The 72,089-nt window shown below is 40.1% G+C and overlaps 1 protein-coding gene across 1 annotated transcript; it reads right to left on the reverse strand.

Moving 5' to 3' along the window:
• Nucleotides 1-304: 304 nt before the first annotated feature.
• LOC139719106 (metabotropic glutamate receptor 3-like) lies at nt 305-34,529 on the reverse strand. The gene is made up of 5 exons (XM_071630540.1): nt 34,489-34,529; nt 18,660-20,204; nt 17,176-18,248; nt 1,850-2,051; nt 305-785 (listed from the first exon to the last, which is right to left on the reverse strand). Exons 2-5 carry the CDS (start codon nt 20,005-20,007, stop codon nt 685-687), a joined length of 2,724 nt encoding a protein of 907 aa, XP_071486641.1. The 5' UTR covers nt 20,008-20,204; nt 34,489-34,529; the 3' UTR covers nt 305-684.
• Between the last annotated feature and the right edge of the window lie 37,560 nt (nt 34,530-72,089).

Consider the following 72,089-nt stretch of genomic DNA (forward strand, 5'->3'; position numbering starts at 1 on the left):
GATGATTGTACGCCATTCCAAGTGTTGTATCTCAACATTACTGCTCATTGATGCACACTCAGAGTTGTGCACAGCTGCTGCTGCTCGGTGTACACTATAGGAATAACGCCCTCTCTTGTTCATTGTCCGCAAAGTCAAACTTAAAAAGAAGTCTGTTAACGCCAGCTAGCGTAGGACGTTATACGTGCACCCCGGACGTGCACTTTATCATTTCAAACGCAATAGCGTTAACACAGTCAGATGCGTTCCACAGTTCGACACCTGATGTCACGTCTCTGCAAAAGATATTTCGTTTTTCCTTTTCTATGCGACAAGTAAATCGCTCATCACCCTTATGATGTCCTGATGTGGGTATCATGGAATCAGTTCTCCGAAATTACTTTGAAACACCTCATCACCGCTAGGATGGCAGCGAAAGCGACTCCATTCTTTTAATCCCAAGAATCGCGGACCTGTCATTATTCCGTGACATATTCATCCATCGAGACCGCCCCAGGGTTCTCGTCACGATCCAGCCCCAGTGCTTCTCGGAAAGCTGATGAAGATTGCACCGCGAGGCTGGTTTGATGCCGTGCCTAGCAACCGTCATAGCCACCAGACCGTCCATGACGTCATCTTGACGCGAAGTTCATCTCGGCCGACGAGATCTTCGTTTGATTGGGTGCTGGCAGTCACGTGACAGTGTCAGAGAAAAGTCTGGCTGGTTTCCCCGTCTGTGTCCTGACTATCGTTGTGTGTCGAATGAGCCATCAGTTTGACTCTAGGGCGGGGTCTTTGGACTGAAACTGTATAGGTGAAAAAGAAGCAAAGTCCAAATCCTCCTTAGAGCTTGCCTTAAACTGAGGTCGGTCCATTACCTATAATAACAATCACAGCCGAAAAGAAGCCGTTGTAAGTACCCTGGTAAATGTCAAGTTAGAGTTCTGATTATCACGTCTTACCGCCAAAATTACCAAAGTATGATTGACAGAAAAATGCCATGATGTGTTTGAGTCAAGAAACCTGCAATTTGGATATTTGGTCATCTTTGTTAATTCATTCTGGGTGTAATCACGGATCGATACATTCGTCATCAGGTATGAGAACATTCGAGGATTAAAGGAAACAGAAAGTATCGTTTGATAATTTTCAACTAAAGGGGGCCATTGGTGTATCATCATGTGTTGTCAGATCATGATATGAATAATTCAAGAGCAGATCATTACTTTACTCTGCAGTAGGGATATTTCTATCGCCATTATTATGCATCATATTTATACATTCACGGCACCCCCCCCCCCCCTTCCGCCGTGTCTACGAAATCAACCCAGGAATTGAATATATCTATAGTTTACAACATAATTATGAGAGTTAAAGTTTTTAATTTATTACAAAGTTAAGAATCGATTCCTTCAATGCCATTCGACAACGACAAAACACACATACACCCTGACAAACATACAGAGAAAATTAAAATCTCCAAAGTATAAGGACGAATTTCACAGATTCACTTTCAAGGCATTATTTTGCATAACATGCTTTCGTCTTGTTTATAGTGTTCACTTTGGCAACGAATTAATCATGATGTTTGTTCAAAAAGAAACAATTAAGTAAGAAAGTACGAACGTTCATTTGATGAATAACACGTAAAATTAAAAATAAACAAACTACCATATTTCTGCACCAGTGTCAGCATTGCAAGTGAGAAATAAAATTACTGGCTTTCTACGGGGTTGAAAGGAATACACTGGGACGAGGATGGGTAAGGGGAATAATACAGTCGTACTAAAAATCATTTCAAGGCATAATACATGATGATACATGCTCACAATGCATGCAGCAGGCATCGGCATTTCCATGCCGGACTAACCACTGTGGTATAGACTGTGATTGTTCACCTCGTCGCGAAACCGTGCTCCGTCGTACTGCGAGCGCCGCGATGAGTGCGAGCTGAGTCGACGAACGTTCTTGTGCGGCTGGAAGACGATGATGTAAACTTTGGGCGCGAAAAGACAGGCGAGCGCAACGGACGCACACAGGCTGACGGACACGCACAAGGTGGTCGTCTGCAACTGAGAAACAAACATTGGCGAAGAGAGAAAGGCATGTGGTAATGAACGAATTGTTTTTTAAGGCGAACAGCGAAACGAAATCTATACGTCTTGAGGGGAACAAACATGGGTTGAAATGTCAGTCTTCTTGTCGTTGTGGCCATCATGCTCAGGGGCTTTAGTTACCAAGAATGTAGGGTAATGTTCCGATTGCGGAATTAGATTTGAGAGTATAAAGTTTGTTCTGACAGGTGTGTTCCGCTAAAAATGCTAGCTCGTTATGGTAAGGATTGCGACTTCTTGGCAAGGTGTACATATTACAATCATTTTAAACGATTCATATGCCTTGCACCGCAATGCGACAATGAAAACACACTCCGCATTTTGACATTCCATTTTGCAACTGTGCAATATGTGAAAGGTGGAAAGAAATAGAAAACATTATGGTATATCTAATATTCTTGTTTGATACTTCAAAGATTTATTATGTTTGATTTATATCAGTATTGTCTGGGGCAAATTATTTGTTGTATAGGGCCCCATTTTTTCTCTCTCTTTCTTCTTCCTTCAAAACACGACAACAGTAACACTGCACCATTGATTAAAATTAATGTCTCTGATCAAACTCATTCCTGTTTTGTTTTTTTAAAGAATGACAATAAACGGAGGAGCAGCCGAAAAAATGATAACTGAATTCAATGAATGGCGAAAAAATTAATGGCACGGATAGTTGCTTGTTCCTTTTATTTGTTATTCTATTTTCTATTATTCTTTCCCCCCCCCCCTGATTTCTTCCTTTCTCCCGATCTCTATTGTGATTGTTGCTTCCTTTTTTCCCCTCCGTAATGCACCAAAAGCCACCTGACACTCCATGTTGCACCAAATGAAGATGGAACTTTCATGGACTGCTTGTATTGCTACATCAGTCTCAAGTGGTTGATAGATATCGGACGAGTTTCGTCTCATAGTCGAAACAGAGATATTCGTCCTCCAGATCAAAAGCTCCAAGATATCTTAGGCTGATATCGTCTGATAATCACCTTTTCTCTCTTCCCCCGACCTCTTTACCCACAGCTCACACGCGCAAGCCTTTTTTTTTTTGTGGCCATGATCACGTTTGTCAACCAAACGACGACTTTAATTGCTTTTACTCCTGCGTGAGACCATTATGCCAGTCAAGTAAACTGCTTATTAAGGACGGTCTCCTCCACCTGTACCATCAGATGCGATATAGTGTATGTTTTTGTGTACACTAAATTATACGTATTTATGTTTTGAAAATACTCTATCTATATTTAGATTAAGAACGTAATTGATTTGTCACAGTGATTTCATTTGTACAAGTGGAGAAATAAACAAACTGAAACTGAAACTTATCGTGCATCTGAAATCATACCATTCCCTACATTTCTATCAGTATGACATGTAAGACATGTCTTTCTTTCGAAAGAGAAAGAGGATCGGAGGATATGCACAAGAATGATATTAACGTACCTATGCCAAGACTATACCCGTTATGTGATTTAAGACAGCCGTATTTGAAGAGTAGTTTTGCTTGGATTGATTTGTTCCACAGCGGTTCGTTGAGGGATTGACAACAAATTGGACTACTACCGCGTTTAGAGATCACAGGTTGATACCAGAGAAAGTGGCTGTCTTGCCTACTAGCTCCACTCATCTCGTCAAAGTCGCTTACAGCTCTTTCCTACCTTTGTGTGAAATAATGGAGCGGGGATTTACTTGGTATTTGCAAAGAGCACCTTACATCTCTGCCTCCGTGTCATTCGTCCGCAGCTGCTTCTAAAAGAACTGATTTATTTAGTAATGAAAGAATGCCAAGATATATGGTCCCGGAGTATGCAATTGCTCTTTTTTCTGCTTCGAGTCAAGAGGGCTCATATATTTGAGTCACCGATCGATATATTTCCTGGCCTCGAATACACAATTCTCTCTCAGCAAACGTCAAGCCCTCAACCTGGCCGGGGCCGGCAAGAAAGGCCGCCGTCTCCCGGGTCGGATGACTGAGTGTGGCTGGGAAGAGAGCATATGCCAGCTTGTCCCGACACACTGGGACATTTTGATTAGGTTGCTGATGCATGCTATCATTCGGCAACATAGTCACGCGTGTGCACTTGAGATATATGAAGATGAATCGCAAGAAGGAATCACTCACGGGTCTGTTTACACAGCACTGAGGCTTTATCAACCAAAGCTGCATACTTCATTACTGCAAATTCTTCGGAAAGCATTGTCCCAGGCTTCCAGTTTTACGTTAATTTGTTCCTGACGTTGTTTCTCCATTGAGAGACATGAATGCGCACTTATTGCTTATCAGGACGGTTTTTCGTCATTAACATGGGTAGCCTTCCGAAAGAGGGTTGTCATAATATCTTTTCATCTTTTGTTGTTGGTATTCTTATTCGTAATTGTGGGTATCATACTGTAACTGCAACAAGAAACATGTCATATCTTTTGATTTTCACAGGCTGATTTAGGAACACCAAAGTGCAAAGAAGGACTTTTGCACCTCATCATAGTAATGTTCATTATTAATGAAAGGTTTCTTGATAATAATACAGTTACCATGGTGAATATAACTACTAGAAGAGGCAGGGTGGTTAAACAACCAGTGGGTTTTACAATGTAATTTCGTTAAACCAACAATTTATTAGTTTATAGGTTTTTTTTATTCATGTATTCACAATGCAAACATTTGTATTCATTATTGTAAATATGTTCATATTTATACACATATTCATTACTATAGATATGTTTACTTTTATACACTTACTCATTATTGTAAATACATTCTTGTTGAGATTTCCATACTCCTGATTGGGGGTCGATAGAGTTTAATGAACTCTTAATAACATTTTGTATTCTTAATAATCATTACACACACACAAATCTTTATATATTTTTGTTTGCTTGTTGTTTGTTTGTTTGTTTGTTTGTGTGGTTTTTTTTTTTTAAGCAATGAGTTCACAAGTAATCACCCACTTGAATCTGGGTATGAAAAAAGAAAGTCGTGCTGCTATTTTAAAGATTTCATTTGGTCTTTCCCGTCGTCATAAGTTTCCAATCATTATGCTGAGATATGGTGTTCCGTTTCGTCCTTAGTTTGGAGAAGTTAGCAGACACAAAATACTGGGTAAACTCTACGGCACTATATACAAGAAACGGTAGATTGCTCTTTTAGTGCCTAGTATTCGTACAAGCATCCATGTGATGATTTATCAAGCGGCGAAAGAGCCAAGCAAAGATGAGTTCATGTAGCATCTTCGACAAGTCAAGTTACAGCTCTACACCATGCTGTTCAAGTTGAGTGAAGTCAGAAGATCGGAATTATGAAAGTTCCATCAAGCTAGAACGCAAAACAAAAGCAGCGGGTACGAAATGTTGAAGTTCCCCATGTTTTCACCGAAACTGATATCGGACACCGCCTAAGTGCAGATGAGATTACGTTTGCGTACAAAATGATACAAAAATCATGTCTTGCTTTTTTTTTTAAACAACAACCTTTCACCAGCTAGAAGTCATCATTGCTAAGTAATTGCAAAAAAACAACAACCAAACAAACAAACGTAAAAATACAGTAGATGGGAGGTATTACAATTTTTTCTGATGGATTTTTAATGTCCAAAAGGGAAATTTAGTTACAATTTGAGGCCTTGACTTCATCCCCTTTGTTATAAATCGGCACTAATTTGTGATTTGAGACTAAAGCTACATTTTCGTGAAATCATGTCAGTTTTTAAGATTCCATAGCTTTACTACTGTCATAACATCATTCTGTACATCTGATTTTACTCTATTCACTAAATTCGCCTTGAATATTGTTTTTCGTAGGCCTACACTTGCATTATGAATCTTCCCGCCACACTCCGGGTGGAAATCAACCTGTCTTCACACCTCCGAATTACACCAAGCAAGACTTCATCCCAACCATCGGAAACTTGGCAGATAGCGTGAACGCAGATCGATACCCAGCTTTCAGCGCCATTCCATTTATCTCATTTGGGGAGAAAAATCACTCAATATCCCGCAAGCGTCGATAAATATGTCTCTACTGTGATTTTGCCATAACTCAGTTAGAAATCTGTATGAAGATGTACCACCTGTAAACATTTCCCAAAGCTCTAATGTATTGATGTATTACACAAACAATGCATACCCATGTGTATTCTGTTGGCGCCAGTAAGTGGTTTATTGTGTGTTTTGACGAAAAAAAAAAAAACCCGCAAAAATATGCAATACATAATGATAAAGAGTTTATTCTGAAAAGCTATCTCAACTAAATACTTCTGATGTAAGATTTCCAGTATACAGTTTTCTAGATGAGCCCAACCTCATTGCTTAAATCACCAATGTTGCATGAATGATTCAATTTGAAAATCTGAAAATAAATTTGCAATCATGAAATGCGTTAGTGTGAGTGGTTAAACTGCCAGTTACATTGGATTTTCACATTTGATTGCACACGCAATTTGGCCTTGGCATAAAGTAGTCAAGGTGCGTTTTCATGAAATCCGTAGCAAACAGGTTATCCAATTAATGTGACATACCTTTCAGAATTCAGAACCTATGTGGAAGTACAAGTGGTTGTGTGGCAAGACTCTGGTACGATTTTTTTTACAATGCCAGTGACAGCAATTTGCTTGATATAAAGCAGCAATCGACCGAACTATTTGGTCTACGAACTCTTCGAAAGTCTGTCGGAAATCCAAAAAGGTACAGAAAAGGCACTCTCCAGTTTATAAACAATGACCGAGAAGAATAATGACCTAGACCAGCTGTAGACGTAAACGGCAATTTGAATTGAATGTTAGAAAGATACTGACGTCATAATTGTCTGCAGAAAGCTATTCGTCGCTGATTGGCTCATCTACGTCACGTGATTGCAAACACGTATTGCAGATTGAAGATAAGTGGAAACGACAGAGAAAATGATGCGAAAGAATTATTGGTAACGACCTTTTTGTGACTGCGATTCCACCGTCATAATCCATTGCATCATGTGTAGAGTCTAATCCTAGATCAAAACGAGAGAAATCTACAAAATACGACTCTACTTAGGCAATGTTGCTTAATGGGTTTATCTGCAACACTTGCTTAAGGAATAATCATCCAGCAAAGTAATATCATACATGTTGTTACAATGTGAGCAGTTTACATGAATAAGATTAATGAAGAAAATCATAAGAATAAGAATGAACTTGACATGTCTGATCGCAAATTACTGATTGTGTACTCAACGTTGTTTTCCTCTGAAACATGACAATATTGTCATTCTATTTGTCTTTCATTTCATCACATTATTTCAGTCAAACATTTTGGAGCAGCGGCGGTAATTTAGTAATGTCCTTTTTTTTATCTCTGAACACTGTGTGCTTTTTCGCTGCTTGACGCAGGAGTAACTAATAAAAACATTTTCTATTTGATTGACGGATAGACAAATATGTGATAGACAATCAAGGGGGCAGCAAATATGAGGGAACTGCTCCTAGCTTTGAAGCATATCATCCAATATTATCGTGGTGTAATCACACCGCTTGCAGCACCATGGACTGGGCCTATTTTGCTGAAGAATTTCATGACTTCCATTAGTACATTAATATATCAAAATTTTTATGTTGATTTTTTTTCTTTCTTCTGACATACAAAGAGAGATTCTAGATTCCTGGATTCTCCTCAATTCCCTATGAAAAGTATATAGCAATATAAATCAATACGTATATGACCCCATCACACAAACACAATCTACAGCCTCTCTCATTTCAACATAAATATAATAAAGACTTTTCAGGAAAAAAAAATGATTTAAAGCAATAGTGAGCATTTGCTTTTCAACTCACACACTGCTGATTATCAAATATATTATTTTATTCCAGTGATGTGAATGCCCAACATTCTAAACTTATCAGTGTACTAGAGAGAAAACACCTCTAAGATGAATTTATGCACATTCATGTTTCCAGCGCATATGAAAACATGATGTTGATGGCAGAGAAGATCAGTTATAGAGAATCGAATGATGTGCACTTATATCTAAAGTAGGCTAGCACCACTAGTTCGTAAGGATGCAAGATATATTGGCTACAATATGTCGAATAATGATATTAAAAAAAAAAACACACAGGAAAATGACCACAGGCGTACGTGTGCCAACGATCCGTCAACGTGGACGGATACGGCTCAGCTTCGAATATAAAAATTATTGATCACTGTTGTCCATCCTCAGAATAATTATTTTGTTGTTCATTTTAACTGTAAGAAGAAAAGATATCGGTCCAGATCATATTTAGAGATAGGAATATTCTACGTGTGTGATCGATCGATATATTGTCATTACCAAACAGGTAGAAAGCATTCGTATCATTCACGCTGTCCAAAGAAACTTTGTGTGTGTGTGTGTGTGTGTGCGTGTGTGTGTGCGCGTGTGTGTGTGTTTTCATTATAACAAAGTTATTGCTTAACTCTTCCGATGGTTTGTGCGTCGCAGTATTACGTTCGTGGGTTTTTTTAAGGAGATGATTGAAAACCGGAAAGTACTGATTTTGTCTGAAAAACCAAAACCAACCATATTTATGGCACTCTTAATAATGTACATTTAACCTCTACCTTGTTCCCTTACCAATGCTTACAGACGCAAAACACGAACCGTGTGCTGTTGAAATAACAGATCCGACGATTTGGTTTCGTCCTAAAATAGTCCTGTTAAGAACAGTGTCGTTTTCTCCTTAGCAATCGTATAAGTCATGTAAGTCTTTTCCTATTTTCACTTGTCTTATTTTCTTTTTTCTTTGAAAGTGGCATCGCTTTTCGAGGCTGTTTTCGTCATCATTTCTTGACTTGTACTATGTAGATTATCTGGTACTGTATTTGTAAGACAGGGTAACAAAAGTTTAAGCACCAAGCATATTTCACTTAAATTGCTTGGCAGAAAATAAATGTTGGCGTCAAATTAGCGGAACAATATCCGTCCATTCATTTAGTGAGCAATTCAGAGGCACTGTGGATCACACAGAGCTAGAAAAGTAAATTAATAGACAAAATGGCCATCAACCTGGACTAGGCATTCCCTGGCCCTGAACTGAATATCAGTTAGCACATAAAGCAAATGTATCGTGACCACGTTTTTGTTTTTGCCCCTTAATAATGAACTGTTCAAGGTGTCAGCACGCAACTGCCAGCAACTTTACATCCTCTGTACTAAGACTCTTCATACAATGAGGGGCAACATTATTGACACATCTCCAACTTTTCACTGTCTGTCCCAAATTTGTCTCAGTAGTCTCACCCCAAAAAAAGAACAACAACAAATAAACAAACAAAAAAACATAAAAAATGAAATATATCCTACAGGAAAATCACACTTCTCTATTAAAACAAACCTGCTATTCAAACGCTCCTAGAATGAAAGTGTGGAAACTCCAACGATATACAGTGCGTATAAACAAAACCCCGTAATTCAACTTCAGTGGGCTACTTTTCCATACTTGTCAACAGTAGAGCGTCCAATGAAGGTCGTGAGGAAAGAGGGACTCTCCTTCTTCCCATTGGTACCTAATTGTGTTAACAAATGTCATGCATCTCCTATCCTCACGGCCCTCATTGGACTCTCTATAATTGACAATTATGGAATAGTAGCCCTCTATAGTTGGGATATTTTTTTTTTTTGATACGCACTGTACAACCGAACAAGGCTTGAATCAAGGCACAATAGGGAGACATTGCCCATAAGTGTAAATAGTATGTAAACGTCAGAACAGTTACCAAATATCATCAGGTGTTTGTCAGAGCTGAAGTTAATTATGAATACCGACCATAATCATTAGCGTCAGGACAAATTTAACACTATTTCACACTGCCTCATTTCACAATATCCCTCTGTCGTACCAAACCTAGAAGAGTCAGTTCTCTTATTGAAGCTATTATCATTACGATTTCTTTAGAGCTCATGCATGGATGCATGGCTTACGTAAATGGAATAAGGACAAAAAAAAAAAATAATGTAATTAACCGGCTATCACAAAGTGCAAAAAGGCGGAAGGGTTTGTGATGGAAATAGCTCCTCTGGCAGTGCCTAAAATTAGCAAAGGTCGGTGTGCTGGCAAGTTTTGCTAGGCGTGAAGTTTGAATCTTGATCATCACGTTGAACAACTTTAATTACCAGTGTGGCATTCAGTGGATTCTAGAGCATAATATAATACCTGAAGGATTGACGTCAGGGGATGAAATTGATCCTTAATTTATAATTCTTGTTTTTGAACATTTTATCAGGTTTTTATGGCGAGGGTGAGAATGCATTTAGCTTGTGTGATAGAGGAAGAGAGAGGGAGAGCACGCTATGATTAATGTAATATAGTATTTATAGTATTTATGCTGTATAGCACTTTGCTCCTCTTTTGACGTCATTAGGTAGTGGGCATATGATTGACAAGACAAAGTTAACATCCGTGGGTGTTTCGATGGGTTGTGTGGGCCTCCCCTGAAAACTTCCCTGGGGTTCATGTACTCGTCTCGACTGTCTTGAGCAGCAGCCCGTAGAGGGGATAATTTTGGCTCTTTCGATTCGGAGCCATTTGCACCTGCGACCGATTAAATTAAAACTTAGGAGGAAAAAAATGAAAGAAAAAAAATCTGCGGGCATCGCATTTCGCCCCCTGCACATCATACTGACAGCTCGGACTCTTCACGGAATAACTCGCCCGCTCGCACCACCTCTCGAGCTGAGCTGGGGGGAAAAAATCGTATATATCAATTCTCGGCCTCTGGAGGGCGTCGGGAGAAGGGAGTTTGGGGGGGGGGGGACATCCATGACAGTACCTGTCGAGTTCGACATCTCCATACCCCATTTCAGATGACCTTTAACCTCATTTTCCATCCCGATGCTTGTAATGCCCGTTGAAACGGGAGAGGCTGCATGCAATATTGACGTCGGAGAATGTCTATGGCATAATACATTTATGAAAGGGAAAATGGGACGTGATACTGTGTTTTGATTGCATGATTTCGTTCAAAACATCATTGTATTTCCGATCAAATATCTGAAAACAAATGTTGTTCAGATAATACCGTGTTTTTTTCTCAGAAATTGAAATACATCATGCGCTTTTAGCTTTAAGACTGTTGCTCTTGCTGATCTATTTACACCCAAAGAGAGATTTTTTTTTAAACATGACTCCGATAAACAGAAGTTGGGAGGAGAAGTTCTTCAAACTCTACTACATGGTGTCTTCTACGAAAAGTCAGTCAACAATAATCACAAGATGGTCCCTGTAACTCAATACGTTCGACCCGAGCGTCTGAGCCTGATGCTTGTTTTCATAGGACTCTTAATAATTCGTAAACTAAGTAAACCGCAGGCAGCCTTGGTTATGTCTATCTCCCATTGATGACGTCACTAAAATGCTCGTTGTTGATTTGACGTGGCAGTCAAACATCAGGAATGTAAACACGGACGATCGACAGGAACTTGTGTTAATTTCTTCGTTTTATCCTAGGGTGGAAATACCTCCAAAGAAAGTCTGCTGACCCCCATGATAGCACGCTCTCTGCGGGTTTGAGCACCGGTGAAAGAAAGCTCCCAATTCAATCTTGATTTCATTTTCCATAAAGTAAACTCGAGATATCTGGCAATTTGCTCATGCAAGAAAACAACTCGAGACTCCAGTCGTATCTGATAGTCTAGACTCTAGACGATGCAGGCCAGGATACAATGAGTATAATACATACTTCATAAGATTTCATCGGTTACTGCACTGCTTTACTAAATGACTAATTTATCAAAATCCCGTAAACATGTTCTCATGAAAAGGATAAACCAGTAGCTTAAACATTACTAAGTATCAGTTTTGCAATAATCATCTTTATTTCATAGCAATGCTCGAAAGAGATATCCTCTTCTCTTTACACAAAATTGACTAAAAACATTATCTTTCCTTTTCTTTTAATTCTCATATGTTCAGAAAATAGTCAGAGTACATCTACAGCCTCGAGAAGAGGCGAGCATATAGTTATTGAAGAACCCATTAGTTTTATTGCATGATTTAAAGTTTCTATGACAGTTTGATCAAAGGAAATTTCATTAGAGTGAATATTCCGCCATTAGTGTTTTTCCGGATAGTTGAAAGTTCATAGAACTATAGCTCAAGTTCATGTAGTTGGTGCCATGTACAGTTTGCATGGTGGGTTCTCATAAAAAAAATTTTCGGTGACTGTTTTCAACATTGTATGCCATGAAAGAATAGGGGAAATATCAAGTGTGGCAGTAATACGATATATTGTGATAGTATTCACTGATGTTCAAGGAATGCGATCAATACAGTTATGAATTGACGTCAGTTTGCAACGACAACAGATTGCGGAGGCCTTCATTTCTTGGGTGGTGTGTCTTGGGTCCTGTCTTACAACCATCTTTATGCATCGCCGTCACGTAGCGTTGCTTTACTTTTCATATTTGCCTACCGACCCCTACATGACAAAACGTTGGCTTGTCCACTCAGTAGCCTAAAAAAAAGTCTGGTGAGGCATGGTTCGTCCTGCCTTCTCTTTGACAACCATTTCGGGCTGTTTTTCAGGATCGATTTCACAGAGGTGACGAATATGACACGGAATGTCAAAAGAACACCGTCCGACCAAAATGAAAAGCAACCCGCCAATTCATCGCTTTGCCGCTTAGAATCTCCCGACACCATGCTTGCGAGAAGCACTCGGCCGCTTGAGCTGTACCGACACTTTGCCGGTGTCATAAATCGAACACTTCCCGCGCAGCATCCTAACGTCTGCTGGCGCAGTATACAAAATGCCGTTCTAAAAATGCGAGCTTTCGACAGCGTACTTTTTTAAGGTCGGTAGGTAACGCATCTCCTGTATCAATAACCCAGGAGATGGCACGCACGTTTGTGACGTGCTATGTTAATAAGCCGTGTTCGTTTAATTCTTAACTACAGCCACTGCGGTACGCACAGAAAGTAACCGGTAACCACCACAGAGTCAAAGGAATCTTGAGGAAACTGTCTAATTTTGTTGGAGCTTATAGGGTCTAATTCAAAAAAGAAATCGTTGTGGAACAGGGCTGACCGAGCCGTCATATAATCATTCAAAGAATAAAAGCACACACAAGCACATGGGCAAGTTTTGAAAATAATGATGCTGTCTATATGAGCTTAACTATTTGTCCATGAGCGAAATGTCGACTCCATGTTGTAAAACCATTCCAATAGCTATCTTACACTGCAGTCAATGACGACTTACTATGGTAAATCCAGGCACGCTAAGATTTTCACCGTTTGAAGAATTTGATGATCGTTTTTATCATAAATTGATTTTCACACAATACCAGATAGGCAATGATTCCCGACGCTATGTTTATGCCTTTGCACCCTCCTAGTTCAAATTTTAATGGCAATAATTTCTACTGAAACAAATTGGTCTTTGAAGAAACTTCTGGACAAGAAAACTGAAGACAAAATAAAATAAAAGTTGTACAAAAACTTGTCGTGGTGCACCATTTCCTACATGGATAAGCATTTTACTTTTCTTGGAAAGAGTCACACAAATCAAAATGAAATGAATTAGTCATCACATTTTTCTATCATGTATGATCAATGCATTCGATGCAAGGCTTCTTCAATTTATTCACCACATGCAAGGGGAAACATTGATGCATGCAAAGCTCCCATATTATGTATTAATCATTTTATCGTAGCAGTTTAAATCCCAGGACTGAACTTGTTTGGCGTGAAATAAAGCAATTATAGACCGGCAAGAATTCGATCCCGCAGAATTCTCATGTGTTTTCAGGAAATGTGATTTCCATATAGGTGACACTTAACCGGTCGAGTTTTAATTTCCAGCAATCATCATCCTGGGGGTGCTTGGCCGCTAAAGGCTCTCTCTAGAGACACGCGGCCGATACACACTCCATACAGATACAACTCGATCAGCCAAACCAAGCGTGTTGTGAGATGCACCTCAACTAGATCGTGAAATTCCGAATTTCTGAATTGAATTCTGCTTCCTCAGATTTGAGCCAAAGCAATTTTGCTTCGACGAACTCTCGACAGCGATCTTTTTTTTTCAGCTAAGAACTGTCTTTGTCTGCCGCTCACTCGTCATTGGGGAGAAGAAACTCGGCTCCGGGAATTAAGTGGAATAGGTAAACAAATAATCTAGAGCTGATTAGATATACCAGTCACTCATCGGGCCATGATACGAAGCAAATACCCTTACCGACAACCACAGGCATGTTTCATGATTGTTTTCAATATAATTCAATTTTTTTTTTTCTGGAGCAAAAATCAAATACATACTTTAAACACCATTTTTCGTGTATCGCAGGTCATTTATTCTGAATTCACCGCTTTGCTATTCAACGGAGCACTAAACAGTCTTAACATTTTTGTTTTTCGTTTCGACACCGATATCATTATCATTATCAGTTTCATCTTGTCGTCAGACACTGAAAGGTCACGGTATAGCTTCTTTAGAAAAAAAAAGTTGAATGTTGTGAAAAAGCTGACATTTACAGCGGTATTGCTTTGATGCCTGTGGCTAAGCGTCATTGAAACACAATTTCAACACAAATTCTACATGGGGACAAATAAGATACATGATACTATAAAACCTTTTTCTTTCTTCTTTTTAACATTTAGCACATTTTCTCAGTCTACGAATATTACACGTACTGTGATAACCCCTGCGAAATAAGTATGATGAAATAAATGAACACATGCACGTCATTGGGTGTAGCTATCATTTTATCCTTTCTTTTGGCCTACGCACTGTAGGATTCTAAGATAAAACAGGTACCTTGCTTTTCTCCCGACTACGGGTACCATCTGATACCTCTAAAAAAGAGAAAAAGGCGAGCAGGGGAGATATATATATGATCACCAGACAATTGTAAAGTGGTAACTTGATAACGCTAGGACTTTGTGGGTTGCTTTGAACGGTATCGTCTTTCGCGTCGTGTCTTTAGGGCGTTTGCAGCGACACTTGGACTATAATATGCCCCGGACCCCTGGCGGTGCCTTTCAACAATAAGGCTACATCTACCGCAGAAAGCAAGACGGCGTGCTATGATCACGTTCGCCCATTCCGAGTCGGAAATGAGTCGAAGCGTTCATGTTTGTCCCTATCAAGCTTGTAACCAAGGGAAGATGCCATAAAAATTAGTCGCTCAAAGAATAACAAGACTCTGAGTTGTTTTCAGCGGGAGTCGGAGGAGAGCGACTAGCTCTTCCTTCGCTGTGACAAGCCTCGTTACACTCCAAATGATTATTACCCCTACCCCTGACTCTCAAAGACACTGTCTTGCTTCCAACTAAATCCGTCTTGGTAACTGAATTGCTCCGATTTTCGATCAGTTTGTCCCCATCTACAACTTTTTTTCTGCCCCACTCATTACGTGAAGACACAGTCGTGTGATTATGGTTTTCCCAAATTTTACCAAACGATATGGAAAGCCATATCAGTGTGGAGACACATGTAGACGTCAATTTAGCAATCTGTGAGAAGAGACGATCTAGGCTCGTGGACGTCACTGATTGTGCGCCGATTATCAGTCTCACGGGATTGGTCCAATCCGGGTCGTTACACGAAATACTGACGTAACAAGCACGGAGGAAGGCGCTCTCTAAGCTGAATTTCAAATCGAATTCTATCGCATATCGGCAAGGAAATTTATCGTGCGTGCGAAATGGGATCGGTTTGTTTTCATTCGATTCAAAGGCTACATGAGATTGTCTTCTCAAAGAGACGAGATTCGTGCCTCAGGGGATGGAGAATCTCAGAAGTTTGATTCATTGCACGAAGACGAAAACAAAATGGACGAGAACGTCATGGAAGATCTCTCCCACTGGCTGATATACAGGGCCCTTGCTCGGGTTACCTGAAATCGCATTGGACGTATCCTCTTTGCGATCTCGCTGGGGATTTGGGGCATGAGTCTGAAACAAGGAGAATCATCATCGGAGAATGTTGACATTTCACCACAAAAACAAGCGAAAACAATGAAAAAAAGCAAAATATAAAACAAATCGATCAAGAATGTCATGATAAAGCAATGGCAGACCCATAAAGGCCACTGCACATTGTAGGTTCGTGATTTCATTACTCCAAGCCAACCGTCATGATAAATCTACTCAGGATGACGGAAAGATCTAATATGCACGTCCAAAGCATGAATCTTTTTTCTGAGTTCCTGGGCAAAATTGTCTGGCTGCATATCAAATGATAGCATTCGAGGTAAACACTCAACATCTGTACCATTCCTTGATTAATACTAAAATCTCTGAGAGTACACTGTATAATACACGTCTACATGAAATCTAGAGTTTGTCTGTGTTCTGACTGACAGGATGACTTTCATTTCGTATCGCCCGGTTGTGGTACAGTCTTGATCAAGATAGACAGTATTGCTATATCACGTGACACTTTGACGGAATATAAAGAATATGATATTGACAGACGACACAAATACGGACGGCCACTTAAGAACAAACTCGTATGCTATGCCTCTGTGGTTGTTTATCTTGAGAAAGTGCAAGACAATTGACCTTTTCTCAGAAGTACGATCATTTGTTTAAGGATCTGTCAGTACTTGACTGTCCTGGAAAACTCTATGAAAAATTGACCAGATCGAAAGACGTCTTTCTCGGTATCTTTTAGTGCCCCCACCCCCCCCCCCCAAAAAAAAAAAAAACAACAACAAAACAAAACCAACAAACAAAAAACTCATCTTACCTGATGATTCAGCCTGGATTAACGCAGTAGAATATTTCTTAAAGTAAGCGTGAAGTGATATTTCGTTAGCATTATGTAAAGAGTGATGCATTCATTAGGTTTATTTAATATCATTACCTACATAAAACAACCACAGTTTGTACTTGACACCTGAAGGGAGTGTGCTTTGATTGATGACAGAAAATCGGAAAGGGAAAGCTCTTTCAAAGATATTATTTAGTATACATTGTACAGTAACACGTAAAAACAAATCGATGTGCTGTTCAGTACATCAACAGTGTTGAGGAAAGTAGGAGATGGTACACTCCATGATGAGGAGACAATACTGGTGAAATATGACAAGGATTCAAGAAAACAATACTACCAAGAAGAGAAAGAGTCTGTGGTTACTTACTCTGAAATCATCCTTGGTGACGAAGTAGACTGGTACAAAGGCAAACCACACAATACATGTTGTGTACATGGTAAAACTAATGAATTTGGCTTCGTTGAAATTTTCAGGTATCTTCCGGGTCTTAAATGCGTATACCGTACACATTGCTATAAGAAACATGTCGTACACAAGTGACAAGACAAGGCTGATCTCTGTGATTTCACACTTCAAAATCGCTTCCGACTTGTTTTCCGAGAATCTCACAACTTTTCGCGGTGGATCCACGGCCAACCACACAAGTTCCCCGAAGATCTGTATGCTGATTAAACCCAGACATATCACGAGCTGGGAGCAGGGGCTGATGTACTTAGGCCGCTTTGCGGAGCGCGACGCACTGTCGAATATGCGCGCAATCCGACTGGTCTTTGTCAGCATGGCTGCGTAGCATATGCAGAAAGATAATCCCAGACCAAGTCTCTGGATGGAGCATACAATGACTGAGGGCTTGGCCACAAGTGGGAAGGTCATGGAGTAGCACATTAGGATCCCTCCAAGAAGAAGAAAGCTGAGCTCGCGACTTGAGGCCTTCACAAGCGGCGTGTCGCTATACTGGAAGAATATCACGATAACTCCACAGGTGGCTACAATTCCCAGTAAAGAAAGAATCATTGGGACGAAACTGTGGACAGACACCCATTCCATGTGTTCCTCCTTTAGTTTGTAGCATCCGGTGAGGTCGGCTGTGGGCCAGTACCCTACCTCGCAAGGTTGACAGTTGTACTCGTTTTCCAGGTACTCACGAGGTTTGCACCTGATGCACACCCAGCAACAGATCTGGTCGTCCTGAAGGAGTTTCATCTCACCTGGTCCACAGGGGAGGCTGCACTGGGAGTAGGGAGCACCGTGGGGACTGTAGCTATCCAGCCCAGGGTGGAAATGAACGGCAGAAGGATCCATTGAGAGGGTTTGGGCCCATTCTCCCACCCGGACGTAGTGGTACTTGTCGGTGCCCTCGATTGGTCGGAAGTTCATGACGTCATAACGTCCAGGTCCGTCACCCTGGGCGTCAAATGTTACTTCCGTGTCTGCAAGATCTGAGAACAAGAACATATGCTTCGAACTATTATGATTCCTCATTTCAACACTTTCGATGACATGCAAACATAATGATAGAAAGCACCCATTGAAGTAAGTTGAATTATATTTTAACGCCACCATTATACTTGAACTGCATACATTGTTAGCAGTGCCATAAGTGCAAATCTTGCATCCGAACACACTGCATTATTGACCTGTGTTTAGAAATGGAACCCTCTTTTCCCTCACATTCTGCATGATTACGGGAAAAAAACTTTATGTGTTATTTCCAGTGAATAACGATTCATGTCAACCTTTATGACGAAATATCTGGAATGACAATCTCTAATGCGTAATGCTACCATTCATTGGTCATCAATGGTGACGGTTATCAATCACTTTGCATGTGGAGTTCTGCGTATACTCACCGACAAACGATGTATTCAATATGTAGTCTTTGAAGAGGCTTACGCCATTGACTGGGGTCATTTTGTCACAGAGCTTTTCTGTTCCAGGGCAAAGGTCTTCATGCATAGAGTGCAAAGCATGCGCCATTGCGAACACAGCATCTACAACAAACTGAGTCTTCTTCTCTTGGTGGTGATTCTTTTCATTGAGACTAAGTCCGGAACAGACCTTTGAATGATTTCCATTAGTCCTAAGATCCACCACACAGTTGAATTTCTGTTCCCAAAATTTCTTGAACCAAGGATTTCGTTTGTATGTCAAAGGATTAAGTTTTAAGAAATATTCATCGAATTCTTTCACTTGTTTTGTCTGAAGTTCGATAGTTATAGCGCCCTCCGCGACAGCTTCACGTCCATTAACAGGCATGGCCTGGACTCCCCATCCATCACTGGCAATCCAGACGAACTTCTCTGTGGCGTTGGCACGATGCGCTGCTTCCAACAAGTCACGGGCATCCACATCTCGTGTAAACAGAACAACAACCCGAGCGGCTTTCTTCCGGCGTAGGTTCGTAATGATACGATCGTATGTGATCGCATCGGAGGAATAAGGGATCTTCTCAGAAGCGGCAATGCAGATATTTCGCATGACCCGTTCTTTTTCGAATTGGTCCATTCCCGACTCCCCGTATTCTCCCTCCGATGAAACAGTCGACACATACGTCCAATTGAACAGCGATAGAATATCGGCAATTGCTTTAGCTTGGAGTGTATCGGGCGGGACTGTCCTCGCAAAGAACTCAAAGCGAGATTTGTCTGACAATCTTGCGCTGGTTGAAGCATAACTTATCTGCGGGATTTCAAACAAACGCAGCAAATTAGACACCTGCATAGATACGGTAGAGTAGGAGCCACCTACGACCCCGACCACGCTCTGAGAGGGCTTCGATTTCGCGCTCGCGCTCTGGTTGAAGCAATTTTGTCTAGATGACGTCGTCAGAGAACTCCTGACAAATTCAAGAGATTGCTCCAGGGCGAAGGTATCCACTGAACACGTGTCCCTGACACTCGCACCGAGCTGGATTCCTGGCAAAAGCGAAGAATCATTGTTGACCTTATCAATGGCGAAGAGCATGGCTTCCACGCGCTGGATGCCTCTATCTTCGTTGATAAGACCACATCGTTCATCAGGTGTCGACCCGACGTGCGGTGAGCCTTTTTCATGAATCGGAAATAGCCCACCGATTACAATGTCTCCGGGTATCTCCGCCGTGGTCGTCGAGGCAACCCCTCCACCCAGCCGCACCATTGCTGCCACATACAGAAGACATAACAACATCAGGATTGCTGGTACGGTCGGTATCCCCATCTTCTCTCCAAAAAGTGCAGCCACGCGAAAGAAGAAAATATCCACAATGAGATAGCGTGGCGATGTTTTGTTCCCGTGCAAACATTTGAGTTGCTGCAATCTTAGGCAATCGCACTCGTGAAGTGATGTCTATTCAGTGGTTTCCAAAGTAACGGAGAATGCTGGCAAAACGGATACGTCCTGCCCCTGGAGTCATCCTGAACAGGGGAAAGATAGATATATTTAAAAAATGACTTTATGACAATGTGTCCAACGATTCTAAAGCAGTTTTGAATGTCACTGTCAACAAAACGAGTTACGATGTGATATGATAGATGACAAGTTGTAAGTGTCTTAGCATCTGTTTGAGTAGATACAAACAGTAGGTATTAGTCTTTTCTAGCTATTCATTAACTAAGAATGCCAATTAATGGCTTGTGAGAGTGAAACGAACAGCTTGAATAAAGTGAGTCATTTGGAAGGGAAACATCTGTTACCTAAACTGGACTCCTAATGAACTAAAGCCAACTCTTGGATTATTGATACAGCTAAATTTGATGGAATGTGACGATCCGCGGGGACATTCCAAATGACACTTATCGTTCCTATAGCATATATGAAAAAATATCATTGTGCATTTCTCACAATGTATGAGAGATAGCACAAGACTCGAAAATCACATACAGAGTATTGCATATCTGACATAATTTCTGTCGTTTTTACACTGTTCCCGTTCCTTCTGGGAAGGTATGTCAATTAAATTCGAAATTTTTGTTTCATCGACAAATTCTCTTGATTCGCATTTGTCAAGGCTTAACCACCAGATTTGATTGATAGCAATAACAACCTTGATAACATATACCGATGGGATTATGGTCTTCTAAACCGAAGGAAGCTTCACTAGATCCACCATCCCTCTTCCCAAGGGGTTCTGCTATGGCTATTACCCGATACTGCCTATTTCCTATTCATAAACTCAGGTCAAGTGGGACATTATATAGTGGGCTTTTTATGACTGCGCCTTTATATTTCTTGTTTGCTTTCACTAAATTGACCTATATCGCAGCGAATCTTCCTCTCAATAACTAGACAAAGAGGAGAAGGCCTAGAGTGGAAATAAGCTTTGGGGAATGGGTATTCTGAAGAGAAGAACAAAATAAGAAAGGTCGTTCAAGCTACAACAACAAATAATCACGAATAGCTTCATATCCCTTTAAACCGGCAACTTTTATCACTCATGCAGGATTTTTATACACTGCAAAATTTTGTTTCCTTGGTCGGCCGTTCATATGGCGATATTTTATAGGAACTTAATTATTGATTATGTCACGAGAATAGAATGACGCTGCAGAAACTCGAGATGAGCGTGTATGTGTGAGTGTGTGTGTGTGTGTGTGTGTGTGAGGGGTGTGTGTAGAGGGCGCGGGTAGGTAGTAAAACTGTAATCTTATTACTCATCTTGACCTTGAATAATGCAGCAGTCTCCACGATAATACCGTACGAGCATTAAAGGGAAAGGGAGTATTCTGCTTCAGGTACCATTTTCCCCCTTTGATTATGCGCAAAGAATGTTCGCGAGAAGTTGGATATCTTCCTTCTCATGCAACGTATCCCTGATCTTTCCATTTTCCTTGTGTGTGTGTGTGTGTGTGTGTGTGTGTGTGTATGTGTGTGTGTGTGTGTGTGTATGTGTGTGTGTGTGTGTGTTAGCGGTTGTGTCTTTCTATGTGTATGTACCTATGTATATTGTACTCTGTGCGTCCGTCGATGTTTTAGTGACTAGGTAGCCCCATGCGTTTTTGCGACAACGTTATGATAATATTATAAGACATTTATGTCGTCTTGTCTCTTGGACTTCCTTCTACACTATCAAAAGGAAAAGAGCAACGGTTGTTCGACGGAATTATGAAACAGCTTCATCAATCCCTTTAAACGGCTACGTCTTGTCAGAAAACATGCCTTACGTTCTTTTGATCTCATGTTGGCAGGTATGGGGGTGGGGTAATACCCTCACGGTCCATTTGTTGTTGTTGTTGTTTCTTCTCTATGAATTAAATGTTCACTTCCCTAGTCCCCTGGTTGTTTTCAACGTGCAAAGCTTGCTCAGATATCCAATTTCTTGTGGGGAATAAGTAAAAAGTCGTTTCATAATGATATTAGATATTGCAATTAAACGCAATTACTGGAGAGACCTAACACGAGCTTGGAACATGATAACACACAAAAACACGCACTCTCATGAACCCTTCTCAGTATGATACGCGTTGTGCCATTTGTACCTGCAGTGGAAGAAGCAGTGATAGTACATCGTGTGTATGAAAAAAATCTTTCAACAAATTGTAGAAATTTCTGCTCATAATTATATATCATAATCAATCCAAACATCGCTGGCGACATTGCATTTGTCCGAAAAAATATGACCTCGATCTAGACAGTGCTTTCTCAAAGGCAGTATATAATGTGGTTAATATGCTTGAAATTGTACACTATCTCTCCATAATAAAAACGGTTTATTATCTGTCAATCAAAATAATATTAAAAATTATTGTTATTTCAGATTCTATGCTTACATGTAATTAAAGGATATTAAAACATTGGTTTATATCTAAGATGAGATTATGTTTCCACATTACACTCTTCCACTAATAATGGTCAGCTTTGAACGAAGTTTAGCAAAAACTTGACGAAGGGAGTTTACTCATAACAGGTTATTACTTTTTTGTGGTGATTCATTATTCGAGAAATATAGAGCATCTTTTTGCTCAGATTATTGTTCTTAATGATATACACAACGCGTGAACCATATTAGCAGACCAACATTAATTCGCAATGACGTCACTCAGTGGTTATTACGCTGAAGATGAAGATTTCTTGTCGTATATGCCAGGCGCCTGAATGTGATTTGTTCAACAGGAGGTAAAGAATCTTAAACCACTATTGGGAACTGCTTGAAATAACGCAAGGACATCAAATCTGATATACAGCGGTTCTTTCGCCGATCCCCTCCCATGGTGTGTATGCTATTGACATTATTTTGAAGGCTTGATGCGTAAAAAGCATTAACCCATTTTTTAGTTATTGTATGTTCCCGGCTTAACTCCACTAATGGAGCCTGTTTTTGTCGGCCACCATTTGACGCTGATGTCAAAAGTGATGAGGGTTAAAACGAAGAGAGAATGAGACATAAAGAGAAAGAGAGCTAAAGAGAGAGAGAGAGAGAGAGGGAAGGAGAGAGAAAGAGGTGAGAGAGGTTGAAGAAAGCCGTGTGAAGAACTTTAGAAAAGTTCTATATCTAGACGGATTATCGGCTGAGTGCAGTGATTATTATACCTTGATTCTTCTCATTGTTTTGTCTCTGCTGTTGGAACTAACATTATTGGCAGCTATAATGACATCCAGCATGAATATCTCCATCAACTACGATTGATAATCGGTTTATAAATTGTATATTTTCAGCAAAACCTACATTTCTCTATTTAGGTAATGTGTCCTGACCAGTAAGCTTGAATGTAATATTACCTTGTGTGTGTGTCTTTTTTTAATGGCTTATACTTATGCCTTTCAGGGGAAAAGTTCAGGAAAAGCTGAGAGATTTGAAGGGTTCTGCATTCCCCTTGGACAAGTCTTAACTGGGACAGAGGAAAGCCGCTGATACGCTAAGAATGGTAAACATGGTTTTTCAACGCGGCCGGTTTGCCCCGGCCGGGTGTGATGAAGAATATGATCGTCAACTTGGAGGCGGAGTCCACCAGCGAGTCTTCCAACATCATTTTATTTTTATGATTTCTCCAGGCCCTATGCGAAGACCAGCCACAATTCTGTTAAATGCATTCGCGGCAATGCGAAAGGGTTAAGATTAAACCTGATCATCTATACGACGCCCTTAGTCCCACGCACGTCACATCACTTGCCATGCAAGATGAGGCTCTGCCGTCGGGTTCCATGCAACTCAGTTTCGTTACGCTGCGGAAGAGTTCGCACATTTCCGCGACATCCATCATATGACGTCAAGCGACTAATTGAAGATGATATCTAGATTAGACTTGATGCTTATTTGTTATTAATTGTACTTCGGTGATTTTCATCGCCCCGCCTCTTTCTGCTTCCGGCAGGTTGACAAGCGCTACAGCGAGGATTTTACGGATAAGGGAGATGGAAATTCGACTTGATTTTCAAGAGAGTTTAATACCCGCCATCACACGTAGTTAGAAGTCTCCTCGAAATTTCCGTAATCGACTGAATTGCCTTTAGGTACAGCTATTCATTGTCATTATCACCGAAAATCTGCACCGAATGGTTGGACCTACGTAGATTTCTAGATGTACTACATCATCTCCCCTGTGATGTTGGCTGCTGATCTAAACACTGACGGATCCGCACCACACTTATTAAATTTGCACACTTATGATGGTAGCTAGCGACATCTAAAAGTGAACAGCGTTTGCGCGTTGGATATCAAGCTGTACATCAGTGTGTCAGATATTATGACACATCACATATTGAATGCGAATGTATTTCTCAAGTCAACTAATTTGGTGTTTCCCATTACTTGACAATCCAGTGTTCAAGTTTGACTTTACATCACACCTTGCATTGTAACAAGCTGTAACACGTCATCTTTTACACATTTCTGTCTTTAGCAAGTTTCCTTGGTCACCAGAATTCCGAGCTTTTGGTTATGGAAGAGAGTAAGAGCCCCTTACTTTCCGATGCCTAGCTCCTGTTGAACATTTCAAGAAAGCGGAAGCAAAACTTCGCTCAGAGTACGGAAGGGTGGCTGTAACTAATGCCCGAGACGGGACTGGATCGAACAGGTGCTTCCGTGTACCGGTCTGCGACTAGCTTCACATGTTCTTGTGATGCCATAGCATGTTGATTCTAAAACCATAGTCAGTATCAGCGCCTATTACTATGAATATTAAAAAAAAGATGGTCAGGGACATTTCCTTGCAAAGGGAGCGACTGTTACACTCGGTCTTGGACCTATCATAATGATTACCTGATCATGGGATATTGTTTGCAGCTCTCCGGAAGAGCCATGCCCGGTGAATGCTGAGATCGGTGTGATACAATGTCACTAAGTCCTTTATCTGGTTTAGGTAAGTCTACCATCACAGTCGGCAACCTATCTATGTCCTTTAATAGTAAATGGCATCGGAAATGTACACCTATATACTCTCCTTGCAAGGGAATAAGCAAACTTTTCGTGAGCGGCACAAGAGCAGATGAAAGAAAAGGGGTATAATACTGATTGGGAAAAAGAAGTAAGAAAGTGATGGTATTCAGAACTCTCTCTCCCTCTCTTTCTCTCTTTCTTAAAAAAAGCCGCTTATATACATTCTAAAATATGCACTTGTACTGAAGATAAACCTTGTCTGTCAACCTTCTGGAGATATTAGAGACTCTTTCCCCCCCCCCCCCCCTTCCTCATGTCTTTCCTCCAAGACTTTAATAATTACTCGCTTCTCAAGGCCCACTCCTTCAAGAAAAGGTTCCTATTCTCGCTAACCCTGTGAGCCATTTATACCTGCTTCGAGGCTTCTCTTCTTCTTTTTTGCCAGGGGCGTCTTCTGTGTGATAATTTCAGGAATATTTTTTTTTTCACCAGTCAGCCAAAAGTACGCCCTCTTTTCTTTCTCTATGTATACTGTATCGCCACAGTTCTTATCTGAACTTATTTCTACAGATAGAAAATAATTATATGAATGTATATATACTGTATCATATGCATGATATACATAAGTTAATTTATAAAAATGACACAGATAATCACGTATAATGTTTTCCTTTTTTGTGGTTATAAAGTTGGTGGTGTTGGTGGCATATTGTTCAGGGTTTTGCTAAAGATTAAATATTGGAAATGCACGCCTACGCTTATGTCATAAGCCTCGGTTTGAAATTCAATTTTCTGTTGGCGACCACATGACACTGTCATTGATGGCCAATTTCTTACGTCTTGCAACAGCTCACGTGCTATTTTGAGACGCGTTGATTATTGATAGGCCCGAGACTATGTAATGCGCAATCCAGGCATCTCCTGCACTTGAGTATTTTGCCGTCTGCTTGGATGTCTAGGTAGTGTTAAGCTCCACAATTAGTTTCACAAAAGGGATGAGAAGTAAAAGCGTACTGACACATAGGCCTATATAGAATCTTGCAGAAACAGGACTTGAACTTGAAAAAGGGTACATCATGTCGGTCATCGGCTAAATCAGCCCATGAGGGGTACATGAGGGTGAATAAAGGAAGACCATTTTTCATCAGACTGTGTTCCTAAACTGCGCCGTGCCCGTTGGTGTATTATGTGGGTATTTTTGCCTGCCAGACAGCAAGAATTTTATGTAACGAAATGTAGCCATTGAAGTTCGTATCTCGTATGTGAAATGAAAGTGCGCCCCGAACACTGGTGAAACATGGCTGACGCGACCTGAACATAGCCATGCTTTCTAAAGCTCCTTTTTCTCATCGTACTGCTTTGTTGATAATGATAATAGTGGCTTTTTTATAGCGCCTTTCGGTGCTCATGGCACTTCAAAGAAGAAAAGAAATATATATATATATATATATATATATATATATATATATATATAATGTACAAACATGACAGGAGGGAAGAAAATATCAAACAACAAACAAACACATACCAGATAAAGAACACAATTTTCTGAACATTGCAGTTAGATAATCATCAATGTGAGACTAACAAATAGGTTTTTAGTTTGGATTTGAATGTTCCTGTAGATAATAATAATTGGCCTAGCTGAACAGGTAATTGAATCCACAGTTTTGGTCCCATAACTGAGAAAGCACGATTTCCCATCCATGTTTTATTCTGGGTGTTTGAAGTAACAGTGCATTTGTACACAAACGCAGAGTTTGTGTCGGATTGTACAGTATTTTGAAATAAAGTCACGCAGGTATGCGGGGGAAAAACAGTTAATTGAATGATGTACCAATAACATAATCTTAATGTGGTCCTTTTCTTTTTAACTGGCAGCCAATGTAAAGAACGAAGACTTGGTGATATGGAATAAAGCTTTTTAGTGAAAGTTAATTACTGGGCAGCAGGATTTGCAACCGTTGTTAATAATAATCTGTGTTCTTTCCATTTAATCTCCCCTCCCCTTTCCTTTATCAATTTTAAACTCTAACCGGAGCTTGAGTTTGACATTGACGCACACATAAACACCATCTGATTCCAAGCAAGATAATATTTAGGACTTTCCAAGTCACATCATGCACATTCGATGTAATTTATCTAGGCTAATTCTAGAGTCGCCGACGTCGAAATGTGAAAAAGATTTACTGGGTATCAAAAATGGATTGACAAACAGGTCGCGTGGGTTTCTCGAGACGAACTGCCCCGATCGGAAAGATAATAAAGCATACCCTGATGCTGATTCTTTTTTTTCCCTTCTGAAACAGACCCCATGATGAAGACTTCGCTCATAAATTACACACCAACAATATTATGTTGGCCGGTCGCGTATCCAGCCCATTTCACACTGATGTTAATAGTTACGTTGAAAAATACAGCTGGGCGCAAATAAAACCCTAAAGAGCATTAAATTTCAATCAGCAATTAATCTAATCAGAGGATGATCCATTCACTTTCGCCTGAATCTATTTGATATGTGCATTAAGATCGAAACTCTTGGATAAATTACAGAGTCGGTGTCTCCCAGAGTATAATTAAACTCCCGCGCTCCAAACGTACAATTTGCTCTAGAGACAAACGTCATAGACACGTGATAAGACCCCTTCACGACTTCTTTCTCTTTCCATTAGATGTCATCAACAACATTTTAGTTACACCTGGGTTTTTTTTCCACCCGAAAACAGTAACGTGCTGTCGAGTACCCGCTGCTTATGAGAAAAGCATGTTCCGTGTAATTATCTTATGAGAATCGGGAATTATCAGAATAATATCGACGGCAACCAGTTAACTAAGCCAATTTAGCATTTAACTGTGTTTGCTATCCGTCTCATCGCTCAAATTCCATCACATCTTATCCAAAGATTAGATTATCCGGAAACGCCATCTTACGATCTTAATGTTCTAACGTGAATCATGATAACCAAACTCCCACGCTCCAGAAAAGTCTACTTTGTCTAACCTTGAAACTCTGTGGATGGCATTTGACATCACAGTACATAGCGTGGCACGGTGTGTAATGTCTGAGTTCAACCCCCCCCCCCCCCGATTGGTAGAACTAATCATCGTTCATGTCATCGCCGTTGTGATTATGACATCATAACACATGACATCGTAATATGATAATGTCGTCTCAGTTAAGTACCTCTTTACCGCGTTACGACATATATGACTACCCCCATCGTCAGACTGTTGAATCCAACTTAGATAACGTTAACCTTGCAAACAAAGACCATTATTTATGTTCCTTAGAAGAGTGGCGTTGGGACGAAGTGTCTTGGTCAAGGACATACTTTAGGTGATATAACGGGCCTAGAATTCCAAACCTTCACACTGTGAATACAGAATACATGGCACAAGATCCCGACACCCATGGACCTTTACCCCTTTGAATACTCGGACCTCTTAGACTAGCCCTAAATTTGAACGCCTAGGAGCTAGTTTGTACAGACGAATTCTTAAATAACTACAGTATATCAGATTTTGTTGATAGAGTTTAGTCTTAAAAGCATAATTTACCATTTGCAGATGAAACAAAAACCCAGCATTAGTGCTTTAAAATAGTTCTAAAATGTGACTTAGGAACAGAAACAACCACTGTAAAAATGAATCACTAAAATCGATGTTAAGTATTGTTAAATATACAAAATGCGAACAATAGTTGTAATAAAAATGCTTCCAGATTAAACCGTCTATACAGTTACGATTTAATGAGAAAAATACAGATATCTCCATATATTTTAGGCTACATCGCTAAAATGTTATATGATAGAATGTTTTGTGGTACAACAGACCTACACATATGCATTAAATGTCATATCTTGATTTTTTTAATTACTGTTCCTAAGGGTAAACAGGACCTTTAATTGATTACTTCCATAAAGTCATCTCCTCCACATTCTCTCCAAATATGGGTTAAGTCCTTCGTAATCCCCAAATCCCACCTGCGATTTATGATGAATTCAATATAGACTTCCGACTGAAATCGGATTACGGCTCTACATTTCAGCACTATGCCCTGAGCAGAACGTTTTGGTGGGTTGAAAAACCGAAAGATGAATGGCCGACTCTACTGAGCCTCAATCACATCAGTACCAGAGTGGTTTTGATGGGGAGCAATAATGTGGAAATGATGTTATATTGATATCCGTCCGTCCGGGAATTGGCAGATTTGCCCGGGAAAGTGTCTTCAATGTAAACAATCTGCTTCCCAATAATGCCCTGCCAGTCCGATACCCAAGCAACGCCATGTACGCGTTCATTCACCTGGGTTAAGAGGGGATACAGCATGCAAGATTCGACCCCAGAACCTGCTAGGCACATGGCCAGTGTTTTATCGACTGCAATGTACCACAGCGGTTTTACAAATACATATCACAATGTATCAATGTCGTAGAAGTTTGAGTGAATGCATAATTTCCAGGCCTCCAGATTGAATCCATACATTGACTATGCTATGTCGGACAAGGCTCGACAGAGCCTTTGGTGTTTTGGTTGTTGCTGCTGTTGTTGTTGTTGTTGTTGTTGTTGTTATTATTATTATTATTATTATTATTATTATTATTATTATTATTATTGTTGTTGTTGTTGTTGTTGTTGTTGTTGTTGTTGTTGTTGTTGGGTTGCTACTATTCAATGCATGAAGAAGGTAATATATACATCGATATATTGCGGGAGAGTGGTCATAATGTGCACGGTCTTCTAAAATTTTAATTCCCTGGGTAGCGCTCAAAATAATATGAGCATCTTGAGGATTTTCTATCCAGACTTGGAAACAGTGTCAAGAGTGCCGTTCAAGCAATGGCTCGAGAAAAAGTTCCCCCAACGTGATCATAGTCTTGCCCCTTCTTAGGAACTGCAACATTTATAGAAATGAAGTGTTGCAGTCATTTCACTTTCACTGTCTCAGGAAAGGGGGTGTGGGCATTTGCAGCAGACACATACGATCTTAAAGACAATACACCAGTCCAATTGGCCGTAAATGTTAATGGATAGTTTCTGTAAAGTTACAAAGATAATTGGAAGAGCTTTAGAATGAAAGAAAGCATTCAATAACGTTCAAAATAGTACGTGATAAAGATAAGTAGTCGTTGACGCTTCAAACTGCAATACCCATTTATCATTTGAGGCTGTTCCCTGTCAGATGCTGGGGTCTGAGAGTAATCACGCAGTCTTTGAGAGATACGATATGTGTAATCACGCATGTTTGCTTATTTTGAAAACTGGCGTGATGCATGAATGTGTACACAGCGAGGAGTGGTGGGCATTAATGCCGATAAAATGCTATTCCGTCCGCAAGGCGGTTGCGAGGGTGAGAGACTTTTGGCCTCGCTAATAGCCAGTAACGCACATGATTGCCGGGAATGTGGAGTCACGAAACCTCATCTCTACTGGAAATTACAATCGCATCCATTCTCTTTCCCCAGTAAGCCCCTTTCCCTTCCTTCCCTCCCTCTCTCTCCCTATCTATCTATTTATCTATCTATCTACTTTTCCATCGTAGGGAGCCTTTATCACAATGTCAAAGTTTCATTCTGAATGAGTTCACTTACAGCAACTGCTGACGAATCGTCAGATTAATAAACGACGACATGGTTAGAATGTCAGATTTGCATGATGGCGGTACAGTCTCAAGGCGACTTTGACAAGGAGAAATCTCGTCATCATTCACTCCGAATCAACTCACAAAACGACTTCTTCTCCGATTTCCATTGCAAGCGTAATTTCTATCCAAGAGTCGAGGCGTGTCATTCTAATTGCGCCTAACAGATACAGGTTAACTTGTAGAAACGGGAAAAGTGTGCAGAGAAAGAATTGATCCCTAAATACGCCACAAAGCAATCGATATGATACATGTATAAGACTTTGGTATACCTGGGAAAGGCCTACATTCAAACAGTCATTATAGAGCTTGTACCACGCATCGGGAAATGTTTATTTTTTGTAACTGGTAGATTTCTGGCTTGGATAATTTTCTTATCTTTTCGGACAATCTTACAAAGGAACATTTTCATCAGGGGTCTTTAGGAATGCTAGAGATATAGATATAAGAGGAACGGATCTCAGACAAATGCTTACAAATAATGATTACACCAACACGACCGAAATGAGTATTTATCTGTTGACATCATGTTGGCATCATTCTAACCACAAATATTATAAGGTCGAAATGCAAACTATAGTTCGTGTCAAGCTATATAATTATCAACCTACTAAACCGACTGATATTTGTGTTATTCATAAACCAGATGTCATGTCTCCATCTCTTGCTGTTATTGTTTTCATTTTTCGTAAAAAGTTAATATCTAAACAGTTAGGGACAATGGACTAATATATTGCATGATATTATTCACCATGTAACAACACTTTCACATGCCGGTGCCAGTAATGACGTAGTCTTAATTTCATCTCATGATTCAGCATACGAATTTCACAATCCCGTGATACACAAGGTTAATTTGAGCAAGATGGTACCTCAAGTAGGTAAAAATGAGCTATTGGCAAGGAAAAGACAAGTGGACATGAAGTGAGAATTTAGTTTGGCCAGCAATTGTGGTTTGCATCATCGTCAATCTTGCTTTGGAACTGTAGGTTTCCCTTTTAAACCTCCCTGTTACCTTGGTGAAAATCTCACATGCTTCACTGAAAGATTTTTTTTCTCATACGAATGCCACCAAGAATAGTCTTATACTAACCAGCGTACTCTTCCTAAGAGAAACAGACCCTGAGGAATTCACGGAAAATCATGTTTATGGATTTAGAGCTGAAAATTCTCACTTCATGAGTCGGTTAAGTCAACCATAGAGTTTCCTATCCATAGATTACCCTTTCCTTTTCCAATCGGTTTACTGATCTTCCACAGTGCTGTCGTCGAGCTATAACAGCATTTCAAATCAAGTCGGCAGAAAAATACGCCCGCGGTGTCTCCTTGAACTTCAACTTTTCACTTTTTTTTAACGAAAAGGGATCAGAAACGCTTGAAATGTTTCGCGCGATTAACATAATTGTACAGTAGCGAATGCAAGGCTATTCTTTAATCTTCTATGAGATATACATGACCATTTTGATTATCATCTGGAAAATGTTGAGAAGTCAATTCGACTGGAATATTATGTATGTGTGGCTATTTGACATAGAGAAAAAAGTGATATATCAAGGTCGAACACCACTCCATACACACTTGAACATTACAAGGGTAAACCAAACGACAGAATTATAAATACCTTATCTAGATAGGACTTAGATTTATGAAATTTCACACTGTTCATGTCTTCATGGAACAGTAATGTCAGTCGCCGCCACGAATTTATATTTCAGTAGATTATTTGTTGATATCATCGCCCTACAGTCACCATTTTTTTAAACAGTAACCGGTCTTTTTGAAACTTCTACCATCATACTTTGATCTTATTTGAAGTCCTGATATCATTGAGCGTCATGCACTCTTCTCTACTCACTCTACTCTACACAAAGTGGCTGTACTTCAAATGCTTGCGTAGGTGCCTGTTTTCATGTACACGACAGATTTTATTTAAGTTTCACTTGTGAAACTTTCACACAGGGTTCTTTAAAGCCCGAAAACAAGACCATGAGACCCCCTCCATGGTGCCCTAGCCTCTGCAGGTCATACACGTGTCTCCGCAATCAATCTCCTTCGTATCGCGGTGTCTCTCATCTTGTCACTCTGCACGACGCCGTATTACCTCATTCACAGACAGTACAATAACGTCTACAGTATCAGACGACTATGTTTTCTGAGCTCATGTACATCCCCTCTGGAATTCCCATTAAAACACTCATACCGCATCATCCTCAAGTATTTTTTAATACCTGAAGAATTATGGTCATGCAATGGATTTGTCCATCAATGTACTTTGAAAACGCAGTGAAGTAGATTTGTCCACGAGCATTCCTTTTAGCCGATTTTATCCTCATTATCATCAAAATATCATTTTGAGGTCTAGGAAAGGTAGCATCTGATACACTTACGTATAATTCACATTTTCAGTTATTTACAGTGATTGTGAGTCCAACGGGAAGGATAAGTCAATGACACTTTCATCAACTAGCATCACGACAAATTTTTATCAGTATAATATTGTGCAGCTCGACGTTTACTTAAATTTTGTTCCTGATGAAAAAAAGCAACTAAATTCCAAAACGCAAATTGCATCTAGATAATTTATCGCTTCATATGGGATTGTGAGCTCCATTCAAACCGTCAGATTGGTATGAATTATTCTCTACGAAGGAACAAAAATAAAAAGTCTCGCCACGCGTCATGGCTCACGGCACATAAAGGAAACTGCTAACATACGTCAAGGGGCGGCCTTTATCGGGGGTAAAAATGATGGTCGCTTTGAGAACAAGTCGTATGTTGGAAAAAGCAGACCCATTCCATCGAATCACCCCTTTTGCCATGTCATTCAGGCGTTGGATCTCATCTTTCACGTGACCCATTGTTGACGGCAAACTCTCATTGTCTGTTAGATGAGCAAAGGAAAGGTATTCTGATGAATATCAGATTCGAACGGCAGATGCAGGCTGCTGTAGTCTGCGAAGAAAAGAATAGCTGCGGATTCTCCGTGGCGGAGGAAGAGAACGAGTCGCCGGCAGTGTATAGCTCGCCATTCCTCCATTTCCTTAGAGTGTGCTTAATGAACTGTTACCCACAGCAAGCTAGCCACTGATTTGATTCTCACGTCACAGCATGTATCCATTATTAACGAACGCCTTGACTCCAATTTTTAAGTCCAATTCCAAAGAGATCACGCGGAGAAAGAAAAAATTATCATTAAACTATATCCTCTTTTGACCCGTCTCTCCCTCTCTCTCTCTCTCTCTCTCTCTCTCTCTTATTATGTTACCATGGGTACGCGAGTGGAGACAGTGTCAATTAAAATTAGATATTCAAAGGGCCGAAACGGCTATGAAATGAAGAGTAGAGGCCTTGAAAACTACATTTTATGAGTAATGCCAGTCGCTTTTCTCCCAATATGCAAAATTTTGCAGAACATACAAACGCAAGCACCTATTACTAGCAATAGGACCGGCTGTTTAAGTAGATAAGTAACAAAAGAAGGTAAGTAACAAAATAAATCTGACGGAACAAACAGCGACAAACCCGACGAAAAAGACAGTGTAAAGTTTACAATTGCAAGTTAATGACATTCAGACCTGAATAGTTTTTTTTTTTCTAACCGATAATCCATGAAGTTACGTTTAAAAAAAAAACCTACAAGATGTTACGTCGCTTTGGATTAAGATGTTTGTTTAACTTTCTCTAGAGCAACATATCCTTTTACTTCTTTATGCGAGACATTCTTTTTCTATGTGAACACACTTACCAAGACCAGGAATATCCATTACAGGTTCGCGTGGCTTATATCCTTCAATCAAGTACCAGGATGAGTTCTTTTCTTGCGATTCCTTGCATAAATCCGCTGCAAATGATCAGGTATGTACGCTCAAGGACGACGTTATATCGTTACTGCAGGCATTTCAGACTCACAAATGATGAAAATTGCATTAGGCTCACAAAAGAAGCGCGCGGCGCGCCACTCCAAGATGGAACTCGGCGAAGGTATCCGTGTGACAAGCCTGGTCAAACAACGGACTTTATCAACACACGCATTACCCGGAATGAGAGGGAGAGAGAGAGGAGAGAGAGAGCCAACCTTCCCTATAGCTGCTTTTGAGGCTTATTAGCTAACGAGAGTGGTGGTCGACGGTGTGCTCTTGCTCCGCCTAGCTCTCAAGTCGCTTTAAAGAGCAACGGGAAGCAGCTTCTTCATACGGTGGTGGTTTGGGACGCATGCGCACAGCGTCTGTGATGGCAAGCTGGCGAGCGTGCTGTTCACACAAGTTTTTCTCCGTGTTTTTTTTTTTTCAACTTGGTCCGCAATGCAAGTGAGAGGAATGGTGCTGCATTTATGATAAGAATAATTCTTGTGCTGCCTGCTCATTTTAACAGTATCTTACCTTTATGGTGTCATACTACACATTGATGGATCTCATGCCATTTAATAATTCAAGTGCCTAGCAACTCTCTCTACATTGTGGTGATCTTCAAGATGCGAAATTATTTACCTGCATTTAATAATCAAATACAGACAAATCTAAGTGAAGGATGGATGTGCTATCTAAAAGGGTCGGTGGAGATTGATGCTGTCTTCTACCTTTGCATTATCAATTTCCCTATCACTTTGGCTACGGCAGAAGTCCTTAGGAAACTTTGAAAACTGTCATCAGTATAGGATTTAAAGATTCTATCATTTTTTCGTATTAAGTAATAGCCTTCCCTTGGGTAGTGAAATTTTATCCAGTGTCAATATTTAAGGGGAAACGATAAAGGGGAACCTTCTGGTGAGTAAAATAACTTTTAAAGTCAAAATCATGTTCTCAAGGGGATGCATTGCAAGCATAGATATATTTTGACTAACAACATTTTTCTATTATTGTATAACTTCGAGTAAATTTACAGCGAAATGACGTTTCATAATTTGTAAAGGACTGCCAACAAATCAAAGAATGTGAGTAAAGTAGACATAAAATCAACATTTAAAGGGGTAATTACTCACAGTATTTTTACAAACTAAAGATCCCTTTATTATTACCAAATGTGTTTAATGATTTATTCGTATTAGTTAGCTCTGTTCATTTGTATGATACCCGTCAGAGGAATTCACGGAGACAACCAAAGGTACGCACAACATTAGCCCTGAACTCATTCTAAGTAAAATTCCCCAAACTATGGAATGCTCTTCCAGAAGACATAAAGCATAGTTCTACTTTATCACGATTTGAGAGATTGTCCTTTAACATGCTCCTCCCGAGGGGAAATTGACAAATCTATTGTCATCCTACTCACACTTTGTACTCACATGAATGAAAATCATCGGTTGCGAGCACTATGTCTCGAGTCCATCTTTCGCTTATATACTCCCATCTTTCCAATCATACTCACCTCGTTTTCTACTCTTTTTTCATCTCTCCTGGATTTTCGCCGTTGTTTGCCATGGTATCTATGCATATACATAAATATATATATATACATATATATATATATATATATATATATATATATATATATATATGCATGCTGTTTTTTCCCTCTCCCACCAAACCAAATGTACAAACTTGAAATGTATATTGATATACATTCTCCGTCACTGCGGTGACACTGCGTCAAATCTAGTTGGAAGAGAAGCTAATTCTACTTGCACAAAGAGCACTTTTTAACTTTTTATAGCGTATATTACATCAATTGCACAAAAAAAAGCATCAAACAATGCAGCGTGGCACACTAGCTTCAGCACTGCACAAAGTACGAAAATACTCTTTCCAGAGGTCAGTACTTCATCCGGAAGAAGAAGAAGAAGAAGATATAGTTATGTATCTCTGTGTATCTTTTTATTATATACTCCTAAATTGATGGTGAATAAAAACTGACCTGAACCGAACTGAACTGAACTCTCTTAAACTACTTTAGATAATAGTGTGAAAGTATAGTGCTCTTGTTATTTCCTTGTTTCTTGTATTTTTTCACCTACTGTGTTGGAACGTCTATTTTAGTTTGTTGTATGCTTGTTTCATGGCGTTTAATTCCTCCATTCATCATGGTGTTTATATTTGATTCTTCGCATATATATATATATATATATATATATATATACACGAAGGAACATTAATTGAACATTTGATCGCAATGTGTGAAGAGTTTGGTAACAAAACGAGTTAACTCGATTTCTGTCAATTTGAGATATTTGCGGTGAAAGATGACGAAAAACAGAAAATCTAAATAAATTATGGAATTTTTTCAAGCGTAACACCAAGAACGTTTCTTGTTTTTATAGCAAGTGAGGCAACATTGAAAAGGTTGTATTTTGTTCTGTCTGACGACGGTCTTACTTTAAAACGTTAAAAATGGCACTTAAGCCGTTTTTGCGCTCAAACTCTTAATATTGTAATTCAATCAGATTTTGTGCCCATTATTTTTACAATCCTCATCAATGACCAACGGAGGAAATCCAGTAGCTTCCTGGATTGACCGCTAGAAATCAATGTGTCCTTACCATGCTTACAGTATGTCATTACATATTTTAGATAAAGCTTATACCTGACTCCTCCGTGAATGTATCAAAAGACATTTAATTAGACATCAAGATCTACCACAATTTTCTTATCACATGTAACCAAAATTAGTATGCTTGTTATTGTTTGGAATCTTGTAATACAACGGTGATGTACAAAATAGTAATATATTCAAAACATCTGAAAACCGGTAAGGCCTGACAACCAAATGTTAGTGGAAATGGACGACTTGAACAATTCTAGGGGGTAAAAAAGCATCCGTACAATTGAATACATTAGGAAACCAGCCTATTACGCCACCGTTCCATCTCCTGAATCCGTCCATCAATCGATTTGAGGCGTGAGTGGTAGTGACCTTTTTTTTTCTTAACAGGTTAGATAGACGTTCCATCAAGGAAACTTGGGCGAACCGGACAACCATTAGTGTGGTCATGTTTGTGTCTTCACCACACTGTTTCCCCTCCAGTATTAGTGACTCATAACGCATTTTGCAACCATGCCAAAAAACAATGCATTTCATTTTCACTTCGCATTGGTCTGAGAGAGAAACTAAAATCACACATGTCATAAATATGGGTAAACGGATTCAGAAAAAAACAAGACCAAGTTTTCACGATAGGATAATGCAAACCGTAATCTATATTTGTACAGAATGACGCCAAGTATGATTCAATAAGACTATTTGTATTTTACTGTCTTTACTTGTCATACTCTTGTCATGTCCATCTCATTCCTCGAATCTACCAAATGTGTGATGAGAAATAAAGAGCCACATACAGTTCCTTGTGAACAAGATTCTATTTCACTTTGTACTTTTTTTAACAATAAAAATCACACTGTTAGAACAATCGAGCAGAAGCAATTGTGGAGTTTCCTTCTTCCGCATTTACCGTCACCCGCTTTGTCCCATATCCTTTTTCTTAAACTGGCAATCATCACACAAGCTTGGTTTTTGTTTTCGTTATTTCCCCTCCTATTATTAAAAGAATGTTCATGTGTTTGACTTTCTCATTGAAATTACTTTAAGTTTGAATTTCTCCATGTCATGAGAGCGGCCACTTACCTACCTTCCGCTGTTGAAAGACAATCATAAAGAGTCCTAGTTGTCAACGGTTGCCAAGAGAACGAACTCTTCATTCTGCGTAGAAACAAGAAAAATAGAATTGATTTTCAACAAGGAGCGACAGATATTCTAATCTACGATGAAGCAGCAGAGCAGCATGAAGGAGCCGTTGCTATGACAATACACACTGTAATGGGACAAGAACGGACATCTGTATGTTATTTCCACATCAGGTGAGCCCACACAATGCAGCACAGAAATTTATGTTGCCGACGGACGTCAAAATATTTCGATTTACTGCATGGGTCAGTCAAGATAATACTCGTCAAAGATTACATAAATATAATCTTGCAATAGTGGATCAATTTATGATGATCTTCAACCGCAGAGGATTCTGAAACTGTTCTTCCACTACATAGGCAAACACTTTAATGTAAACAAATGCTAAATGGTATCAAGCGCTGGAAAGATATCATGAGCGCAATCTTTGCAATCGTATTCTATGCAATGCTGAAAACGGAGCGATCAATACATGCTATTCAGGGAATCAGGAAATAGCAAAATTTAAATGTTTGATACCCATCGCGCGCATGTGGCACAAAGGCTGCATTGTGCGTGCTCTGGCCTAGGCGGTGCGACAATGGCTACCAGCGAAAATTCGAGTTGAATGTATTTGTGGTTGGAACTAAAACCTTACAATAAAGCAGATGATGAGTTTTGCCGAAAGGACCATACAAGCTTGACATGCTATTCTGGGAGCTTATAAGTCCCTACAGAGTATAAGTCCTTAGGGGCTTAATGCCTTTCTCAATACACTTCAAATCCTTCGGGTAAAACACCATGATTATTGTACGTTGAATCTCCCGCCAGTCATTCCTTATGCAACGGGAAGTAATCATGGAAAACTGGAGGTGCAGGCGTGCTTTCTCAAAGCTCTTCTATTATACTACACCCACTTGGTATAAGAGATAATGACTTTTAATACACAATGTTCTGACCGGAGGGTATTGGAGATTATCAGTCTCTTGATAAACGCAAACCTCCCTCAATAGCATGTCAGACCCTAAAGTTAGACCAGGTTGAATCCGACAGCTCTGATGTGTTCACATCTCTCGTGGATATGAAGTTTCACGTACAATGTTTTCAAATTATATATGTATATGTATATATATATATATATATATATATATATATATGTGTGTGTGTGTGTGTGTGTGTGTGTGTGTAAACGTGCACATACATTATCCATGATCCGCAATCCGTATATTGTTTAATGGTTTCATATCTTCAGTGGATAGCGTATCTTCATGAATTATTAATGTGTATGATTATTATTACGTGACATGGCATGATACTTCTGCGACAATTGCTCGTGGTCTTAGTTTCTCCAGGGAATTAAGGTTGTGATAGGGTTTTAGATTTAGTTAGATTTAAGGATTAGGATTAGGGTTAGGATATGTTTCTTGGTAGAATTTATGTTTGGCTTCGCGTGCAGATAATTATTTCATGGGAGCAATGTTGTCGCACGAGAAACTGTCATGGAACCATATCATTATCCTTCGCAATTTGATATGTTCACATCTTCAGTGGATAAGAAGTTTTACACACACACACGCACACACACACACACATATATATATATATATATATATATATATATATATATATATTTATATATAAAGATATATATATATAAACATATATATATATATATATATATATGTATATATATATATATATATATATATACATATATATATACAGGGGTGTGAGGTCTACCTAGTATGTACCACGTCAGGGCTTAGGGGGATAATTTAGCAGACGGTTCCGTCATCATATCGCTCATGCAATTTGCACACAGACGTCAAGGATATCTTTGGAACCTGGATTGCCATGTTGTCCCTACACACCGCATGAGTCCTTTGTTTGTTCTCACATCGCCGTGATTAGAGCGAATAGAATCCGTTCTTGGGCAGCCATTAGTTATTCAGCGTGGCGTGCTTGAGCTAAAAGAGACCAAATTCCCTCAGCCTCAGCTAGTCTCTGTTCAAGAGCATTCATGTTGCTTCGACCTAAGAATAGCATCGCCTAGTCCTCATAGAAAATCAATGGAGCTAGAGAAATCGCTCACAACGTGCAATCCAAAAAATTAAATCTTGTGCTTTTTTAAGAGCGAATGTAAATGATATCAGCTGCATGCATTTCACCCGTCGTTAATCTTTTAAAAGAGTAATGCTGAGGTAACCACTTTATCAAGGATAGACTTGATTCAAGGATCACTTACTTCAAAGTTTCTGTCAGAATGACCTACCATGCCGACGAGACATCACGAATGCTAGACTGTCATTGACCAGAGAATGGTTGACAATATTTATAGACGTGTTCTTGCTACGTAGAGTAGACACGACAGTTCATAATGGTTATGTTAATGTCCACATATCTCCTATATTTTGTGCATTAATCTATCATTTTTATATTTCTTTGGAATTAAAATTAAACAAAAAATGCATTTTAAGCAATAATTTAGGAGTTCATCATTTCTTCGGAAATGGAAATGAAAGCCAATCAGTTGTGTTCATTACATCCATGTTAAAAGCATGTGCTTATTGTCAAACAACTTACGATAAAATTCCCTTTTTTAACTTTTGAAAACGTATGAGTATGTAGAAACATCATGAAACTCTAATTTCAAAGTTCAACTCCACATTGAGTGAGTTGAATGCAATGGGTAAAATGAAACCAGGCGAAAAGAATTATAGATACCTCATCAAAGTAAGATATGAAATAATAATGTAGTGGAATACAAATCAATGTTCACATATTTACCAAAATGTATTATTAAAGTGGCCTCAATCACATATTCAATTCGTAAGAGGTCAATGCCGGAAAACCTTGAAAATAAAAGAGCTTATGGTATTGCAAAACAGAAATTATTTATTGAAAAAGATACCATTCCTAGTGCTACGTTGATATCTGTGCTGTGTATGTGTGTATGTGTTTTGATGTTGCTGCTGTCGTTTTCTTTTTCCCAAACGGAAGATTTAGTGAGGGTCTATGTACAAATATAAATTCAATGATGATTTAAAGTGGAGATAAATGAAATCAAATCAAATCAAATGAAATAAAATGAAATGAAATGAAATTAAGGGGCAACTTGTGAGGAAATGGTATCATCGCTATCTCTAATTTGCGCACGTGGCTGCTCCTCCTGTCACAACCTTTTTCAGGAAAACATTCAAAACTTTAAATTCCACAATTTTCTTTAATCTGATTCGATCTTAATGAAATTTCTACGATTTTGTTTGCCTGATTTTACTCTTCTTGTCCAGGTCAACTTGAGCATGATATGGGATTGCACTTTAAGGACACAAAGGTAGTTCTCATAGAATATACGTTTGTAGCTGAAAGCTTGGTCTTTTTTTTCCAAAATACGGCGTTTCAAGCATCAGTCACAACAGTTTTAGGGCGCACCGATTTAATAAAACATGAATGACGACAAAAAAGAGGTATGCCTTCCCGCCGAAACACGGCTCGTCCATTATGTTTGCTCCATGTTCGCTACCGTCGAGGAAGAGCAAAGAAAGAAGGAGGCGTGGGACTCTGTCTTAAATTCCTCACAAACTACAGCGGCGTAACCTGATATCGCACATTTACTACACGGTAAACGAATAGCGCGGCTCGGTTCTAGCATCATGCTAACAAAATCACGTGACGTGATGGATATTCAAGCGGAAGCGCAGCGGAGAAGAAAATATCGAAGAGTTAAAGTTAGAGGCGGGAATGGCGAATACATGAATAAATATATTGAGCAGGGAGAATGGGAAACAAGGAGGGAACAGACAAAAAAAAATCTAGCGACTGAAGAGAGTCGTTTGAACAAAATGTAGAGATGTATTAGTAAGAGAACATTAAACAGGGAAAGAGAAACGAAAGAAATAGGAATAGATGGTCTTGAAGCAAAGACATGGAAGAAATGAAGAGATGTAATAGACAGAGAGAAGAGATTGAGAGTGGAGAGCTCCGGAGATGCTGAGTGGAGAAAAGGTAGAGAGGTGAGAAGTAGTGGGAATGGAGTACAATGTATTGGCATGTAAAGGAAAAGAGATCGTGCAAAACGTGAAATTTTCCCAATCACTCCGGCCGAAGTGCAAACCGAAACTACTCTCACGCTTTCAGACTGATGCGCCACAGGAGGTTTCACGTTTAATTACTGGTAAATGCAAAACATATCTCAGTCCACATTGTTACGTGTTTTATTGTGAAGGAAACATGTTGTTTTGATATACGCTACTTAGATTATCTTGATGCAAGGACTGTGTAACTAAGATTACGTGAACCACGAATATCTAGCACACCCCTTCCATATCTCTCTCTCTCTCTGTCACAATTATATGAGTAGAATATATATACCCCATATATATATATATATATATATATATATATATATGTGTGTGTGTGTGTGTGTGTGTGTGTGTATGTGTGTGTGTGTTAGAGAGACAGACAAACAGACATAGACACAAAGAGACAGAGAGAAAAAGAAAGAGGTAGTGTGAGCTTTGAAGCTACAGTGGACGATTATTTTCTGTCTCAACCTCCGAAAGCTGTATGCTAGAGGCCATTACTTTCACTCTCATCAACTCCGTCACCTTGATCCCTATGAGATCATGCATGTGTGCTTTTTGTTCTTGTATTTCGTCCAAAGTTTCATATTCAAAGAGAGAGATAGATAGAACACTACCATCACCTTAAATTGTGGGCATGCATGACTACATCGTATCCTATGTAACAAGCTAAAAAAAGGGTAAGTTTTCTTGTGGTTGTGAGATGTATTTCTATCTGCTTGCTATTCGCATTTCGGGCACTGCCATTTCTCTGCTATGAATCTTTAAAATACTGAAATCAATTTCAGCTGCTTTTATCCAATATCTGAGCCGCTTTCCTCTCCTAATTTTTTTAAAGATTTCTACATCATCCTTCTACCGCTTTTATTCCTTTAAAGAACCTTTAAAAATAGAAAGAATATCATCTATTTTAGTGACATACGATGCAGACATGAATGAATGTTGTGATTTGAATGAGCGCACCGGGCGCACCCCCCCCCCTCTTTATTTTCTGTTAAAACAAATGGGGGAGGCGTGCGGGCACCCCTTTAATTTTGTAAAAGCGCCCCTTCTTTACGGAAATCCTGGATCCGCCTCTGCATGGGATACGAAATTTGTGTGAATGATAGCATTCCCATCTCTCATCGAGTTTCATTCACTCTGCAGCCTCCTCATGTTCCGACCATACACACACACACATGTACATAATGTGTGTGTGTGTGTGTGTGTGTGTGTGTGTGTTTGCGTGAGTGTGCGTTGCATGTTTGCCGAGAAAAGAATGAGTAAGGGCCGTTGTATAACTTATTTGTCAATTACCTTTGCTAAGCAATCGCGTTTCATTTCGCAGTATCGCAACAAACGGAACAGTAATGGAACTGTTTTGTTCAGCGTAAACGGCCAAATATTTCGATCAGATTTCGTTTACTGAATAAACCTTGCTTCAATCGATTATACCAGACCAGAATAATGGTAGGCATTCATTTCATGATACTAAAAAGCATCATTACCCATTAATGCTTGCTGAGAAGCGCGATGGCTGCACGGATTTCATCCGCACTTAGGGAGTTGTTTGAATGAGTCAGTCGACTCAGCACGTCCCTGCTGTCCAGATGGAGCGGGTTGTCTGCCCCACTGGCATGCCGTGACTTGGGACTAGACTCTCTACAGTCCCGCTCAGAATAAACAATTATCTCGCTCAGTTGTTTGTAGATGTAATACGCATCGAATCACTTGTACAAGCACTCGATAATGGGTGGGCAGACATGTTCTCCATTTCACAAATTGATAGGCAATAGATGATGAATGATGATAAATGGACCGTCCCAATTTTCGACGAAATTACTACTGTTCGTATTGATCCAATGCAGTGCGACTTGCACGACATGAGACCAAACACGAGTCTTTTTTTTTTTCTAGACGAAAGCGTTCGATAAAGATACTGTCGTGGTAGTGGCTGTCACGTGGTCCTTCAGCCATCGTCTGTTTGAAACGGTTCCCTGCGGCTCCCATGTCGTTAGGGCGCCAGTGATTGGGTACAGCATGTCCATACTAATCGACAACTTCCCTCAGAACAAACTACCCCAGCAAGAAAACGGGTAAATTGGAAATGCTTCTGTACAGGGGGCATTTTTGTTTCAAGGAAACAGCAGAAATACCCTGCTGAACCTGTTATAGAATACTGATTGGTAGATGCTGTAATCACGACGATATTAAGAATTATCCAACATGATTGAGTATTCCGCTCAGACATCAAAGTCTCAATTCCCCCACATTTGTCGGACCTCATTTGTAGTGCAGTCTGCTTTGTTTTGCTTTTGTTAACATAATTATCCACAGTGCAATAGCTGATGATTAACGATAACCATGAGAATTGAACTCCCGAGTGGCGTCATAGTGGCATCACTTGTAAAGGAATCGGATTGTGGTTTCAAAGTATAGGGAAATGCCGGACACGTTCCTCCACAAGTAATAACAGTTTTTGGAACTCTGTACTTTCTTCACGTTTCTTGATTTTGGTTCTGATTTCAAGTTGATAATTCCGCAGGAATGCGGGAGTATAATTATTGTACTTTTGTCTTTGGACCCCTTTGCTGGAAAGTCTGATACATCAACAATGCTGATGTCCCTGATTTCACTTGTGATTCAATTACTAACAGGTATTTGATGATACGGAAACATCTGAGTAGCATGAACAATACGATTATTCGATTTCATTAGGGTTTGATGTAACATCAAATTTAGTAATGTGTAGAATCACAAATACTCACGTCGAGGTACTTTGATCTTCTTCCACAGTCACGACAGTGAAACGATTTTTTTTTTCGTCGCAGACCTTTTTTTCTTATACTCTCACCAATCGCTGGCAAACGTCGGTCCTTGGTAGCTTGTTTGTTTATTAGTTTGATTACCTCGCCATTCTAAGGTGTGTAGTCGAGTTTGCAAGCAACGTTTATGGTGCAAGTTGGTGTCTGCATGAACACTCTCTGTGGCTGTTACCACCACGCCCACGACCACTGCTGCCAATACTACCTCTTCCAGTGAAAAGCAGCTCAGCAGAGTCAGAACCCAGTTCCTACGTACTTCCCTTAACACTTTCTTATAGCACTTGTTCAGGGTCAGAACATTCGTACCTAGTACCAAAATATGAAGCGATCGCCTGTCTATCTACCGGAGTGTTTCTCACCAGGAATGTGGGGTAATACACCTGCTCGGTCTAACCTTGGTCAGTTAATTGGGTCATTGAGACCCAGGGCAGTGGAAAGGGCAACGCCATCCTGTTCGGAACGTATTCCACATTTGCTGCATTTGGGTTGAGTAGTGACAACAAATCACACTGAAGGACACATAAGGACGAGGTTAACGTAGTCTAGGGTTCAGCGAGGGTTACGTAACAGGCAGATGAGATGAAAAATGTCGTAGAAGACGGGAAGGAATCTGAATAAGATGAGACACGACAACAGGTGGTAGTCGAGTGGAGTCACATGGATCGGGTGGGACGACATGGATGTTGAGAATGAAATGCAAAGTGAGAATGTGGGCAGCCGGGGGTGGGGGGGGGGGGGGGGGAGGGAGGGTAACTGGAAGAGAGATTTGTAAGATGGAGAAGAACCACAAACAGATAACACCTTCTGAGGTCAGTTTCTTGCAAACAACGAGTAGTCGACTATCGAAGATCTTATCGCATTTTGCTCTGGGTTGACTTTTTAATGTTTGTCGAACAATAAATGGATGCAGAGGTCGGAAGTTTGAACTCAAGCTCCAAGTCTTAACGAACTCAGGCATGCCTGCTGCCAGGTTAAAAATCAATACATAGAATAAATGCAACGGCTTATCACAAGGCTTTACCCTCAAAGTGCTTGTGCAGCATGCAAGTTCTTTTCTGCTGTAGCCAACCTCATCACCAGAGAATACTTTGGCTTGCCAGGATCTTAAAATGTACACTCAAAATTTAACTCCTAATCGTTTCACAGCGTTTACCAGAGGATGTTTGTACCCTCCAAAATTAGACTTGGAGGATCCTGCCAATGGCTGCAAATGTAGCTGTCACGCTCCGATGAATGGTGATAAGTGTGATAGTGGGATTGTGTGAATGTGTGTGTGGGAGGGGGAAAACACTATTGCACACACAAGAGACATAGAACTCAATCTCTGAATCTTGACGTCAAAAGGACAGCAGCAGTGGGGTGTTTAGGGTGGGGAGGAGGCGGGGAGGGGGGAGGGGAGGTCGACCCTTGTGATACAAGCTCGCTCTTGAAATGGTTCCCAGACAAGGACTCTGACGTTGTAAAGACGCGAAGGTTCAGCGCTCTTAAGGACGCGCCAAAGTAGAGGAGCCCCGAGCTAAGAGTTATGAATTATTCGCAACGTCGGAAAAGAAAAAGAAAAAGGGAAGAGCCAAGATCCTCATGAGACAATCACGGACCGGTTTCCTGTGAATGTTCAGGAAGTCAGACAAGTGTCCCGAGGATTTGGTTACTGCATGATTGAAAGTATGTTGCGGTTGTTGAGTTATCATTTATCTAGAAGTCAGACTCATTTTGATAATGTGTGTTCACCAGTAAGTAGGCAATGATCAGGTTTTTGTAGTGGCGCCTGCTTTCTTCGACTGCTCCACATCAACGGAGGCGGCCAAACATACTCCGTAAAGCGAAAGAAGCTACAGCTGCAGACATTGCGTCTTTGATACTCTCTTGAAGTGACTTAAGTGACTTGATTATGACTATATTCAAAACGTTGGGAAAATGTCACAGCTGAAAATCCCTGACTGATAGTTCTAGCCACAGAAATATTTCTGTCAAACTTCCAACCGTAATTCTGTGGGTTGTGTGTGTTGTTTTTTTTTTTTTTGCTCTAATCTGGCCGTTTGAGATCTAGTTAGTTAGCATTTTCTTCTCACTCACAGTAATATTCACTAAGGAGCTGAAATATTTAAGTGTATCGTAGGCATGAGAAATTTCTCCTTAAAAAGACTCTAAACAGTAATTCCGTACTCTCTACTCAAGCACTTTACAAATTTTTTCTAGTAGGGTAAAAATGATAGCTAGCGAAAATCCCAAATCACATCGGATCTGACGACTCCAAATATCATGATTTACACAGTTGTATTCTTTGAAGCAGCATAAACACAACACGTGCTATTCGGTGACATAATTGTACACATTGTATTCTGAACGCGTGAAGCGCATGAAATCCACAATTCTAATCTACATGCTAACGCATACACACACACACACACACACAAACACAAACTAGCAATAGGTACTTGAAGGAGTACCCCGCAAACACATGCAAAACACACACACACACACACACACACACACACACAGATAGAGTAGCACTACCGCACATTTACAGGTGGTTATGAATACCATAACCAGCGTCTTCCATGTGATATGTTCCTCGCGAGAATAATTTTTAATTGACGCGTATCAATTGGCTCTATAGGAGAAAAGCCCGCTATATTTTTCTCCTGGAGTATAAAAAGAGAATATAACTGGTTCGTGTCTCGCCTGTAGCAATGCACGAATCCCCGACACAACGACACAGCGATTGTACGAAAGGCGATCCCTTACAACGTAAGAAAGAGAGATTGAGCTGGAATGAAAGAGAGGGAGAGAGAGAGAGAGGCTAGCTTTGTCGTCATGCGAGGTTTTGATATATACCCTCAGAAGTTGGACTGCTAACAATAGCGATGTCATCGGAACGGATGCTCCCCGAATATTTGATCGATTTATATCTATTTTCCCTTCAATCGTTCTCTATATCTCTCGTCTATGAAATAAGCGTCCTAAAAATATCATCCAAAGTAGGATCACTGTAGCAAGGTGCACAATTTGGTTATCACGATAAAAAAGAGAAAAAAAAAATGTGTCCATCTTACTTGGGGAGAATAAATTGTAAATGATACCTACCATGCCGTAAAAATAGGGCACACCTAGAATCAAGTGAACATCTAAAAGTTGCTTCAATTGTAATAAAAAGGCAGGTGATAGTCTACTCTGATAAACAACAGTCAGACAGTGTTCTATCGTTCATCATATTTTTTTTTCAATTTCAGATTCAAATTCAGATTCAGATTCATTTATTGTCCATATAGGAAATTCTTCTTGTTTAAACGGCTTGATTTACTCTAACTGAATGCTGGACTGAAAACCTCACAGTCCTATGGCATTTACATCACTCTCTCTCTTTTTTTTAGTGCTGATTCAGGGTTAATCAGAGATTGTTAAACAGTGTAGTGTTCATGAAGCACGCAAAGAGCCACTTTACATCTCTCAAGCGTTTGTTTACTTTGTCTGCAATGTGAATGACTCGTGAATGATTCACCTGTCAAACGCTTCACTGAAAAGAAAATCTCGCAAGTACACATATTGCATTTAACTGCAACGTTATAACCTACAAACCAAAGAAAATAACATACAACAAGAAAATAAAATGCTTGACTTTTACCTTTCATTTCGTAGGACGGAAACAAAATCATCACGAAATTCTGTGTCTGGCCACAACTCTGGAGTTGATGCCCTTAAAGAGAGAGTAAACAAGGTTGTAATAGCTTCAAGTGCAAGATGAATGTCGCTCGATGAGCCTACGGGAGGAAAATCTAACGACCACTCTTGTTTTATGTCCGCACGTATATAATATCACTTTCTACAATGGCGACTCCGACCATGCAGAATGATAGTAAAAACGCCTGGGAAATGCCACTCAAAAGTGATTCTCACTATTAAAGAAAATATCTTGCAACTATTTCTTTCCGGAGAGAAGTATTTTGACATCAGCCTGTCTATATCTTGAGGCCATTTCGTGGCAGTTTGAATCCAATAAAATGTCAATCTTGCTCGTAGAAAGACAAGATAAATGTTGCGAAGGAAAGCTCGCAAAATTAATTTCCTTGGGGACGCAAGATTCCTGAAAGACATGGCGTGTATCGTGTTGCCTTATTTTTTTTTCCTCGTGCGCCTGGCGGGGTTACTTCACAACCTGCATAATGGTTGGCCTCCTAATGATTATCTAAGTAAGATCGAGGTTTGCAGTGCATCAAATTGGCAATGTCTTCCACGGTGCTATCGGCTAGGCGAAGACACGTGATATGAAGCAGTATTATCATTAGTGTGTGTGTGTGTGTGTGCGTGTGTGTGTGTGTGTGTTGTTGTTGTTGTTGTTGTTTCCTCTTTTTTTGGGGGGGGGGGGGGGGGGCTTAAGTCACATTTTAACTTACGGTTTTAATTTTTGCCGTAGTCATGATGATGATTTCTCGCAATGATCAGCTAACCGTTACTATGAAACACGTTTCAGTTACGATATCGAGCATATATGACATCATCTTACGCTCTTAGTCCAGTCATCTTCAATCACGATTTTCCAGAAAAGTATTGTATCATGAGAAAAAAAAAGGATTCAAAAGATTATAAAATGACTTTGCGGTATGGAGCACTTCAGGAGCGAAAAATGACCGGAATTGGGTTTACACAACAGCCTGGGTATTCTAATCATGATTAGTGAGGATGTCCGAGCTCCTCATACTTATAGAGTTTTAAGCACACATGCACACACACACACACACACACACACACACACACACACACACACACATATATATATATATATATATATATATATATATATATATATATATATATATATCTACATACATACATACATACATGGACAGCTATTGCCGTTGTTTGTAATTCGCTGATGCATTCCTCCAAGTTTTAGCAGGGCGCAGCGTTTCTTTATTTTTTTTTTTCGGATAAAGATACGAAATGCACTAAATTGGGAAGTGTGTTCCGCTAAGTTAATCCTTTGGTTTCCACTCAAATGCCCCTGAAATCACCGCAAGTGATGGGGGCCCCCTAGATTTTATAACGATCGTTTAAGAACAAATTCAGCTCCTAATTGACGCGGTCGTGTTTGGTTGAGCCACTCCCGCTCCGAGCTCGCTGTCCTAGAGCAAATCGACCAACACCGCCACTAAAGAAGATCCTCAGAGACTGAAGAGAAGTCCTTGTCTGTCAAAGATGAGATACAAACAGTCGATGTAAAAATACACCTGTTATTTCATGCCTGACAATCATTATCACTGAATACATCGCTGAAATTATGATGAAAAATACACGAGTGGGATTGTGTTTTGTAATCTAAGATGAGCCCTGGGAGACTGATTAAAATTGATTGATTTCGTTTGGGAAGAGTAACGTCTTGCCAGGAACCAAAAATATAAAGAAGAGGGGATTTTCCGTACATGCTTACCGCCCTGCATGAATACTCCAGTGCCGCATAATGTCAAGTTACAGCATTGTTTATCAGTTAATCAATATAATAATGTGCTAAAAATAACGAAATTAACTTCTCAAACTTCCTTCTTCTGAGCTCTTCTATAAGCTCTAATAATACCTGTTTTCTGTCACATCTAACATCTAGCATCTGATCAACAACGCCTCCACACAGCTTGCGACAACCAGATATAGATGAGCTGTCTCATTTTAACTTAAAGCCATCTTTCATTAGCAACTGAAGGATGATCGTCTTAGCTTAACTTTCCAAGAACCTGTTTTTCATGCAAGCAGGGAAACGCTAAGTACATAACCGGAATCCACTTTTGTGGATGAACTTCCAAAATGAGCCTTTAACTATCACGACCAACCCGGATCGAATTTAAGATTTTCTGTGGCTTTGAGCAATCGATGAGTTCTCCCTTTAAGAGGAGAATGACAGTATAGGTCAGCTACTCCTGCTTGTTAACTGCCCGAAGAACTTCGCTTGCATCCGCCGGACAGCCGTCGTTTGGAATTCCATACCACACATCCTGAAGATATAATCAATAACTTTCCCTGTCCATCGTTTTTCTTCTCTCAGAAGTAGAGATGTCTCGTTTCCGTGTGAGAATATAGAATGTGTCTATTTGCTCAAAGGTTCGTAAGATTGCGTGTTTATGTGTGTATTATGTGTGCTAATGTGTGACAAATTATCGGTGGTTACAGCAAATCATGTGACAGAGATGCCTCAAGAAACTGCTTTCTTCTGATTAGAGAATCTTGGGATAACGTTGTGTCATAGTTACTTGGCTTGTTTGTTTGTTTGTCTGTATGCTTCTCTTTGTCAAGTAAACATGCTGAGGAGACTGTCTTAGCTAAACGGTCCACAGTTTTGATACGTATCATAGTCCTTACGTATAGCATAATATATTTACGCGTATATCAATGTAAAGGGAAACGGGAAAAACCACAAACACCGAGAAAGCCCCAACGTTAGGATAGACAAGAGGGCTTTTTACACTTGTAGAATTTTGCTTAGCCCCGGACCAACGGTAAGGTGGACTACAGGCAACGTTGTTGCAAATAACGTGTTGTCAAGTTGGTGTTCTGTGACCAGTAATGTAATTTACCAAAGGACGATGTCCATCATACACTTAGTCATCTAGATTGGTCAATTTGTAATTTCTTCCATAAGATGAGCTTGACTCTCTGATGAGTATGCGGAAACTTCAAAGAAACTGCAGGTAATGTCCATTTACCTGTTTTATTACTGCATTTATTAAGAATTTTCTCCTTTTTTCTGCATAATGGTACATATTCATTGCCTCTACTGCCAACATGTGGGATAGTTTGTAGCTCTGAGATACTTTACTGGCCTACAGACAAGGATAAGAAAATAGATCTTGGAATCTAGGCAAAACTCGATAAAAAACAGCAAGGACAGATCCTATTATTTACCGTACCAACAAGAACAAAGTGTTCCCGCCAAATGGGAATGAAGTGCTCCCTCTAGGGCACGCCTTTAAGGTATGATAAATTTCACTCGCTCAAAGCAAATTAAGGCTTGTGATGATGGCGTGTTGGTATATTAGTAACCAACTCTCCCTATTGCTTTCGGCTTGGCAGACATCCTTTACTGCGACTTCGCTCCCAAAACTAAATGCGGTAGAAAAAACGAAAACATCATCTACATTTTTGTTGGAGTCGAGGGCATAAAGGTGATTATTGATCTTCCGAGTGTAAAATTGCAAGCTCTTTCCATCTTCTTTTTTATCCAGTTCTATCTCTCTCTCTCTCTCTCTCTCTCTCTCTCTCTCTCTCTCTTTCAGGCCGTTGTGCTCTTTTCATGTCACGCTGCATTTTCCAACACTGCTTGAAAGAAGAATGAAATAAAAGCCGAGCGAAGAGTACCAAAGTTTCGCCAGAAACCATCAGCAACTTAATGTCTCGGCAGAAAAGCCACGAGATGATGTTGCGGGTATCAGAGGTGATAATCAACCATCCAGAACATGGATATGGTTAGCGCATCTAACCGCAATTGCGACGGAGCGGTTTGTTTTGACAACTGTACTCGATCTTTTTGCATCCTTCCGTCAAGGAGGGTGAAGCGGCTTCGCCATACCGGTGGGACCTGAATGAAATAGCCTGTAAAATTAGAAATCAGGTAAAACAATAGAAAGCGGTTTCAGCGTATGATGCGTAATGGCCTGCAATAATATTTCGGATGAGAACGAATGGCGCCGTGAAATTACAGAGGCGGTAGAATAACGACCCGGAAGTGATTATTGCTGATCACTATCCGGAGGTACTTCCCATAATTCCCTGTGTGGGCGAAACCTTCTCCAAGTCAGCCTCTGACTTGAGATCAACTCGTACACGTTAAAAAGATTGTTAATTCTGCGAGGTACGATTTGCAGCACTGATAGGGCCAAAATTATTTCAGAGATTCTAGTGGACTGATATACATTTTTGAGAAACATCGTATATGTTGCAGACTCGACGTCATCTTTTTATCAGTGTTAAGACACAAAATTCCGTTTTTCTAACCTCTTCTCTTTTAAATCCTGGAGTGACTTCCTCTCAGTCATGCAGCAGCTATAGGTGAACGTAGGTTGAACATGCTTCATCCCACAGTATTCAAACCGAATAGAATCTGCCGAACAGAACACTACCAGTGGACATTTCTTCGGTTTCAGCATGGTTCGGCTCCCAGGGGTTTGCGGCATGATGAGAGTGATGTAAAATTTCGTCAATCTTCACCTATTTATTTCGTCAGCCAGTGAGTTCCTGAGGCATGAGAATCATAACTTGTGCCCTTGATGATATATAAGTGATATATCGCACTCACAAATATGTTGTCTTTGCATACTGTATCTGGTGTCTTTCTCAGTGTCAGCATTGTGACATTGACAAAATGGCGCCAAACGCTTTAGTCGGCTGTACACAGCGCGCGCCAGCTTCTCCTCAGTGAAGCATGCTAAATTCATCTTATCCCTAAACTGTCACCATGGTAACTAATAACATCCTGTCGCCGATTTACACCATGCTTCACTTGTGCCTCCAAACCTTGCATTCTTAACGGATGTCTGACAGGGAGTGCCAGTAAGGTAATGCCGCGAAAGATACAATGACTGATAACCATCTAAAAAAATTAAGGCGCGAAAAGGGGGGTCTAAATATACGAATCTCGAAAATTTGCGTTCCGATCGGGGCGTTTATGTAGTCTCGCCTCGTCTAAAACCAAATTAGGGTCAACCTGTAACCTAAGTTTTTCTCTGTCACTGCAAGCAGTGCACAAAAAATGACTACATCATCTAGTTGTGCGTCTCAGAATGTAAACGAACGTAGTTCTTAGATAGGATGAGAGACCTCCAGATATTTTATCATCATTTTTTCATTACTGCGTTGATGAAAAGTAAATTACATTTTCAAATTGTTCGAATAGGTTCAAAATAAGCGAAATGTTGGGAATATTTGGTCTAAATTGCTACGAGTTCAAACCACTTCACCAAACCTGATTGCCGATCCTAGTTTCGATTTTCTCATGATGTAGGATGTAAAAGTTTTCAAATGCAAAGGGTTCATCGCGTTTGTAGTTTCTCAAAAACATTTCACAAAGTTTCAAGAAGTTAATGTATAAACAATGGCTGGGGATGTTTCTTTTTTCTGGAGATGTCCAGCAACGAAATATTGGTTAAGTAAGAATGAAAGCCGCAAAATTTTTACTTGACCAACTGCGGCTCAATCTCTTTACCTGCTGAAAGACACTGATACTCGATAATAGTATGGTTGACCCAAACCAAAGATGATCATTATGATAGGCATGTTGATGTCTTTTTCACAATCTAATCAAGTAATTTAATACATCTGTACATCTATATAATTCTGTGACAAAGTTTTCTGAATAAAGAATTTTAAATATGAGTGGAAAGAGTATCAAATTTAAATGGAGATTATGTAACATCAGCCAAAAATCCCTTAAAAAGACCTTTATTATTACTTTATTTCATAATGAATGATTAAGTACTCTAGGTGATTGTTGTGAGAGGGTGTGGAATTTCTTTGACTGAGCGACTACTTCCAGGTTTAGAAGGTTCCTGCCAGCCAAATTGCGTTTCACCGTGTAAGTTGGGTTCGTTCGTATTAAAAAGACCTTTATTATTACTTTATTTCATAATGAATGATTAAGTACTCTAGGTAGTTGTTGTGAGAGGGTGTGGAATTTCTTTGACTGAGCGACTACTTCCGGGTTTAGAAGGTTCCTGCCAGCCAAATTGCATTTCACCGTGTAAGTAGAGTTCCGTTCGTATACCGGAGAAGCAACTACAAGAAAACAACCCTGAGCTGCAAAGATTAATTTCCGCTGGTGGCAGTATCGCTCTGATCGCAGTGTCGACAACCGAGAAAAGAGGCAACGGAAGACAACATCGCTCCATATAGCCTCGAGATTTATATTTTGTTGGAGTAAGCAAAGACGCTTCTATTCATCCCCCGGAGCTGGTAGCAGGGATAGTGGTCCTACCGTGGACAATGGAAAACATACGACATCTCACCTCTTTGTGTACGAGCAACAAGTATTGATTACTTGAATGTCACTACAGCGTCATTGTCAGGTTGTGAGAATCTGGAAAACAGGATTGGTAATTATCAACGGAGGGGATCCAGACGACCAGAAATAAACCAAAGGTGAGCTCCCCGGTCGTAACATCTCATCTCTGGACAGGTTTACAGATTATCCGGAAATATATGTGGCGCTCATGGTTACAAAATAACACATGTGTGACGAAAAAAGTCCAAGGAATATCCTCTATGCAGCCGAGCTCAGGATGTGTTTCAAATTCCATCATAAAAGGGATACATTACATTTCAAAACTGAAGATTTTACAAAAGCGACAAGAAGTTCGAACGGTTTTGGGTGTATGAGTCTAATGAAAAGGAACAAAATATGATTTCATTTTGTTGAATTACACACATAAAAATGATAAGGCAGGCTTCTTGTTAGCGTCAATCACGGTGAGGGTGTCGAGAGATTTTTTTTTTTGACAGTCTCACAATTCTTAGCCTACGGTCTGGTCCAAAAGCTGCAGCATACTACAAATCACTGTTTGATGAACCGGACAATGGCTAAAATGATCAGTATATAGGACGATGCGGCACCAGCTGGAATCACCTATATACATGATGAATACACAATTGAACGATGATTAAAGACATCGTTTTCACAGGTTTCAAGATCCATCCTACCAAACTGCCATGATGATATATGATGTTCTGCTTCCTAGAAAGAGTGGACAGATCGCTTGCTGCCACGATGTTCTTTTTTTCATTGCCAAAACATGCATGGAATTCGACGATATTGTCATTAAATGTTACATTACATCTCTACAACTCCAGTCACCACTACAAATAACAAATCGCAAATGGTTACGACATAATATCATTATATTTAGATACAGTGTAATCATGATTTATTTTGTTTAAATTTGTGATCCCACTGGGGTGTATCCTATGATGAATAATAGAAGCGTTTGATACCAACGTGCTTAAATGATCGCAAGATCATATTTTCGCACAGTGTAAAAAGGGGAGGCGAACAGGTACGTGTGTGGTCGTGTTTGCATGAAAGTTATTTTCTACAGAAAATCATATTACTGAGATTGCTCTTCTCTCAGGCAGCAGGTATGTGACGTCTTTAGCGGGAGGACCATCCGCAGGTGCACACAATGGCGTTCTGTCCATCACGTCTGGAAGGCATCACTGGAGACCACTCCATCTCTTCCTCTGGAGGGAGGGATATGTTTTGATCCACCTTGCACAAATAGGAGACGTGCTCTAAGGGGGCGGCTCCTTACCCGGTTTACACAGCTCCATGATTTGGGGTCAAGATGATCTCCCAAAAAGCTCATTTGCATAATTGTCCCGGTTAGGATATCGTGTCATCCCGATTCAGGTCCACTGATAATACGCCGTCATCGTGCTTGAATTCTGCTTGGGATATTTCCCAAGGGGGGAAATGCTGACCCCCTCTCTCTGCCCAAAGCCTCCTTGATGAATATTGTAAATATCATGAAATCCCACAAATGGGTATCATCTAAACCAGGAATGACAAACAGACTGAAGAGGGACAGTCAGAGTTCAAGCAAACCATCCCTGGACAAGAAGATCATATTCGTCGTGAAGTTATCGCACTATGGAAAGTTTACATCACGGTAGACCTACTTCGTTTGAACTGTAGGAGCACTTTCCAACTCACCACAAATAACCTTAATAAGATGCCAATAAGAATTAGCACATGACTTGCTAATGTGCATGCGAGAAGTAACAGACATAAGATATCACTTCAACAGGTCACGAGTCTTGATCTCCGACCCTTTGGGAAATTGATATACCCTTAAAGTTTTTGATTCCCCTTTGTCATTTTTTTTTGCCTTAAATACTCTTCAAAATACGTAATTTATTGTTTTCTGTCAAGGTTTATGTCATGTGTTTGCAAAGAATCTCACGCTTGCCTAATGATACGTGACTTATAAATATGCGTTACGTCAATCCAAAAGTTCTTGCAAAAGCTAAACACTGTCGACAATAGTGCAGATCTATAGGTACGTATATACTCTTTGTACCTTATCAGGTCACTTACGAAATTATGATGTTCTTAGATAAGCCTCTTGCAGACAGGATGCACGAAAACAAATCCATTTGAGTTTTAAAAAAACCCCGCTCATTAATATACGATAAGATGAAATGCTGAAGGTGTTTCAAGCGTTAGATTTGGAATATTCCTGGACAAGGGATGACGTAGTTTGTCATGACCCGATGACCTGTACAGACTATAAAGACACAGAACATCGCACCACTGTACCTCAAATATTGATGATGAAAAAAAGAAAAGAGTATAAAGGCGGGAAACGCGATTGATCATCATCCACTTAGAGGAGGGGCCAATCACAGAATGTCACGTGGACGGGGTCACGTGGTATTTCCTCCAACGTGCATGCATCACACTTGGTACCTTTAGCAGCCTGCATCGTAGATACCCAAGACTGCTCTTCAATGGCGGATCTGGGATCCTCTTGAGTATTCCAATCGATATTCCTTCACGAGCTCCCAGAATAGACGAACCGATGTGCAGTGCAGCCGCTTTTACTTCAGTTCCTAGCCTGTCATGAGGAATCTCTGTCGAAATCGTATAATCTTTCTCATCTTCTTATCTATTTTAATCTGGGATTGTGAAACAAATGGTCGTGACAGTCACGGACGACAAACAAGATATTCACGAGATGTGTACATACTAAGACCGGGACGGCTTGAATACTCTTAACACGACATAGATATGAGAACAAACCTCTTAAAAGAACATGTCATAAGACAAGATGAATGTATAAATAGAGCCACTGGAGGCAGCCCGATCTATAAGCTTACTCGTGATATGACCAGTGTGAACAACGGAGACATTTTCGGAGCTTTGTCGGTCAATCGAAGCGGTGAAGATTCGGATGTGATATCTAGCCCATGGCGTTAGGGAAGAAACATGAATAATTGCTTGCCGCTGTCACCAAGAAGTGGCAATATCAACCGATCACATAAGAAACACTGCGGTAGACTTGGCGGACATTATTGTATATATTCCCCTCCCTACCACCTGTCCATATCTTGCCGGAACATTCTATATTTAATACCGTTTCCATTCCACAAGTGTCTCATTCCTGCCCCACCCCAACTCCAACATCACCCCATTCCAACCCCAACAAGTTCATGCAGCTCTCCTCGGTGACCATCCCAGCTACACCCTTTTCCAACCCACATACATGCATGGCTACCCCTGATGACGACGGCTAACAGCCGGAGGAATAATGATCATGACCTACCCTCCTGTTTGCCTCGCCAGCCGGGGACAGCTCATCGGTAAATACCTACAGGGCTATTAAAACAACTCCGTCTTTCCGCAGCCTCCCCCCAAGCAAACCCACCCTCCTTTCCAAAGCCAAATCGATGCGATCCCAGCTCCCCGAACACAATGGCGATATCTCCGGCCCCATTGCGGGGGTAAATATTTATTGCTTTGATTAAACACATTAATGAATTAAACTAGCTGCTTGTCCACTAAAACGATCTTTAAAAAGCAATCGTGTACTTCGGATGAGTCTCACCGTACAGCGCAGAAGCATGTTCAAACAGTACGGCCCTCCCCACGGTGATTGGTTTATTCTGAAACTGAAAATGGATATCGATTGCCAAATAGAAGGAACGCCAGAAGCCTGAAGGACTCATCTGCTTTCCAACCTCAATTCGGGCATCCTCGATGGTCCAGTAGTACGAACGGTTGGTGGTGCTTCGGAGATATTGCATCCTGATGGCTTTTAGGGTGTTTACCTTTGGAGTCTTATGAATGTTGCGCAAATGCGATTACACCCCAATTCCTATCAATATGCCAACTATGAAATGTAATGCAAACATCAGCAAGGGATACAGAACACTGCCGGAAGTGTCACTGTTCTACGTCATCCAAAATTAAGAGGAAGTTATATCTTAAAGCGAAAGACATGATCAAATGCATATACTTTAAATCGTGTAATACAAATACGAATCTCCCTCTCCCAATGCATTTCTAAAACAAAATTCAGTGAGGTGCCAACATTTTTGCCACCTATATCAGAGTTAACCTTCACGGAACATTTTACAAAGATTTCTTTTACTGGGATACTTAAAGTATAAAGTCCAAAAGTAGTACTAGCAGTTATTGTTTCTATTCTTTGATTTCTTTAGAAATATGTTTTTATAGTTGAATCTTATCAGGTCCTATCTTACAGAACATTAAATTTCGTTTATTATTTTGAGTACTTAATTTCGCTTCAACTTTATCGTGTGTATCTGTAGAAGCATTTCCTATATCATGCAAACGCATTTGATTATACTGAGGTCTTTATGACGAAATATTAATTCGTTCACTTACTAATTCAGATATTTGCTTATTCTTGAATTCTTATAATCACTCACCAAACAACCAACCTTCCTATTTGACACATATGAAACATCACGCCTTTAATGCCATAACATTTTGTCAGCCCGACGGAGATCATTGGAACAGTTATTAGCTGTAACGGGATACACCAGGAGGGACGTCGTCCTTGTTCTAATTACAGATTTGCATTCTACGGGAGTACCCCTATAGGAGCTCAAGCCTATTCTTTAAACTGGCATTTTTAAAGTAAAAAAAAAAGACTAGGCGTACCGCCTCACCACATGCATACGAGTGGGATGATTTTCAAGACTCTTTGCAGACCATTTTATTTCTTCCTCCTCCGCACCTCCCCTCCCCCCCCCCCCCCCCGGAAACATTGAAAGGATAATTCATAAAATACGACGACTCTGGCCATTGAGCAGGTTGACGGTAGATTTTGGAAATTCCAACTCGAGGGGTGCGATCATACCAACGTGACGCTGCAAGTAGCTTCGCGATTAAGCAGCATCACCGGGCATCCCTGCCCCTCCCTTCACATCTTTACCTTCTCTTTTTTTTCTGTCCTGAAAAGTCATCATTCTCCAGGTTTTCCAGAGAAGACACATCTCACGATTGGCTGCTACTCTAGGTGCTTCCAGTTCAGTTCAGCGGTCGCTTGTCAGATGAGAGGTCGGCAAGGTGGGATTTGCATAAGTGCCGTGTCGTCAAAAGAACGACCTTTCTCCCTTGGTATCATTCTGTGTCCCTGCACCCCTATAAGTACCTGGTAAAATCGCACAATATCGTTGTCGCAGCTGCTACAAGCATTGTATTCTTAATAACATTCTTCTTTCCATGAAAATCGACAAATTACATTACCAAACACCGAGACGGTGAGAGATAGTCGAAGAAAAGCATGAACCGAGAATGGAGGAATCAGAGACGAGGAGGGAATGAGTGATAGAGAGGTAGAGGAAGATGAGAATGAAGATGAAAATAGAGAGAGGAGAGGGGAAAATGGGAAGAGAAGGAAAGAGAGAAGGAGATGGGCGAAGAAAGTGAGAGCAAAAGACGAGTAGTAGGTCCTTTGGCTATGGGGAGTTTCGTTTTTGTAAAGGCGCCAGGCCAAGGGTTCAAGGTAATGAATGCGGTGCGGGATTGTGCCCAAAAGCTGCGTAAACAGCGCTGTGTGACTGGGAATCTTTTCCCTTATTACCCACCAGGACCACTCCTAGGAAAACGCTTCGTCGGAGAGGTCCTAAACTGATGCAGTGTGAATTCGTGGCAAACCACACCGTAGGTATGGTTTGACATTGACGTAACACTCCCGAGCGAGCGGATATGGGTGGGATTTTTGTTGTTGTTCTGCGAGCTGGTCTCTGCATAGTTCAAACACTTTGTCTCGAGAATACTGGCATAGAGTGCAGATATCTTCATGAGATAGATTGTGAAAGTTTCAGATGTCGCACTCGCTCCTTTTAATTATACTTTTTTATCTGCACACTGATGGCACTGTTGTCATTGTTTTCTCTGTTAGGCAACTGCTTTATTCAATTGTCATTTCTGGTGGTCGTTAAAAAAAAACAATGTACGTGCTCTGCGTTTCGTTAACCGCCAAGACGGCTAGAAGTGATGTTACCAGAGACAAGATTTTTTAACAAGATGTTGTCTTTTTCCATAATATCAAGATGTCACCAGCAGTGCTTATTGGACCGATTTGCATATGAAGTATGGCGAAGCAGATCGGGACAAGATACAGTGACTTCATGAGTGTGTGTCCCTGTCTTTGCGGCCAGGCGTCCCAGTGCGGCCGGGTGGGATCGAATATTCATATGTTCAGTCGAAAACGGAGAAAGGAGGGAGTTCCAAACGCTAGATAGAGATCTTCTGCTCCCCTTTGACTATTCTAATCCTGGTTGCGATGACCTTTACGATTGCTGGCAAGTCGAAAATTGAGCCATTCCGGAATTTTGTGACAGATAGTGGCAGAAATAGGGTCAAGTTTGGCCTACTAGTATGTAACATATTATTTTATTTTCTTTTTGTCGAAAACCCACTAATCATAAAAACAAATTCATACTCTCAGAGACATCAGCATGTCTTTCACATGACACTTTGCAAGATTGACTGGGCTAATGAACCTCCTGATGTAGATAAGAAAGTATCATAAAGCAGTCATAACATGAGGCATGGCTTGAAGTAATAGGGTTGATGGATAGAATGATGTGAAAAGTGGAAAGCTAACCATGTTATCAATCTGCAGTCAGCTCGACGAGATATGTTTGGATATGCAATCTCGCCCAATTTTCGGTGCATTATCCTATTAACTGTAACATCGGTAATAGGAGATCACACTGACTCGGGTATACCGCTCAGAATAATGCCCATGAACTTTCCCGTCTTTCACATACTTTATCTTAATCTTTTAAATTTGACGATTATGTGATAATGCAAAGCTCAATGCCGAAATAGTGCAGGGTCACCGACGTGATGCGCGAGGAAAATTACGCTCCTCGTTCTCATTGAAATCTGTAACGGATACGAACAGAAGCTAGAGCCCTTGAAGCAGTTTCCACGCAAAACATGAAAAGTACATCATTTGGTGTTTTGTACAGTATTTCGGGATATAGTATGTACGTATATAATGTAGGCCTGTAAGGTATTTGGTACAATTCGTGTTTAGGATTTAAGTGCGTGTCATGGTAAATGACGTCACAATGAACAAACACATAATTGCGTCTGTCCGTCAGTTTGAAAACAAGGAGGCATTTTGTTTAAATGAAACTTTGAAATATAGTCACAGGCAGAAGGAAAGTGTTACAATATGGCGACTATGGGATTCGTTCGCATCAAATGGGAGCACTGCAGGAATAAATTTGATTAATGCGCAAACTCCAAAAAAAAAAAAAAAAAAATACACCATCCGTGATAATCTCATCAACGATACTAGAACTTGCGGCTTTTAGTGGCGTCAGATGTACTACTTTAAAATGCGAACATAAGATTAATGCTGCATTTCCGCACTTGTATATGCAATGTATCAAATTTGGAGGCGAACAGTGCCCCGCAGTACAAGGATTCTTCAAAAGGTCATGCTATATTTCTGTTTTTATTTCATGAGTTCATACAAGCTCAGACAACATTTTATGAGTAAAGTCCATCCACCCCGATGAAAAACAAACACTTTGATTGGAATGATCATGCAATGTTATTTTATTTCCATGCAATTGCTATGGTTGTACTTCTCCCGTAAAAATCCTTGGATTACTTTTGCACTTAACTCATTTACGTGTTTGAATTTTACGAAGTATACTGTCATAGAAACTGAGTGTCAATTTCCTTGCGAGTTTCAACATGCTCAATACTGCGCGAACACCTTGCCCACGCTAGAAATGGAGGAACGGCAAAATGACTGATGTATTTGGAAGGGAAAAAAAAACATCACTGCTACCTGTTCACCTCACGGTTAGGAAGACATATCAAAAGCGCGCCATTTTAAATTATTGTATGTTATCATACTGCTCACAGAATCTCTATGATATAATTAACTGATGTACGAATCTCCTAAACTATTTTTGGCCTTTGCTTTGACAGGGATACCAAGAAACAACAAGTATATGTTTATATATCGTATTTCCTTTTTTCTGAGTAACACAAAATTGCAAGGTTAACAGAAAAGATAATCATGAGAGTACATTGTTTTATGTATAAAGCGTAGAAACTCGTCATACACAGATAAAGAGATGAACTACAAAACTTTGAAACTTGTTGAACAGACCCACGATTTACAGTAAGTTTAGCATCTGTCTCTCTCTAAATGAAAACTTGGCCAGCGGGTTTCTTAAATACCCCCACAACAACAACAACAACAACAGCAGCAGCAGCAACAACAACAACAACATCAACTACAACAACAACAACAACATATCAACGAAAACGTGCACATTGGAAACACCAAGCCTCTGGATACAAAGTTCCATCCGGTATTCCGAGATGTCTGGATAGGTAAACAGATGAGGCTGACCTAAACTCGGCTCAGTCATTCACGACTAATACTTGCTCATGCTTCACGTACGATCCAAATAGCTTTCTTGAGTGAGTTTATCGTAAAGTCTTTAACCACGAAAATACCATTGTGAATACAGAAATCGTACGTCAACACTTAAGTCAGCGTTCCTTTCTTACTGGCCTTTACATTTTAGTCAAGACCGTCAAGGAAGCATTGAGCATCGAACAAATGAGATGTATAGTTCCGGATAGTCGAGCTGTAGATGAATTCAATGTTTTGTCTCTTTTGAAGTCGTTATTTCGTCCACCTTCTAGGCGTGGTCTTGGTGTATAACGGCGGCGAACACCTTTTCAATTCCGCTAAGGACACGAGCTAGGCATCTTGATTTATCACCATGGTGATGGATGATGACGTCAGAGCATTGTGCTTTCTAGGCCACGGCCTTTTCGCCTGTTCACCATTACTTCCGCTATTTCTCTCACTAAAGGCGGCAAAATGACATGTTAAAAGAGTGGAAAACCTCGCCGCAAAATATCTCACCTTTCTTCTGCATCTTTTCAAAGTCTAAATGTGAAAAGACTTGTCGGAAACTCTGACCTGGATATGGTTAACTGACAGTGAGCCTTGATGTCATGTAAGCAAATTCTAGATTCGCAATTCTTCGCTCCTCCTCTTCCAGACACTCTGCCAAATGTCAAGATTGCAATCTCTGGAATGCAATCTACATTTATCATCTGAGCCATTGTCAAACTGAAATATAACTGGTGACTCTGCAAGGTGAAAAGAATCAACACCAACACAGGTGGAGATACTCCCAAGCCTATTGATTTTCAAATTCTAGAAAAGTTTCCTACACTCCATTTACAGGAAGCAACATACTATGCTGTGCCGTGCTATGGGGTCCTTCCTTTCTATAGATTCGCAATTAATTACAGCTGACCTGGTTCTATTCAATGCTGACCATTCTGTGACTTCAATAGATTCGGCGCACCGTCGGAGTGACCGTTATGCGGTATTGTGTGCTGGGATATCTACGTGTATAGGTTGCTTAATACAACAGACTTTAATTGAACTAAGTATCACGTACCATTCATGTGTTGGCGTACAAGGTTGCAATCAGCTGATCGTAACTCATACTTCAAAGTAAATATTTTGATATTCATAGGCCATAAAACATACTAGGGTAAGAGATATGACAAAACACTTAATATCGTCAAGGACGTGACATATGTTCAAAGGTATGATGATAAATTTTACTCGAATAAAAAGAAAAAATGAACTAAAACACACATGCTACGCATGTAACTTTGTTTGTACGTATGCATACATTATATACACACATACACATAAACATCACGTATAGTACATACTACCAATATAGATATAGTTTATCGCAGTGTTCCAGACACATGTAGGGCCTACATGACCAACTGCTCTTTCAGTCGACATGTAGGCCTACGCAGTAAAATAAAAGAAAATCTATCAAAATCATAAGGAATAAAGTATTCGACTTTATTAAATAAAAAACAAAAACAAAAAACAACCCCGATGCTTCAAACTTACCTTTCGAAGCTGTACAGATTGCAAAACATGCATTCATTTACATTATATGTGTTATTGATATATATATATATATATATATATATATATATATGTGTGTGTACATATATGAGGGTGTGTGTGTATGTGTGTGTGTTTTGGTCGACTGACTTCCGTTAATGAAGATCGCCAATCGAAACATTCAGCTCCTACAATGCCTGTGACGGCCTGTCAAAGAGTTTTACGGTTAAACGCTTCCAGGGGCGCCATACGGTGCGTAAACTAATTTGATTTAGTTGACTTTTTCCCATCTGACATCCGGCTATATGATTGGTTGTATTATGATTCTTTCTGTCCGTCTATTTCCGTCTCTGTCTTAAAGGGCAACTCCGCTCAAAGTTCAAGTTGGTGTAAATAAAAGAAGCGCAAACAACCGGAAACAATCAAATCTAAAGGACTTTCCAAGTACTGAGATCGATTAGATTAAACGTGCATAGACCAGTAGACAACTGATTGACATATGGATGTTTCACGTAAACAGTGTCTATTTTACCAACACGCATATTACTAATCAATGTGCAGCTTGCCATTGTTATACTACAGTTGGTAGCGTTTTTCACAGAAACGGAGGTATTTAACGGTAAAAATCTTCAACGTGGTATACCTCAGGGTATCCTCAAACCTCATTACTTATGACCACCATAATCATCACTATGATTGCCCTGGTAATCATCATTAAGTAGTTTAGTCAATACAATAATTCGCACTCAATCTGACACACACAGACAAACAAACACACACGCTTAAACATGGCGTACGGCTGCAAGGTATAAAATACAGCATAACATAATACTATCATTACGTTGCGTTTCGCTTTTGTTACGAAATGCTTCATAAGAAAAGAACAAAAATGTACAAGTGTATAAACATTAGGAGACATATAGGCACTGCAATTCTGTCATGATTATGGTTTAAGATGGGGCTGCAGGTTTCCAAGTTTGTGTGTGTGTGTGTGTGTGTTTGCTTGTGAGATGAGGAGAAACCTCTTATCTATGAAATATGAACAAAACATGCAATTCATAGAGGAATTCAACAGCTTATTTGATAAAAGTTGGTCTTGAAATGGCTGTGATATCCAAAAATAGCAATCCTAATAAAATGCGACAGGCTACGACTTTTGTTAGGATCTATTTGTGTTACCTTATCTTTTTTTTTTTTGATATCCCAGTCATTTCAAAACCGACTTTTATCAAACAAAATTTCAATTTCCCTCAGAATATTGTATGCTCTGTATTTCATAGAGTGGTTTCTAAATATCTCGCAAAACGTTCAAAGTTAAATCCTCACCTCAACCAATACTATACAGTCCTTTAAGGATTAAGCTGAAGCTGAGATTGTGATAAGAGAAATATGAATGATAAAATCAGTTCGCGATTTTGATTAGGAGAATGCCCAGTAACTTGAGACAAAGAGCATATGCACAGACCCTTGAAGAAAAAAAGATGTCCTTCGTTTACTGGTTGAGGTTTCTTTTTTGTATGCAAGATGACAGGCGAAATAGTTTGTACGCAGGTCCTATAGTAGGGAACCGGAAATTGGCTCACGAAGCCCCGAAAACTCAAGTCAATCTATTTGTGGAATTAACTACCTAAGAAAAGAGTCATGTTGGATTCCTATCGTCATTAAGCAACTTTTCCCAAACTGTTAAAGTTGTGCTGCAGAAGACTGCATGCATATCATACACGGATGCTGCGTTCACGCCTTCGGATAATCAGCTGATAATGGTTACGACTTTGTGACTGTACCACGCTAATTTGAGAGGAGTAGAGTCTACTGAAATTTTTTAAGAAACTCTTTGTGCGGTCAATTGAATGACTAGTTAATATTTATTAACACATAGTGAAACAAAGCTTAAACATTGAGTTAAAAAGAGCATTTTAAAGTTAAGGTTGAAAAGTCATCAGCTCCTAAAAATAGGCCGAGAAGTGTTGATGGTATAATAAATGGTATGTCCTTGATGGCAGCTATGTTAGCAGGATGATAAAATGATAAATTATAGTCGGTGGAGTGAGAAAGGCTGGGCTCCTCCTATTCAATCATTAAGTCATGTCTTTGTTATGCAAACAGGATGTCAATAACGGAGACGGCCTCATTCATCTTTGCATGAAGACACGCATTGTTGCCTAATGATAGCCGCGAGCGTCAATAATGTATTGGTTGTAACGTTCTCTGTGTGATTATCAATGCAGACACCAGCCAGGGTTAATCAGTTGGTGGTTTTGGTGATGATTACACGTTCAATGCAGGCAAGTCATTCTCGTACAGAGCATACATGGACAAGGTAGGGATACCTCGGATTTAGCAATGTCGCAGTTGTTCTTCATTGATTGTAGATTTTTAAAGAAACAATTATAAATGAGATCAATGTTTTTCTTTCCTACAAAGTGTGAGGAATTAAAGAAAAGAAAATTCCGTATTGTTTTCCTCGACGATTAATCATAGTTTGCCTGACGAAATGAAAACAAAAAAATCTCTCCGCAACACTTTACACCCTCCGCGGCTTTACTACACAAATATTGACTGTCGAACAGAATACCAATAGCACTGTTACGCGTTAAAATGATAAATTGTCAATTATGCAGCAACAAAATTTAGTGGTAGAAAGACCTCAATATCAATGCTGATCAAATATTTTCCTTTGTGCCATCAATATTTGCAGACAATTTCACTCACTGTCTTGTTCTTCTTTTGGCGGGCTATCTATCAATCAAAGCATGTCAGTATTAGGGGGGAGACTTTTGCCATTAAAATCTGACATTCTGCTCGTGGCAAAGCATTTCTTGATATTCCCTCAGAGGGCTGAAGATGACTTCAAACATAACACACATTAATGACGAAGTTTGCAATGGCGGCTTGAATTCCATGTGTCGTGTCTTCGTTTTCTTTCCTGTGTTGACCGTAAGTCAGTGGAAGACTGATTGCAGCTTGGAGCGGGCATCCAATCACGACCCATTTACCCCGTTCAGGGGATAAGACAAAAGAAACATGCATCAATTTAATTGCTGCCGAGCCTCTGCAGGCAAGTCACTACTTACCTAGGAACGCGTTGATGAATCATGGGCATCGTGTTTGACGTTTGGCAACGTGACGCAACAAACTGGGGGCTTATCCGGAAAAATTCACACTTTAACTCTCTCGAAGAGAACCAGTGAATGATGCAGAGATGAGAGGAAAAGGATCACATTGATCCATAGATTGTGTTGACAAGGGGCAGCCAAGCGGGGCGTTTAGGCTCACCTCTCTCAATGTTGTTTATGTGGCCTCACATCAAACACGCTGGCTATATATAGCAATACTCCACCCGCGCTGTAAAGTCCTTCCATATCTCTTCATTCAATTGTGGATCGTTATGAACGGTTCCGTTTACACATACTAGAGCAGTATTGTGGTCCTCGTCGCATGCTCGTTCTCCTCTTCTCTGATTACCTTTCGAATGAAGCCCGGAAAAGGAAAGACGAGACAGTATCAGAAAACCACGGCGGAGTCTCCTCTTCCCGACGTACACGTTTCAAGCCCGGAACATTACCGGCAAACAGACAGAATAACGTTTACCTATCTACTTCATAATTGGACTGATGGATTGGAGGAGTTGGAGAGTGAATATCCCAATTTTGTTCCATTTAATATGGAGGCATAGTGAGCTGATTTGCTCACTTTTGGTCTACACAGGGTTCTGTTTTGTTGTTGATCAAGTTTTTCCTAATCTGGCTCTGCCTTCCAGGAGGTTCATTAATTAGTTTGATTTCAGATTCATTTCGATTTTCATGATGACATTACTATTTCATCGAAGACTTTCATAACTAAACAAAATCAAAAGAAAAATAAATACTGACAAAGTTTGGCTGTTAGATATTTACGCGCTCTTTCCACCAATAAAAACCGCACGTCATCATCTATCATGTCACGTTTTCTTTAAAAAAAAAATGCACAGAGGTACATTATAATTGCATTCATAACTGTGTATCTTCTCCACGAGAGGGTTTATATCGTCAAATTTAAGCATAATACCTAGGTGAGTGGTTGAATGAACTAAAATTTTCACGAAAATTCTGGGAATGACTGTGCAGGCAATGTTTGGAATGCAGTTAAACTACACAAAATAAACAATACCGTTTATATGGGATTGAAACGGAAACACACCTGTGATGGCATCATGTAATTTATGAATGAATAATCTAGTAAAAAAGAAAATTATGGGGTTGTTGCAGTTTTGTTGAATTGAAGATGAGCAGAAATCCATGACTTACCGCCGAAAAAAAAAAATCCCCTAGAAAATAGACTGCACTGCCCACGGAGCATACAATGAACTTTGACCTTATGAACCTTTCCTTTGCTTTACATTAGGCCAAAGGTAAAATCATCAGTTGATAATTGACGACAAAATTTGAAATAAGATTAAATTACTTGATTTTACGTCTACTCTCAGTAAACTGTAAGATTTGAGCCACGAATAGCCTAAACCGACTCGCATCATGGGGGAAATTGTTAACAGTTTGTATTGGAATGGCTTTATTAGTTTCGCACTTGCTGTCACTGTAATGTCAAACCAATCGATATTTAGTTTACATCTCCTCTCATTATGCCTTTTGTTGATTTTACCCTGAAAACCCTCAGCTGGTTCAACCTGATTCGTTTGTAGCTCAAATTTTCTGCAGAAGACGAGAGCATCCACGGAGATGAAGTCCTGGGGGGAAAAAAAGCAGAACGGCAACCAAGATGTGTAAAACCACCCGCCAGTTCAGTTGGCGAAGACATCAGGCGGATTTTGTTCTTATGGCGTGATTTTGGCCTGACCTTAATAGCCTCAACAGCAGTGGTTATTAGGCCCCCACACCAAATCAGTTTTCCCTGCAACATTTGCGGGGCTATCTATGGGGCGAGCCGACAGTAGACTTCATGGAATCACCTTCAGATGGGAGGAAACTTTGTATAGAGGAGCGTTGATCGAGCGCCGCGTCTAAGCCAATTGTCAACGCGTTTCATCAACGTCAGGTAATCCTCACACGGGAACGCATTGCGTGGAAGAAAAACGCCTTAATTGCTTTCCCCGTAACAACAACAAATCAGGGCTCTTCAAGGTGGAGAAATGATGAAGTCAAACTCCAACAGAGTATCTCTCTCCCTCTATTCATCTCTTCATCTCTCTTTTTCCTTGTGTCTCTCTTTCTCTCTTTCTCTCCCTTTCTTCTCCTTCTTCCCAACTACTTTGAGAACCTCACGATTTCGTGAACACACAATTAATCGGATTGATCTTTATCGTCACTGGCATTCGAAATGAAGCAGCGGCTGAGGCTGAGCCTATCACTTCGGCCCCCTCAGAGCTGAATCTGTAGATCCGGTTTTCTCCGTCTGAACGGCCTCCTACTGTCGACGCTCATGATTGGACGAGAAACGGGAAATTGTTACCAACATCGCAGTAGTCTTATTTTATTTTTGTAGTATTTCGGCCTTGTATATCAGATACCTGGCTGTTCTTTTTTTTTTTTTTTGTCGTTTTCATCAGACTTTTCAACTGCATCAATTCATTCATCTCATTTCAATGTTCTTTCACATTCCGAGCAGAAAAAATATGTTTGCAACTCCACCCCCCCCCTAAACACACACACACACACACACACACACACACACACTCTTTATTGTACTTGTTCTGATATTACTTTCGCCTTTAGCGCTTGTTTCACTAATCTCAAATGATGTTAGATACCTTCGGTCAGACCGAATTCGATATACGTAATTGACATAATACTAGTAATACATGAAGAACAGGTGGTAAACTACTTGAAATAATCATAGTAACGTATTGACGTAGTTATTGATATTTATTCAGAGTTCTTATAAAAAATTGATATGCTTCATTCAAATTGATAATTACAACTGCAAGAAACCAGAGGAGCTGTCGGTCAACTACAGTAAGGTGTGAGTTAACCACTTCTTCTGTGAAACAAAGTTTTGAGATGTTAATGTACTGCTGAAGTGGAAGGGGAACACTATCACCGGAAAGGTGAGGTGAGTCGGTTACGGCGGACTGCGCAAGCACTGACAAAAGAACAACAACAGCAGCAAAAAACGACCCTTGGCTGAGAAAGCCAACAGAAGAACATGCAAAATCCTACCATTCATGTTAAAAGTCGGAATTCGTCTGCAGTAGTCATGTGTCTGCCACTCGAGCCCCGCCGAGCAAGCTAGAGGGTGACGTCATCGGTGAACAGACACAAAACTTAAGCGCCTCTTTCGAAAAGAGGAGAAAAAAATGGTGTAAAGGACCAGACCTCCAACTGCTCCCTGGAGACATGAAGTGGAGAACCCGATACGTTGCGGAAAGGGTGATCATGATTCTCTGTACCATACCCTCCCCGTGCGCCTCCTCCTAGCTTTCCTTCATTATTCCACAGTAAGACGCAAGATACTGTGATCGGCTGTGATATTGTTTGCCTGTACATAAGGACCTGGGAGACGCTACTGTGTCTGTTTGCAGCTCTGGTGGACAGTCTGGAAAATCTTCACAATTCTGGACACTTTGGTTAGAAGATTCATCCTGGGTTCACCCGCAAAATCATCTCCAGTTTAGAGAACATGTCGATACTTTCTTGTCATCTTACACCACTTTCAATTTGTACCCGTATTAGTGGCTCCACACCGAAGTGACATTTTGTCAAGAGACAAAAAATATCTTTAAAACCATCAATCATATCGTCTGTCAGCAATGCGTTGACGTTCTAAAGTAGGTCCAGGAAGATTCATCGTCTTGGGTTGTAAAATAAACATTGTACGGCCGATCATGAAAGATAATAATTCTGTCTTCCAAATGGCACAGTTTTGCTTCTCACATGACGGCATCAGGAGTTGGTCTGTCGAACCATTCCTGAGGGTTACTTGGGAGTGTAACGC

The sequence above is a fragment of the Diadema antillarum genome, unplaced genomic scaffold (assembly GCF_040938485.1).
Source record: "Diadema antillarum isolate AM-2024a unplaced genomic scaffold, OU_Dant_1.0 scf00000104, whole genome shotgun sequence".
In the NCBI taxonomy this organism is placed as follows: domain Eukaryota; kingdom Metazoa; phylum Echinodermata; class Echinoidea; order Diadematoida; family Diadematidae; genus Diadema; species Diadema antillarum.

Coding starts and splice junctions, on each gene's coding strand:
- LOC139719106 (XM_071630540.1), bottom strand. CDS start 20,007: ATGGGGATACCGACCGTACCAGCAATCCTGATGTTGTTATGTCTTCTG. Junction 18,249..18,659: donor ATTGAATACATCGTTTGTCG/GTGAGTATACGC, acceptor TCTTGTTCTCAG/ATCTTGCAGACACGGAAGTA. Junction 786..1,849: donor TCACAGTCTATACCACAGTG/GTTAGTCCGGCA, acceptor TCACCTATACAG/TTTCAGTCCAAAGACCCCGC.